This window comes from Anoplophora glabripennis, unplaced genomic scaffold (assembly GCF_000390285.2).
Source record: "Anoplophora glabripennis isolate ALB-LARVAE unplaced genomic scaffold, Agla_2.0 scaffold392, whole genome shotgun sequence".
NCBI classification, from domain to species: domain Eukaryota; kingdom Metazoa; phylum Arthropoda; class Insecta; order Coleoptera; family Cerambycidae; genus Anoplophora; species Anoplophora glabripennis.
In genome coordinates, this window is record NW_019416500.1 from 69,345 (window position 1) to 141,433 (window position 72,089).

General features: G+C 33.0%; 4 protein-coding genes across 5 annotated transcripts in view; 3 read left to right on the plus strand and 1 right to left on the minus strand.

Annotated features, from left to right (window-relative positions):
* LOC108909788 (cytochrome P450 6a2) overlaps nucleotides 1–12,087 on the plus strand; it is a 12,348-nt gene extending 261 nt beyond the window's left edge. The window contains exons 2-7 of the mRNA XM_018714215.2: nucleotides 3,100–3,420; nucleotides 6,410–6,646; nucleotides 9,642–9,822; nucleotides 10,382–10,551; nucleotides 11,421–11,622; nucleotides 11,807–12,087. Of these exons, the coding sequence (XP_018569731.1) occupies nucleotides 3,109–3,420; nucleotides 6,410–6,646; nucleotides 9,642–9,822; nucleotides 10,382–10,551; nucleotides 11,421–11,622; nucleotides 11,807–12,072 (1,368 nt within the window). The 5' untranslated portion in view covers nucleotides 3,100–3,108 and the 3' untranslated portion in view covers nucleotides 12,073–12,087. The remainder of the gene's footprint in view (nucleotides 1–3,099; nucleotides 3,421–6,409; nucleotides 6,647–9,641; nucleotides 9,823–10,381; nucleotides 10,552–11,420; nucleotides 11,623–11,806) is intronic.
* A 1,845-nt stretch (nucleotides 12,088–13,932) lies between these two features.
* On the plus strand, nucleotides 13,933–37,162 carry LOC108909776 (collagen alpha-1(III) chain-like). Its single transcript, XM_018714198.1, has 5 exons — nucleotides 13,933–13,959; nucleotides 18,224–18,304; nucleotides 18,358–18,516; nucleotides 23,971–24,244; nucleotides 33,204–37,162. The coding sequence occupies exons 1-5, from the start codon at nucleotides 13,933–13,935 to the stop codon at nucleotides 37,064–37,066; spliced, it is 4,404 nt and encodes a 1,467-aa protein (XP_018569714.1). The 3' UTR covers nucleotides 37,067–37,162.
* A 1,182-nt stretch (nucleotides 37,163–38,344) lies between these two features.
* On the minus strand, nucleotides 38,345–56,082 carry LOC108909780 (coiled-coil domain-containing protein 102A). 2 transcript variants are annotated; one of them, XM_018714203.1, is made up of 7 exons: nucleotides 55,861–56,082; nucleotides 53,044–53,699; nucleotides 51,302–51,527; nucleotides 48,950–49,156; nucleotides 48,606–48,880; nucleotides 42,087–42,141; nucleotides 38,413–38,505 (listed from the first exon to the last, which is right to left on the minus strand). In XM_018714203.1, exons 1-7 carry the CDS (start codon nucleotides 55,972–55,974, stop codon nucleotides 38,497–38,499), a joined length of 1,542 nt encoding a protein of 513 aa, XP_018569719.1. In that variant the 5' UTR covers nucleotides 55,975–56,082; the 3' UTR covers nucleotides 38,413–38,496. The 2 variants fall into 2 exon arrangements, with proteins under 2 accessions (XP_018569718.1, XP_018569719.1); XM_018714202.1 differs by lacking the exon at nucleotides 42,087–42,141 and having other exon boundaries at nucleotides 38,345–38,505.
* A 10,681-nt stretch (nucleotides 56,083–66,763) lies between these two features.
* Nucleotides 66,764–72,089, plus strand: part of LOC108909783 (dnaJ homolog subfamily C member 22) — a 25,829-nt gene continuing 20,503 nt past the window's right edge. The window contains exon 1 of the mRNA XM_018714206.2: nucleotides 66,764–67,280. Within this exon, the coding sequence (XP_018569722.1) occupies nucleotides 67,029–67,280 (252 nt within the window). The 5' untranslated portion in view covers nucleotides 66,764–67,028. The remainder of the gene's footprint in view (nucleotides 67,281–72,089) is intronic.

Below are 72,089 nucleotides of genomic sequence, written 5' to 3' on the forward strand. Positions count from 1 at the left end.
AGTGTATTTTTTATAAGCTAGTTTTATATCACACAAAAAGGTGCATTGTTTTAAGGGTTGTTTTTTTACTGTTATTGTTTACAAAAATTGTATTTATAGTCGCTATAGAATAATAGAAATATAGTTTATTTTGTATATACATACATACATTTCATATTTTGAAGAACACATATTTCTAGTTTTTTTAATACATAAAAGTAATTATACAAAAATTGACATTGTTGGACCTACTTATCCCGATAAAATTTTATCAAATATAAAGAGATCTGCGTTGCATATTTTTTGTGATAAAAGTTTATTTATAGTACCCGTAGTTAAGTAATAAAAGAAACACGAATTAGAAACAGTAGGTATTATGTAATATCGTCATGAGATATTTTTCATTCAAGGAAAAATGTGAATAATTCTTATTTGACGCAGATCCGTACTACTTAAAAAAATATATAGACAGTATCCATTTATGTAGGCAAAAAGTTTAGTTAAAGTTTGAACTTTATGTTAATAGTAGATCGTATTACTTTTGTGTAACATACGAGAATGGCGAGTGCTTTTTGTGTTATTAAAGGTGGAAAGATCATAAAAGTTGGTATTCAATTAAAACAAATAAACACATTTATGACATCCTGAATAGCCACCACTACATTCAATTCAAATCCAATTATAAACAAACCTCAGGGTCATTTCTAACAATCAGTTTATATATGGACAAGAAATTATCAGTTACGTTTTTAAAAGTATGGTTTTGCTGCTTCATCAGAAGATAAACAAGTGCTAATTATATAAATAATAACAACACTTAAAGTATAACTAAAATGCTTGACTAAAATTTGCCGTGTGGGGGGGAATCATTTACATACCCAGATGCCTGGGTCTTTTTTCAGTTTGTTTAAGTTAACTTAATAGTTTTGATATAAAGTATAAAAACGGGTGCTAATAATAAAATGTTTTTGCATGTTTGCAATCAAAAATATGTGGATTTGGATTGGCTAGGCTACTGATATTTTTTCTTCAAAATTAGTGCATTACTATTTTAGGGAAAGTAGAATGTCCTATGGTGTTCTTTTTTTATAACAATAAATCTCTAACATTTTTTGAAAAATTATACTCGTATCATCAATTGTAGCAGGCTAAACATTGGTGGCAATGGGAAACCAATATAATTTGCTGATTTATTATCTAAGAAATTGATTAAGATACAGGGTGTCCGGATATTCCGTATACAGGGAACTACCACAGTTTCCTGGGATCAAAGTAATATTAAATATACAGGCTGTTACAAATTCGCTTCTCACTGCAGGGATCTCGGAAAGGGAAAGAGATACGAAGTAGCTTAAATGGGGACAAAGTTGCGTAATCAGAAGACCAACATTATGCCTCTAAGAAATCAAGGCTAACATTATTAGTTTTCGAATTATGTATTTTTAAAAAACCGAAATTTTGGAAATCCGTTTTTGTTTCTTTTCAGCCTTGTTTGAGGTGATATTGATTTTCTTATGGAAACTTTTTGCCCTGTATCGAATGGCATAATCAAATTTTACATGTAACGTTTCGTCTTTCCGGAACCATCATCAACTTCATTTTTTTAAATACGACCTGTACATTTTATTACAATTTTTGCAAGCCTTCATGACCCCCAATACTGTACTGCCTCAGCCCGAACCAGATTCAGACGTTTAGTCTCGAAAAATTCATCTTCAATGTATTCGTTCTAAATTTATCTAAATTTTTCATTTAAATTTCTTTGTTTATTGAATTATCGTACACTGTAAGTATCGTTAAATCCTGTGAAATCCATCTAATTATTTAAACTATTACCTACTATCAAACATTTATTATTATTAGCTATTACCATCACTTGGTCATACATCCAGAGTCGTATTTAAAAAAATGAAGTTGATGATGGTTCTGGAGAAACGAAACGTTACATATAAAAATTGACTATGCCATTCGATAGAGGGCAAAAAGTTGCCATGAGAAAGAAAGTATTCTTCGTTTTGCAATATAACCTCAAACAAGGCTGAAATGAAACAAAAACGGATTTAAAAATTTTCGGTTTTTTTCAAATTTTTCGAAAACTAATCATGTTAGCCTTGATTTTTTAGAGGCATGATGTTGGTCCCCGCATTACGCAACTTTGCCCCCATTTAAGCTACTTCGTACTTCTTACCGTTTCCAAGATCCCTGTAGTGAGAAACGAATTTGTAACAGCCTGTATATAGAACGCATTAAAATTGACAAATAAATACAGGGTGATTGGTGCAACGTTTGCCAAATTGAATTGGCCGAAAGGAGGAGTGATTTGCAATCTCTTCAGCCCCGATAACTCACTCTTGGCTCCATGGGTTTTTTTTATTTCAACTTTTTTACTGTTGCTTTGAAAAATCCCAAAATTTAGTATTTAAACTTAAATTAAAAAAAAAAGTTATTGGCACAACCTCCAAATTTAATTATAATTTTTATGTTTACTGTTGTACGGTTCTATCAAATTGAAAATTACTACCAAATAACATCTAGTTGTCATTTTATTAACTTACAAAGTTTTTGGAAGAGGTAAGAACAAATTTCCCTAGTCTATCCCCTTTCCAACGAACGGTATGCAACATGCCATAAAAAACTTTTAAAAACTTCACTAATTCGCTTAATTTGTGTATCGGGACACATCAGGCTGATATTCGATATTCGGAATGAACACTTGTCTTTGCGTCAATAACACGAGCGAAACATGTGAATTTGTTATCTCACTCTTGCACAGTAGAATTCATCATCTGTATGTTACTTACAGTGCAGTGGGTTCTAACGTTTCTTGGACTTAAAATTGAATTCTACCGTAGTGATGCGTAGACGTATTTCGTCTTTAATAGCGACGAAAGCCGCTCCAATGCATTGGACTAAATCTTCCCTAATTTCAACTTTCGTGGCGTATACAAACTCTTTGGCCCGTCCCCAGACTCAAAAATCTAACGGAGTTAGGTCTGGAGAACGTGGAGGTCAGTTTTACAAAAGATCTACTTATTCTGATCACAAGAAATTGTGGGTGCTCTACTTACACAGATTTTGGGATTCCCTGTATATATTGACAACCTTAAAACTTCTTTGTAGGTCGTTGCTATGACTCTCCTTACGGACAACCCCATCTACGACCTGTTTCTGGTCGTAACCGCCCTCTTGGTCGTAATTTTCGCCTACTTCCACCGCTCGTACCAGTACTGGAAGAACAGGAACTTCCCCTACCTCGAGCCTACATTTCCTCTGGGCAACAGCCCGTATCTCTTCACCAGTACCCTGGGCTTCGGACTGGATACTGTTAAGTACTACGATGAGATGAAGAAAAAAGGATACAAGTTCGGGGGAATCTACACCATAACCACTCCAGCTCTGGTCCTCGTCGACCCAGATTACGTTAGGGACGTTTTAACAAAGGTATGCGGCGTTCCTAATATCACAGACAAAATAGCTATCGCCACAGACCGCTCCTGGAATAGGCCAGCAGTTTTAAATTTCCGAATTGCCGGTAGAGTACACCACCAGCAGAATTTTAGGAAGAATCAAATACAGCGACCCGCACACCTAAGCGTATCCTAGCGACATATAAACAAGACTTTGGTAATGTTGCCAGGTGTACTTACGGATTTCTTTTGTACACTTTTTTATCAATATCTGTTTTTTGCGTTACTGTATTTACTTCAATGTATGATGTAGGTATTGATAAAAATGTTTTAAAAAAATCAACGAATATCTATGTATGTATCATATGATATTCTGCAGTGGTGTTACAATTAAGTTATTTCATCACAATTTCGTTAATTAGCTACCTACTATTTTCATTTTTTGGTATTGAAATACTGCAGAAAATGTATTTCCAAATAAACAAAATTCGTAAGAATACTTTAAACAGCTTGTAATATAATTTTTTTAATATTTGATGATGACGATAAATTTATTTAATATACAAGGTGGGTTATTAGTACGTCGCGGAATGTAGGCACAGGTTTTTTTTTGTATCTTGACATCCACTTATATAATAATTAAAGATAGAAAGAAACTTTAAATACAAATGTACGACTTTTCCTTTATTTCATTCGACATCAAAATTTACTGGCATAAAATATGTATGTTTAAAATAAAAAAAATCATTAAAGAAAATTAAAATTCATCCTTATGAAAATAACAAACAACGCTTTTTATAACTAACTTTACAACAACATAAGGAGAATAACTAAAAACGAAATAACATTAATATACCTACAATTTTTACAAATCAACATGCAAGTGATTGTAATGATACAGTTGAAAATATTTCAATTTACTATTAATTGCTTCAAAAACAAATTCAAAATTATCAAGCATTTCGTCCTGTATTTTTTTTTCAATACTTGCAAATTTTCAGGTAAAAAAAAATATGTCTAAAGGACTGACAATGAGATCGGGGCTGTTTTCTGGCTACCTAAGGTTTCTAATAATACTTTTTAGTGTTCGTGGACGGGATTCTGCCTCCAAAATAAATTTGCCAATATTCCTGAAGAACTTTTGCACATTATTGTTATTTGAATAATACGGTTAATTATGTTTTATTTTTCTTCATCAGATTAACCCATTGTAATTTTTTAAATTTTTTAAAGTAAAATGGGTTATTCTAATATTGATAAATCCCATGTATTTTTAAAAGAAGGTTCGTTTCTGTCGTCTTTGTCTGATTCTGTGCGAGAAAGAGAGTTATAGTGTGCGATAGAGATAGAGTGACTCTGTCCTCATAGAGAGCTTATCTCTTTCTCTCTCTCTCTCTGCTGTCTTCAGGAGTCTCCCCAGCAATTTCAGGACACCTAGGGAGGGAACGTGGAGTAGAGCGCGTGGCCTTGTTAAACCTTCGTTATCGATCTATGATGTCACACAGTATAAGAAAAAAAAATGGTTTTTGCTCGTAACTCGGAAATGGCTGGAAATATAAACAAATTTCCCCTTGGTTCTGAGTAGAGCACTCGGTGGGTGACGCAGAGCGGGGTGTCACAATATATGAAAAAAAAAAAAAACAGTATTTGCTTAGACTCTTAAGTATCAAAAAATCTCCCATGGTGAACAAATAAATCTCCCATGGTGAACGAGTGAAAAACGTCAAAACCCGCATGTCAAAAAAAAATCGGGACCAACGGTGTGTGACGTCATAGGATAAAAAAGTGTTTATAACTCGGAAACGGTGCGTTGAATCGAAAAAATAATTGAAAAATGTCAACCCCTCCCTCCCGGGTTCTGTATGTTCCTTCTGCGTTGAATGCAAAAGGTCCGAAGTCCGTATGTCGAAAATAAATTCTGGAAACAAGAGGTATGTCGTGTTATAGTAAAAAGGCCGTATAACTCGGAAACGGTGCGTTAAATCGAAAAAATAATTGAAAAAATCTCCCCACACCCCTGGTTCTGTATGACAGTTCTGCGTTGAATGGAAAAGGTCCGAAGTCCGTATGTGGAAAATAAATTTCGGAAAGAAGAGGTGTGTGAGGTGATACAGTAAAAAAGGTCTTATAATTCGGAAACGGTGCGTTGAATTGAAAAAATAATTAAAAAAATCTCCCCACTACTCTGGTTCTGATTGTCCGTTCTGCGTTGAATGGAAACGGTCCGAAGTCAGTATGTCGAAAAACAAAAAAGTTAGTCAAAAATTGCAACAGCAGTAGCGAACGCATTATCTTATCTCTGTATTGATTGATGATTTGTTGGTTTTTTTTTAATAAATTTCGTATTCAACTACTCCTTGAGGTTCCAGCAATTTTACATTGTGTTAATTTTTTTGAACACCTTGTGTCACAAATATGGGCACTACCAATGACAACCATAATATGCAACACTTGTGTCAATAAATAATTATTTACCTATCTAAAGAAATCAATAATAAGAGGCAGTACCCATCTAAGGATACACAATCTGTATAATGCAATTTTTTTAAACATAGGATTTGATATCGTACCATATTGGAGGTCGACGTACAAATCTAAAAACATTACTTTCGAGTTTTTGAATTTTCCAATTTCAAGGTGATATAAAATAAATAATTAATTAGGTAAATTCATAGTTTTAATTCTAACTCGATTGATTTTATTTAACATTTAAGGCAAATGTGATTTCCAAACACAAGATAAGTTCCATATCTCTTTAATTACATAATTATTGAAAGCATTAAATTTATTTAGCAGTTATTATTTGGCAACAAAGCCACCGCTGGAACTGCCGCCTATTAGCAAGTAGAAGAGTTACCACGCTAAATTTTATAGCTGGAAGCCGGCTAAGGAGACCCTGCTTCCATTTCGGGTTGCCAATTTCCAGCATTTAAGTAGCAGTCTGTAGCGGATACGCTATACTGTCTGCGCTAATATGCACGGTGTTACAGTTGTGGTCAGTTTCGTCCGTCTTTTTCTTGTAGGACTTCCACCACTTCGTAGACCGCGGTCACTACCACAACGAAAGAGACGACCCCATATCGGCCCATTTGTTCTCCCTGAACGAGAAAAAATGGAGGAACATCAGGACCAAACTTACCCCAACGTTCACCTCGGGGAAAATGAAGATGATGTTCCGCACCGTCCTGGAGACCAGCAAGTATATGACGGACGCCATCGAAACGTGCGCCCTAGAACGGAAGGACATCGACATCAGAGAGGTAGGTGCAGATTTAAAGAGATGCAGCTTGTTTTAATGAAAGTTCCTGGTAGTTCAAATTTGCCGATTTATCCCAAAATTAATTTATGTATTATGTGACCAACAAATGCAACTGTGGACGAATTAGAGTGGGAATAGGTACGGCCTGGGATGGCTTCCAGGCGAAAATCAGAAGTTAGCCGCTCGTTAGGCGCACGAGATTTCTGTCAGTAATTTTTTTTTTTTTGGGGAATAGAAAAGAAAGAATGCTTCGTACTATAAAACCAAGAGAAATGTTGACGCTTTTAAAATGAGATTCTATCAAAAAATTATATTTAAAAAGTTATTCTTGGGGTGTATCCTATTTTGTTTCAGGGGTCGAAAAATTTATGCACACAGCAACGCCATCTGTCAGTAGAAGATAAATAACATATTTTTAAGTCAAATTAAACGTGTTTACTGTCCACTGCCTATGGTTAATAGTGATTTAAAATAACGAGCTTTCAAATAAAAACGTGGTCAAGTTGGTTCTGAAAATTTGGACGTAGGGCGTAGCGTATAGCAAATGAACTTAAAACGTCATCTGTCAAAGCGCTATATCGCCGCTCAGAGTAATAAGTAAAGGGGAGGCCGCATTCCCTATTTCAGTACACAATGTAAACATGTAACCTCAACCTATTGTATGTTGATAAACAAATTATACATAAGTAAACACAATGGTCCCTGGTACAGTGGCGTACCGAGTTTAGGTTTAAAATCTATCATAATATAAGGAAACCATAAAAATTACACTTTTTAATAGAATAAAATCAGAAGTGCTCGATTATTTAAGCTTTCATGTGTAATAAATAGACAATAAATAGGAAAAAGTTAATNAAAAGATTTGCGTTTGTTCTCCTATCGTTTAACTTGTCAGCAAGAACTTCATGAAGTTGATTTTCCGCGACGGACTGTATTTTGTGAATGGTTTTTAACCAACTACGGTGAACTTCATAATATCACCTTTTTTTCTGATGAAGCCTGATTTCATTTAAGTGGTTACGTAAACTCACAGAATATGAGAATGTGGTTTTCTGAAAAACCAGATAACTTTTTTGTCGAGGGCCCTCTACACGCTTAAAAAAATTGGAGTTTGGTGTGCTCCAATCGAAGGAGGATTTATGGACCTATTTTTTTTAATGGTACTCTTACTGCGCAAAGGTATAGAGAAGAAATTATCGCTCCTTTTGTTAACCAGCTGGAAGAAAACGAAATTACAAACTTTTACTTTCAACAAGATGGCGCAAGGGCACATACGGCAGGCGAGACGATGAATATGTTGAGGGAAGTTTTCCAAAATCGACTAATAAGTCTCAATGCTGAACATGAATTTCCACCGAGGTCATGTGATATTACGCCGTGTGATTTCTTTTTGTGGCCTTACCTTAAAAACACTATTTTTGAACTGCCTATTCCTGATTTAAACCATCTGCAGGCTCGACTTATAGACAAGATTCGTGAAATTAACAATACCCCGAGCATCTTAGAAAATGTCTTTAATTCTTTGAGGAACAGGTGTGAAAAGTGCTTGGAACAAGGAGGGGGACACTTTCAGCAGCTGCTTTAATTTATTGTTATAACAAGGAGGGGGACACTTTCCGCAGCTCCTTTAATTGTTTGTTATTGTTATCACGATTATTCTTTAAAATAAAGTTATATAGTCATTAACGTTATTGAAACTGACAGCTGCTATACAGCTCGTTGAGAAATGAGGTTAAGTTGGTCGCTATAAGCTACTCCCTACGTCCAATGTGTCAGAGCCAACTTCGACCACGTTTTTATTTGAACGCTCGTTACTTTTAATTTCTTGTTGTGGAGGTACCTAATAATAGTTATTTTTGTACCAAATCAGTAAAGTGATTCTTTATTAAAGGAGCTCATAATCTCAGGCTCGTCAATAAAGACACTTTACTGACGTGGCGTAACAAAATTTTATCGCCAATCGTAAAGACTTATAATTTAAAAAATGAGATATTATAACTTATCACATTTTATTGTGACAAAGTAAACAGAAAAATAAGAGCAAATACAAAACAAATCTACTTATTTTTTGTTAAACAGATATTATCTGTGTTAACAATTAGTAAATCTTTAGTAGAATTATCATTGGTAATAATTATGTTCTCAGTTTGACCTTCAACTAAAATTATCTCTGCGATTTTCGTTTTGTTGAGCACAGATTCCTCAACATAGGATTCTGCAATTGTGTCGTTTTCCACCCTCCGTGACGTTTTTTTTTCTTACTGCCGCCTGCGTTGGCAAAACGAAAGGCGGACGTGCCACGAAAACAATGTCCCGTATAAAGTGATGGTTCTGTCTATAATGCAGATAGTTGGCAAATTTGCTTGGTACACTTCCAGAAGTATGGATCCCAACTGGCTGGATTGTGCATTCACCATTTCTATAAGTTAGGAAAAATCGGTCGTGGGGCGTCTGTTTAGGACATAGAGCTAAATATTTCTACAGATTTTACTTTTTCTTCAGGCCTGTTGGTCTTTGTTTTAGTCACATGAACAACCATAATTGTTTCTTTGTGCTCTACGTCACTTTTAAATTCAAAAGTTCTTCATTATGTAAAGCCCCAGTAATGCCAAACACAACACAAATCTAAAATAGTTACATTTTTCATCAAATAGATTTTATCCAGTGCATTCAGTAAAAATTTAAGTATTTCTTCTTGTGAAAGAGTTCTGGACTTTTTTGGAATATGATTTGATCCTTTTTGTTAAAAAAAACTGTAAACTTTTTACATTTACTAATGTCAACGTCATTTTTTGCTGAAAGGGTTGCTTTCATCATGGAATACGACCACATTGAAGAAGGAGAATACTCTTTCGATAACTCGGAAAAAATATGACGGCAAAAATACGTAAAAATTAAGTGTTTGTTTACTTCCGGAAATCGTTATAGTAATGCAAGGCTCTATATTGACGGTTGACGATAAAATATAATAATATTCGCGTCTTTGGTTTTTGCAGTTTCTATCTTGTTTCACAACAGACGTGATCGGATCTTGCGCTTTCGGCATCGAGTGCAACAGCTTCAAAGGCACCGAAGCCGAATTCCGGCACATGGGCCGGGAGATTTTTGCAGTACGTGGTTTACGTATACTCAACCTCATCCTGATCAGCAAGATGCCTAGATTGGCCCTCAAACTAGGTGAGTTAATACACCTGTGTTCGAATAAATGATTTTAATAAAAAATAAACGGCTTATACAGGAAAATGTTTAACAGTTAAATTTTTTGTGGCTAAATGAAAATAGTGTATCTAACAAAACCAGAAGAAAACCGACACTTGGTCATTTGATAGTATGTATTTTTCATCCGAGAAGTGGAAGTTCCTGTGGCTGATGGCTTAAACAGACCGCCCAAAAGATGGTCTTGATTTATTTCGTGTAACAATACCAGTAAATATTTAAAATTTATGAGTTTTCACGTGTAATACGTAAGAAAAACAAATTTCTGTATATTTTTGCTGCTATTTTTCTAGAAAAAGGAACTGCATTCAAATTATTACATTAGAAACAGTAGATTTGTGACATTTCTTCGAAAATGGAATAAAAAAAAAACAGAAACTAGGTACGCAACTGCGTTCTAAGTAACATTTTATATCATTCAATGAGGGAATAGTTTTCTGCTTGTGCGTTCTTCTTTTAACTTTTCTGCCAAATATAAATTTCGAAGTATTTGTGTTCCATGTTTTACTCTCTTTTTCAGGTTTAAAAGCGAACAACGACCACGTATCAAAATTCTTCTACGAAGTTGTACAGAAATCTATCAAGTATCGCGAGGACAACAACTTCACCAGGCCCGATTTCCTTCAGTTGCTGATCGACATCAAAAACCAGACTAAAGACACAGAGAATCCGTTCACTATGGACCAATTGGTTAGTAAAAATTTTTATACAACTTATTTAACTTAAAATGAGGATTTTCTAACGATTTTATCATATGAAAGTAGCATCTTTTCACTTCGAACATGAAATTTTGTGTCTCTAGAGACGAAACTGAAAATGTATTTAATTAAAAACAATAAACTAATGTCCCTCTGTTGATTGGGAGACTCCAAGTAGGTACTTGTGAAGCGATTTGACATATATTTATACAGAAATTTTCCTCCACAATATTTAAAATTTGTTCCTTAGCTGCGACGATGAAGGTCCGCGATCTCCATCTTTTCTACGATTCAATCGCAAATTTCGTTCAACAGTCACAGCGAAAGTAGCAACATTCGTCATTGGCACATGTTGCATTTTATGTTGATTGGTCATTTATTAGATATTGCTATATAGACATTTGGAACACTTGTAAGGTAGATGTAAACAATGAACCACAGTAATAAGAGCACTATGAAATCTACAGTAATACTGAATAAATGTGCATTTATCAAAATGACTTGGTTGAAACTATTTAGAACACATTTTAATAAACACGCTGCAGTCTAACTATGAATATATAACAACTTCAAAACACGTTTTCTTTTTTTTTTAATTTAACGTTTTTGGTGACAGCGATTCTACTTTTAATGGATATATCGCCAAAGTTTTTTTTTAATAAATTCTAAATCAAACCTCTGTATAAATCACAATACATCAAAATAGTATTTCCTGTTCGATATGAAATACTTTTTCGTGCATTTTCTTCTAAGAAAACGGCAACTCTAAAGCGAAAAACACAAGACATTTAAATTTGGGAATTACTACTACTATACCTACGTCCCTTTGTCAAAAGTGTTATACTATGGTGTTTGTCTTAGGTATCTCAGGTATTCGTATTTTTCGTCGCCGGGTTCGACACCTCCTCGTCCACCATGAACTTCGCTCTGTACGAGCTGTGCAAGCACCAGGACGTGCAGGACAGGGTCAGGGAGGAAATCAACGAGGTGCTGGAGAGGCACGGCGGCCAGTTCACCTACGAGAGCATCGGGGAACTGAAGTACCTGCAGCAGGTCATCGACGGTAAGGATAACATTTCATACTTGAACTCTTCAGTCCAATTTTTTCAAGAATTTCTGCTCAAAAAATATGTATGTAAGAATATTCTCTTTCTAAAAACGAAATGTTTTAACCGTAGCAAAGATTATAGATTCTACATATTATACAGCGCTCGTACGATTATAGTGCAATTTTTTTTTCAATGCAGAGGCCCAAAGGCTGTTCCCGCCACTGGTGGTCCTGACGAGAGTCTGCGTGAAGGACTACAAACTCAGAGACACGGACTTGGTACTGGAAAAGGGCATTCGCGTGGTGATACCCCTCTACAGCATCCACAGGGACCCGGAATATTATCCGGAACCGGAAAAGTTCGATCCGGAGCGGTTCAGCAGCGAGAACAAGAAATCCAGACATCCGTTCGTCCACTTGCCCTTCGGCGAAGGTCCTAGGAATTGTATAGGTCAGTACAGATAGTTGCACAAAAAAAAATCATGTACAGGATGTCAGGTAAGTATCGGTCAAACTCTCGGAAGCTTACAGGGAAGGTCAGAATAGGACTGCTACGCTCATAAAAATATTATACAGGGTAGCCCATCGAAAACGTACCGCAAGGCATTACAGGGTAGTAATGAACTTTTNAAAATTGGTCAAAAATTTGCAAAATGAACCTCCATAAGAAAATACATGGGATTTTGGCTCCGTACGCCTATAGTATATCTACTACTAATGATGTAAGATTAAAGAATGTCTGTAACGAGAAGGTTCTCTCAGCAAATTGTGAAGGCCTATTAAAACTACACAAGCCCTCGTTGATTTGGGCCTGCTATTCTATGGTGCATCCGATTATATCAGGAAGATATATCACATACATTAGTTATGCATACAGGGTGTTTCTAACATAGGGTTCTAAACTTCTGCTGGGTTTATAACTCATTAAAATAAGCCAAAAAGTTCCTATTAACATGAGCCGTACATTATTTTAGAAAATATGCAGCTTTGAAAGTACGAACAATATTTTTGACGAGAAATGCGAAAATCGATTTAATTTTACTTCAAAACTTACGGTATTAGTCAAGTAAATGCTGAAAATGTTGTCCGCCAACTTGCATACAATGATACAGGTTGTCTTCAAACCGTTGTCGAACATTCTGGAGCACTTGCGGTGTTACTTCGCGACATACATTAATGATTTGTCCTCGCAGATCTTCCAAGGTATCAGGTGGAGTGCTGTAAACTTTGCTTTTAATGTGCCCCCAGAGAAAGATATCTAAAGGATTTAAGTCGGGTGACCGAGGGGGCCACTCAATTGCACCTCTTCGTCCTATCCAGCGTCCTGGAAACGTCTCATTTAGGTAATTGCGCACATTGAGCGAGTAATGTGGAGGAGCTCCGTCTTGCTGGAAAATCAGTTCGTGTTCATTGTAAGCAGGGTCGTCCTCTATGATATTTGTTAGAGCTGGGTCGATGACATTTTGTAGTAAATCCAAGTACATATCGCCTATCAAATTTCCAGGAAGGAAAAAAGGACCTACAATGGAATTTCCAAAAATACCTGCCCATACATTCAACTTCTGGGGGTGTTGGGAGTGTGTCTCATGGAAAATCCTTGGATTGGTATCAGCCCAGTAACGACAATTATGGCGATTCACTAAACCATTCAAGAAGAACGTACACTCGTCCGAAAAACACATATTAAAGAGGAAATTATCGTTTATCGCTTGTTCAGTCATTATTTCGCAAAATTGCAAACGACGATCGAAATCGTCTTCATTTAGCTCTTGCACTAGCCGAATCTTATAAGGATGGAATTTGTATTTTTGTAATATTCGTTGGACACTTGTACGACTCACTTCTGTCGCAGTAGCCAATTGCATTGTACTCAGCGTACTATCCATTGCCACTTGCCCCAATACCGCTATTTCCGTAGGTTCATTTAGTACCGGATTTTCAACCTGCCTCTTTTTGTTATGAACGGAGCCAGTTTCGCGAAATTTGGCCACCAATTCGCGAACAATTTTTCCAGACGCATGTTTCTCAGGATGCCGTTGGTTGAACAGTTCTACTCTTTCTGGAATTGAGTACACCATAATTAATCAATTTAAAAGACTCGGCAGTATTGGTACTCTTCAACTACAAGTTTGCTATGCTTTTTGCGCCAAAAGTTGTCCCCCTCAGAAGCAAACTTTACCTGTTTTTGGATTTTGCCGAAAAGTTCATTACTACCCTGTAATGCCTTGCGGTACGTTTTCGATGGACTACCCTGTATATACAAATACATACAAATGTTACAGAAGGCCTTTGTCAACAATACTATGTCACAACCACAGTTGATAAATGGTACAAAAAGACATCGAAGATGAGGTGAGATTTGGTCAAATGTTCAGGTCCATCTAACCATTTTCTTCGACTACAATGGAATAGTTCATCACGAATTTTTACTGCCCAGTCGTCAATCATGAGAAAGCGACAAGAATACGAAAGACAACTCCTGGATTTTGCACCAAAACAACGAACGCACCGGCGCATATACCGCTTTGCTTATCCAACAGTTTTTGGCGAGACACAACACCGTTGTGATCTCTCAACCACCCTATTCTCCGGATATGGCCAATGTAACTTTTTCCTACTTCCCAAACTCAAAAGGGTACTCGAACGACAACGTTTTTCAACGATAGATGAGATAAAAGCAAACTGGCAAACCATGCTCAAGACGATACCTAAAGAAGAGTTTCTCCAGTGTTTCTCAAACTCCAAACTCCATTGGCAAACGTGTATAATGTCACTGAGACATTACTTTGATGGAGATGGGATAAAAATTAAGGTTAAACAAATACTATCTGAGAAAATTAACAATTTCCGTAACTTTTTTTATCAAACGTCGTATTAATACTAAGAGATCTAGGAAAAGTAGACCTTAGCTACATATCATGTAGTCGAAAACTTAAACACCCTGTACGTTTTAATGAAGAAGACAGTAAGGGCACACTTTGTGTAACTAGTTAGACTATAATAACTGCTATTTATAAAATAATTCAAGTATGTTTGAAACTGATATCTTGTAGGGGACACCATGTCAGGGGTCAATCGTAAAGATGAACATATTCAACATTTACAGATCGACCGCTTCGCGGTTCTATACTCCATGGAGCTGCCGATATTTTTGAGTGCATTCGTGATTTTTATTAGTTTCCATAGTTCCTGTCAGCAGTACCTCGAGGTAAATATTTTAAATTATATTTTGGATAATATTTTCCTAACTTTATATTATTTTCTTATTTTGATATATACTTAGTTCATCCTTGATTTTGCTTATTCGATAAATTATTTCAGAAACAGTCAATTTATTTCCAGAAAGCGTTAATTAAATTTTATTTTAGTAACTTTAAATTAAGACAGTAGTATGTCAAGTTAGTCAACTCAATATCAGACATGTTAATTACATTTTAGATTTTGTTTGTATGTAACACTATTTGTATTTCAGAAAATATTAAAGTATTAAAGAAAATGTTTATTTATCGGTGACTCACGATTATCAAATTATTGTATGAAACCGTAATAATACCATAATAAAGCCATTAATATCGTTTTTGAATTGTAATTAACTTTAAGTAGGTATATGGTTGAAGCACGTCATATAAATTGCGTGTAAAAACTGTGGATTTATTATTTTCATAAAAAAAAGTTTTATTTCTTAAAAACTTTTGAAGATTTCTGAAATATATACTTGCCTACATTTAATACTTCTAAAATATGTAACATATTGCGAAAAACATATAAACTAGTTAAATGAAATATAATTTGAATTTTCTAAATTAAAACTGAATATCCTCGGTAAAAATCGAAATTTTCTGAAACGCAAGTAACTGGTCTCGTGAAGTAAATTACAATATTTGATATAAAATTAAATATACGAAAATATGAAAAACAACCATGTTACTAATAACGATGTAATTCATAAACAAAAAAACATCAAAATAAGAACAAATTCATTCATTTATTTTGCAAGTGCATATTTTATTAAACAATATTTTGATATTCTATAAAATTAGGTTTAATATTATCGCAATTGTCAACGGTTTTCTAAGGAAGTTCATCAATTCCGTTATTTTAAATTTAGAACAGATATAAATGCCAATTATAACAATCTTACTTCTGCACGAATTCTAATGCTTCATATGCATATGTAAACAAAATTGACTGATAACGGTTTGTTTTAATAATATTCTCCAAAATCCTCCAGACGATAACCTACTTTTTGTTATAAGTAACATTTTTCTACATGTATTCAGTCTCCTTCAAAATTATATAAACAAGGTGCAGGTATCCTAAGTAGACTGAAATAATTCGAAGGGTGATTCTTCGTGTTATTTTATGAAAAAAGTTAACATATACCCAAAAATAACCCCTTTCCAAAATACGGTTTAAGTTTTTTTTAATTATCTCTATAATGGGATGTTTGAAGGCATATTTTAGAGTAAACTAACGTTTTATAACCTGATCAGGGGCGTGCCTGTAGGCAGTAATAACCAATCATTAAAAAAAATAGTATATCAACACACTACTGACATTTTTAATTTTGTCAGTATTTTTTGTAATCCTCGTTGATTATCTGACAGAAGACGTCGTAAGTTTCTTTTTGATTTAAAATTTAGTTCTGGAGAAATTCTATTTTATTAAAAGTAATGCAATAATGTATTATCAAACAATTAATGAAAAAGCATTTTTCCCCAGAAAATGTGTTAAGAGATATCTTAAGTCAGGTAATGAACGAAGATTCTAAAAAACCTACGAAATATTCAGTGGCGTGTATATTATTTTTTATAATTGCCTATACGCATCCGATTTTTTTTTTGAATGTTATGTATATAAACTTTTTTCATAAACTGGTTTGAAGAAGCATGGTCTAAAATATTTTAAATTACTTAGAAAATACGTATATCTCTTATTTTCAGTACTTACCATATAAAATATTCCAAAAAAGGTTTATGTCATTTGTCTTAATGAAAAATAAAATATGAGAGAATTCAAGATTTATAAATACGTAGTTTTGAGTCACGGTACTGAAAAATTCTCTTCAAAAACGGTTTTTATTTAAATAAAAAATGTATCTATTTCATTATTTAACTTCTTATCAATGTACTTATAATTTTGATTGGTTTCATATATCACATCATACAGGGTGTCCGGAAAGGTCATCTCAAAAATGAAAGGGTATAAATGGGAGCTTAAAATAGTTGTAGTACTTATACTGTATATCATAATATCATATATCATATCAGTTAGCAAAATCAAAAGTAAATTTTAAAAAGAAAACTATTGAACAAACTATTCAATTTGTTTCCAAATTAATAACCACATTTCCAATTTGTTTAATAGTTTGTAAGTATATGTATTTTAAAACAAATACAAACTATTATTAGATTTATATATTTAATATCTCCATAAGATCCTATTACATTGTGAATCAATAGTACGTGTCGATGTTTTAATAATAAACACTAAAGATAAAACAAATAACGGATTCATAAAAGTGCTCTGGATATACGAATCCAAATAATATAACAATTTAATTATTGTAAATTGTAAGATTTGTGACCGTTTCTATTTAATTAAACAAAATAAAAAAACTGTCACAATTCACTTTGTCATTTCGAGTATGAGAACAGAATATTTCAAATAGTTAACTGTGGTCTAAATCTTCAATGTGTGATATTTCAAGTTAAGCAATACTAAATTTACTAAAAATCGACCCTTGGTTGATATTCTTGGAGCGATTTAAAAAAAAAATGTGGCAGAAATGTCCAATTAATTAAAAGCAGTGAAATGTAAAAATTTCATGGTTTTAAAATACGTATTGAAAGTATATTATACTTAATTCTTAAAAGAACATTAAGTCGGTCACAGAAAATCATTCTTATTTACTAGCGTTGTTTGTGGACAGCGATTTAAAAAAAAATTGTGGCAGAAATGTCCAATTAAATAAAAACAGTAAAATGTAAAAATTTTATGGTTTTAAAATACATATTGAAACTTATACTTAATTCTTAAAAGAACATTAAGTCGGTCACAGAAAATCATTCTTATTTACTAGCGTTGTTTGTGGACAGTTACATCTCTGACAATTAATAGAGATTAATAGGCTCCTCTATTTTAGATGTAAAAATATCTTATCAACCGCCACAATGTTTTTTGTTTGGACTAAACGGTTCACTGAAACAGTCATGTCCCATATTTCACCACTTCCATAATCTGTATTTACACATAACTTTGTAAGAATATTTATTTCCTTTGTTTTGTAGGAACTAGATTCTTAATTTGAAAAGGTCATGCAAGTAATTTTCATTTTTCCAAAGGATATTCTAGAACTGGCAAATGTTAGCTATCATAAATGCATTTTCTTTAGTGAAACAGACAATTTACAAGTCTTTCTTGTTCAGTATTGCCTCACTATTTTCAATATTCCATTAATGATATTTCAGGTCTCGAAAAAAATTAACTCCTAGACCACTTTGGACAAAAATCAACGTGATGACCATTGTCCAATGTGGTGAGGATAAAAATAGGAGTAAATTACATATAAGGTTTTAATGTAATACCTTCAAAGCAATTTATTTCTTGTATGTAGAATCACCTCATTAGAAACAATGAAGCTGAAGCTGAAGCGGTGGAACCAGACAAGTCACGAACACTGTACGATTATCAAACAGTAAGTTAAACGTTGACTGATTTGTATGTTATTGGAGTAAATATTTTTTTAAGCGAGTTGTAGCATACAAGGACCTTATCAATTCCAATTGTATTATGGAGGTCCTCAACGGAGGCACAAGCCATATCAGCAAATGGAGGTCTAACAGCTACTCCAAGGATAGTATTCCTAAGAGTTTGTCAGTGTCCAGTCAGTTGTTATCGAAACGTCAGGTAAGTTTTTCATCTTGTACCCAATGTACAATATTTACTAGGTGTAAAAAAATTGGCAGCCTGGGTTGAGTATCTAAAATCTGCATTTAATACTAGGTAACAAAAACTGAAAAATAATTTCGTTTCTGAGAAAACAGTATTTTATAATATTGTTGTTTAATATTGCTTTGACAGATGCTTATGTTAGGTACTTTAGTATTCCAGGCGGTAGAGCTGTAAAAGTAGGTTTTGGCGTTTGGGTTTGAAATCATCAATTTTGTTGTACAGAAAATTCCCAAATATTATGTAGAATAAGAATCCGAGTTTGTCTATTACAAAAAGCCATTGCTAAATTCAGGGGAACAAAAATAACGAAAAATGATCCGTTTTTCAACATATTTTTTCTTGTAACATGGAAAGTAAGCCCTAAATCAAAAAAAGTCATTCTTTATTTTTTGTTTATTTAACGATTTTCTATAAACTACAACTACGATTCAAAAAAATTGAATTTTGTATTAACAATGGGCGAAAAATAGTAGAAAATCATATGTATATTTGGAGCAATTTTTAAAATAAGTAAATATTTATAAATATTGATGAAATTTGTGACCAAATAATAAAACGTAATATGTCAATTCTACCCTAAAAATTTTGCAACGATCGATCGTGTGATTTTCGATTGACAGGATTGTTAACTAAGAAAATTTAAAAAAGTTTATCGCTTACCATGGGTTTAAATTAAGGTTTAGAAAGGGCACACAAATTTTTAGAGATATTTGTTGTCAAAATAAACAATGATCAATATTAAAAATACTTATTCTCATACTCATTTATTTTGGCTTTGACATCACCGCTCCCTCCTACATTCGTAGTTATCTGACCGGGAGATCACAAGTCCTCGTGAACTCAATTATGTCCAACACTTTGCCATGGAGTACCTCAGGGGTCCATATTGGGGCCTCTGTTGTTTTCCTTATACAGGGTGTTCCAGATAGACCTTCAATTAGACGTTTCTGGAAAACTACGCGTACTGGAATTCTGAAAATTTATATACGGTGGTTTCTCCTAATGTTCTATTGATTGAAAATATTGGCGTCGCCGTTGAACTTCCGGTTCTACCGGAAGTAGACATCAACTCGCTTATTTCAAATGGAATATACTATTTTTTATTTAATTTTTGGATTCTACATCGGATTTTAAGGTAAGTTTCATAACCTCACTTTATCCTTAAACTCAATAGTTTTTGAAATATTTTGACTTTTTCAAAATTTTTGAAAAAAACATACCTACACTTAATCGGTTCTATCGCCTCCAATTTTTAAGATAGGAAGCTGAAATTTTAGATGGTCAATACCAAAACGTGTCCAAATATCTGGAATATTCGAAAGTTGGTGCATGTTACACCTCAGGACGTCTAAAAAATACGGACCAATTGTGTCAAATTGAAAGTTTAATAACTCGCTTATTTTAAATGAACACCTTGTGTTTTATATTGCTAGTAGATGCACCTGTTAATTCTCTTTCCATTGGTATAAGCATTCCCTATACCTAAATCCCACCGATTTATTTTGAGATATTTGAACATAAGTACAGAGACGAATATAATCCGACAGTTAGCTGTAGGTTGGCTGTGGAAAAACATTTAAATGTCACCAAGTAAGGTTATGAAACTTACCTTAAAATTCGATGTAGAATCCAAAAATTAAATAAAAAATAGTACATTCCATTTGAAATAAGCGAGTTGACGTCTACTTCCGGTAGAACCGGAAGTTCCACGGCGACGCCAATATTTTCAATCGATAGAACATTAGGAGAAACCCCCGTACATAAATTTTCAAAATTCCAGTACGCGTAGTTTTCCAGAAACGTCTAATTGAAGGTCTATCTGGAACACCCTGTATATTGCCGACTTTTATAAATATTTAAACACGTACAAAGTGCATCATTACGCAGATGATTCACAAGTTTATTACAGTTTTCCTGTAGGGGATGCAAACTCTTCAAATAATGCCATCAATAATGATTTAACATTACTACTTAATATTTCAGCCGCTCACAGGTTGTAATTGAATCCAAATAAGTCCAAGGTCTTAGTATTTAGTCCCAAAAAGAAAAGATGCACCGTAAAATCCCAGATCAATGTTAAATTGGGAAATACTTACTAAATAATTAAATTGTGTTAGACGTTGCTGACAGGTGTAAAAATCTGGGGCTCTTGTTTGATGATGAGAGATGATGAGATTCACTAAACATGTAAATACTCTTTGTCGATCATCTTATAATACGTTAAAACAACTTTATCCTCATAGGAGTATAATGAGCTCAAAGTTAAAAATTAACATATGCGTTTCTCTAATTTGTTCAAGATGTATTGTGATTGTGTTTATGGGCCAGCCCTACTAAGTACTGATATAAAACGATTACAGAGAATTCAGAACAGTTGCTTTAGGATTGCGTACAGTGTCAGAAAATTCGAACGAGGTGTGAGCGACTTAATTCGAAATAACGGTTATCTTAACCTTGTAAACAGTCGGAGATTGCATCTATCTTACTCACAAGATATTGGTCAGTAGTACTCCTGAATATCTGCACAAGAAATTGCAAAGGCTCCACAAAGAATCTGCATCATTTAAATCTCGTTACTAGCGTCTCTTAGAAATTCCTCACCATGCCACTGCTTTATACACTAGAAGCTTTATCTATCAGGCTTGCAAGGATTATAATGCTTTACCTGTAGAATTTAAAAACTATTCAATTCTGAATTTCAAGAAAAAATTAAAGCATTATCTCTCGCATGGTACTCGTACCAATTATTGACCAGGTTTTCGTCGCTCTTTTTATTATTATATCGCAAAATTTAATTTTTTTCTTTTTTCTTTTTTAGCATTTTCTTTATTTTGTTTTCGCATTTAGCTATTATTTACAGGGTGTTAGTAAATAAGTGCGACAAATTTCAGGGGGTGATTCTACATGAGAAAATAATGGCAGTTTGCTTATAAACGTATGTCCGCAAATGATTCGTTTTCGGAGATACGGGGTGTCAAAGTTTTTCTTAAAAACTGACGATTTAATTTATTGCTCTGAAACCGGTCGAGATATGCAAATGAAATTTGGTGGGTTTTAAGAGGTAGTTATTGCGCATTTTTTGGCACGCAATTAAGAATTTTATGTTCATCATTGGCGCGCGTACGGGTAATAATCTCAATTTTTTTAAAGAAAAAAATGGTACGCCACAGAGATATTACAAATTAAAAATTTTACAGGGAAAATATGTCGAAAAACAGGTTATTCCCCTTAATTTAGCAATGGTTTTTTGGAATAGGCAAACTCGGATTCTTATTCTACATAATATTTGGGATTTTTCTGTACAACAAAATAGATGACTTCAAATACAAACGCCTCGAATCACCTGGACTATAGGCTGCTAAAGGCATTTCAAACAATATTTCTCTCTTCTCACTTCATTTTAACCTTTGTATTTACACGATACTTTTGATGTATAAGTTAAATAAAATTAGCTCTTAGGTTAAAAAATTATCTATTAACAAAATAGAATCTCAAAATTTGATGGAAATCTTTGAATAACCATTTCTATGTGGAATTTATTTAACATACATCTGCCACCAGAGGATTTGTAAAAAAAATTGATAAGAATTGTTGTCACGGCCGTTCTTGGGGGTGAAAATTCGAAATATTTAGAATTATTCAAATTTCGTGGCTGAAAACGTACATAGGTATTATATTTTTGAAACCGAGTGAGTTGTGCGAAACTAAATGAGTACAGGACATGGCTAGTACCATGCGAAACATCGCCATAATTTTAAAAATGTTGTCACCACCGTTCTTGGGGGTGAAAATTCGAAATATTTAGAATTATTCAAATTTCGTGGCTGAAAACGTACATATGTATTGTATTTTTGAAACCGAGTGAGTTGCGCGAAACTAAATCTGTACAGGACATAGCTAGTACCATGCGAAACATCGCCATAATTTTAAAAATGTTGTCACCGCCGTTCTTGGGGGTGAAAATTCGAAATATTTAGAATTATTCAAATTTCGTGGCTGAAAACGTACATAGGTATTGTATTTTTGAAACCGAGTGAGTTGCGCGAAACTAAATGTGTACAGGACATAGCTAGTACCATGCGAAACATCGCCATAATTTTAAAAATTTAGAATTAGGTATTCAAATTTCGTGGATGAAAACGTACATAGGTATTGTATTTTTGAATTAGCTTAACAGCTTTAAAATTGCGTAAAAATTGAAAAAAAAAAATTACATTTGACGAAAAGTAAAACAGATTTACTAGCATGTGTCTAAGATTTTTTAGATTTTTTTTTTTTTATTTGAATTAACTTAATACTTTTACAATATAGTAAAAGTGAGAGAGCTAATAATAGAATATATGTTTTTAAGAAAATAAAATACAGTATTTTGTGTATGTCCTAATTAAAAAAAAATGTTTTTCTTCAAGCGTATAATAATACTTATATTATATAGTGCAACACCTCCTTTAGAAGCAGGCTATTGTTTAACTAGTACAAATATTTTTCATTTTTTAACTAGTAAAAAAATGTAACAATGTGTAGGTAAGTATCCTAGCAACGAATTAAAGATTCAAGAAGCTTTGACGTTTCATTAAGTGTCAGTTGAAATTTGATGTCGCGTCGGGTCGTTTTTAAAATGTCTGAAGAAATGCAGTGCACACCACCAGAATTACTGGAAATTGCAAATACATCAGTGGCAACACTTATACCAACAAAGTCGAGAAAAATTTATGAAAATGCTTATGATAAATTCATAAATTGGGCAAAAGAAAATAATGCACATATTTATTCAGAAAATGTGATGATAGCATATTTTACAAGATTATCCAGAACACTGAAAAGTTCAACTTTATGGGCGCAATATTCAATGGTAAAATCTAAATTAAACATAATGTAAATATTGAGAAATATTCAAAATTAATTACATTTTTGAAACGACAAGGTGAAAATTATAAACCAAAAAAGTCGAAAGTTTTGTCTAAAAAAGAATTTGACGAATTCCTGAATAAAGCACCTGATGATAAATATTTAGCAACCAAGGTATGTACTTTTTAAATTATAGGTAGATATATATTTAACCTTTTTATATTTGTAATACAAAATTTTGTTATAATTTGTAAACTTCAAGTTANTGTTTAATTAATCAATAAAATGTATAAAATGTATAAAATAAATAGTATTACCTACCTACTGATTTTATTTTGTGCTGAGATTGAACATCGCGTTATCCGCTATAAATTTTCAAAATTAGTAATTTTTTATATTCACGCTTGAAGAAAAAATAGTATGTCACTCGGAGTGGAAGGCTCATTATGTGTTTTGCCCAATTTGCTCAGCCTCGGCTAACGCCTCGGCGAGCAAACTTTTGGGCTCAACACATAATGATCGCCTTCTAGTCCTAGTAACATAATATACTATATTTTTCAGATATGGCGTCTTGGAGGTCAAAGAATAACAGAATTTTGCAGAGGCTTCCCTACATATCTAATGAAAGATGATTCAAGCGAAGGTCAAAATGAAGACGACACTTACTGGAATGACTTGGCCATAGAGAGAATGCGTAAAAAACGGTCCACAAGATATTATCTTAAGGGACGAGTCAGAGGTCAAACTCAGTCCCAATATTTAAATTTTGGAAGATCGGATCAGCCCGGTGTGGCGGAAGCTGAATCTAATTTTGAAGGTTCTAAAGCAGCTGTTAGTAAGTAATTCTACCTTAAATATTTGATTACAGTTTAGTGTACGAAGTCTGTTCAGAAAATAACTGAACTTTTTAAATTATGGACTAATGGAGATATTTAGAGATATGCGGTTGGCAGCATTGCGTTGCGTATAATCTCCTCTGCAACCACATGTTCTTGGATTGTTGATATCTCATTTAGTTTTCGTGATATTGTTATGTGTGTGCAACGTACTTAACTGTTAGTGACGATTTTTGAAATGTACGATTTTCTTGAACAACGTACAATTTTGCTTGAAACTGGGGGAAACTTTCACGGAAACGTTTCAGCTTTTGGAACAAGCTTCCAGAGATAATGCTCTATGTCGTATTACGAATAGTTTTCAAAATTTAAAAGTGGTCGTCAATTAACTGAAGATGATTCTCGACGAGAAAGACCTTCGACTTCAGCTAATGACTCCCATGTTCAAAAGTCAAAGTTCTGGAGTGTGCAAATTGCCAATTGACTATAAGACAAATTGCAGAAAAGTAAAAGTAATAATACAGTTTAAAAAATAAAGTTTGGTTATCTTCTCAACAGACCTGATAATGCTTCCGTTTTATAGTCTGTTTGAAAATGAAAGAGAGTAATAAAACCCCGTGATAAGAACCGGCCATGGGCGTGGTAATATTTCGTTCCAGGTAATTATCGGGTAACACTAATGCTAACAGGTAATGGGTGTACATTAGTATATTTTACTGGATACATCATAGGGCAGGAGCCAGTGTATTGTGACAGATCAATCCAGTCTTAGAGCTGAATATACGAAGACGTGCTAGTGCAGTAGAGTAAAATTCGACTTGTGTTTAGTGACTATTGTGCCAGTGGATATAATATTGTTTGGGTAAAATGTCGAGCTTATCAGATTACGTACCTGCTAAACGCGTGAAAAGATGTGCGCTGTCTCAGAATGAGAAGATTATTATATTAAATGTATTTAATGCATTGAAACACCAAAATCCTACCAACAGTGTTGACGACATCGTGGAAAAGTGTTCCAAAATGACAGGGATTGGAAAATCGACTATCTACAGACTTTTAAAGGAAACAAAAAATGAACAAGATACTGTAAATCCCCCAAAATCATCTACAGGGAGGTCAAAAGTCGTTATAGATGATTTCTTCAAAAATGTCATTCGCAGAAAAGTACACTCATTTTATTTTAAAAAAGAAATACCAACGCTAAACAAAATTTTAAGTGAACTTTCAGAGGACAACGATTTGCCAAAAATCAGTAGAAGCAAATTATGGGCCGTCTTACGAGAGTTGAATTTTTGCTGGGAAAAGCAGAACAGGAAGTCAGTTCTTATCGATAAAGATGAAATTATTTGTTGGCGAAGATCCTACTTAAGATCAATTAGAAAATTCCGTGACGAAGGGAGGAATATTTATTATCTAGACGAAACTTGGGTCAACGAGGGATATACTGTAACAAAAGTATGGCAAGATAAAAATGTAAAAAGTTTTCGACAAGCATTTTTGGATGGACTTTCAACAGGGTTCAAGGCACCTTCAGGTAAAGGGCGAAGATTAATAGTGACACATATAGGTAGTGCCAGTGGTTTTGTAGATGGCGGTTTACTTTTATTTGAATCTAAAAATACAGGTGACTATCACGAAGACATGAACGCAGATGTTTTCGAAGAGTATTTTACACAGATGTTGGATCTTATTCCTCCGGGGTCTGTAATTGTCATGGATAATGCCAGTTACCATTCACGGCAGACCGAGCGGACGCCTACGACTGCTTGGAGGAAAGCCGATATAATTCAATGGTTATCCGGAAAAAACATTTCTTTTGAAACAAATATGGTGAAAAAGGAACTTTTGACACTTGTCAATCTTAATAAAGATCAGAAAAAATATGTTATCGATGAAATGGCAACAAATCGCCAAATAACGGTACTACGGTTACCACCTTATCACTGTGAACTTAACCCAATCGAATTAGTCTGGGCGCAGGTAAAAGGAGATGTAGCGCGAAATAATACGACGTTTAAATTAAGTGACGTGAAAATTTTGTTAAAAAATTCCTTGGAACGAGTAACTGCAGATAACTGGCAAAGATGTATACATCATGTACAAAAAGAAGAGGAGAAAATGTGGGAACTCGATAATTTAATTGACGTTACTGTGGAACCTATCGTTATCAATCTAGGAGACGAAGATAATTCATCAGAATATTCAGAGGATGAATTTTAATATACCTACTTTTTTATTTTCTTTATTGTACATTTATACAACACTACATTTACTCACCATAATTTGAATTTTCAAAATACATATATTTTTGTGTGGAATAAAAGTCTATTCATTAAATTTAAATAAATATTTTGATAATAATATTGAATAATTTTATTTGAATTACTAAAAACCCTCTTAACCCGGTTATGATGCTTAAAGTAGCCTCATGTTTTGAAATGCTGTTTTTATATTGTTTACTTATAAGAGAAATGGACCGAGAAATTGAAGCGGCATAGACAAAGACGGATTGTCGGGGATTAAATTTTAGCTACCTGCTACAATTTAGTACAGTCCGATCGCACAAAGTTTTTTTAAAAGTACACCTCATCTATACGGAAAATACATAATATAAAAATATTGAATATAAGCACCAGTACTACATTTATTTACGATTTGCATACATAATAAGCTTTTATTACTCTCTTTCATTTCTAAACAGACTATAATTCCATACACGGTAATAGGCCAGGAAAAAGAGATGGGAAATGACCATTTCGCGACTTTTCGTTTCGGCAAGCTGAATTTATCACTATAGATGCTAAATATTATGTACAATAACGTAATAGTTTCCACAGTCATGAAAAAGGGGGGAAGGATTGTTTACAGGGTGGTTAATTGTATAATTTTTACGTAAATTCACGTTTTTCGCTTATAACTTTTTTCCGTTCATTTCCACGAGAAAACAGTAAAGTACCTACTTTTTNAGTTTCCACAGTCATGAAAAAGGGGGGAAGGATTGTTTACAGGGTGGTTAATTGTATAATTTTTACGTAAATTCACGTTTTTCGCTTATAACTTTTTTCCGTTCATTTCCACGAGAAAACAGTAAAGTACCTACTTTTTTTTCCGTTTTCAAAAGACATACAAAACTAGCTCTTGAGCGTCAAAAAATATTGATTAGATCAAAAGTTATAAACAGAGGAAGTTAAACATTTATAAACTGCATTATTATTACCAGAAAGTTTTGGCATCGCATCCTCTCATTTTTCTTTTAGTAATAAGTCACACGAAATCTGGAATCGGTAAGTTGAGTAGTTTACAAGTAATGGCCTTATAAACAAATTAACTAATAGGCCTCATGCAGAAAAAAAATATTTTAATAGTTTTTGTATCTACACTGAATACTACAAACAATAATGTGTAAAGGTTTTATTATTTTAAAAAAGTTATTGGATTTAAAGATTTAATCGGTTCGCTTCGCGCGCAAACGTCATGGACTGGGATGTCGATACGTCGACGTCATCGGTAAGTAAATGACAAGCCCGACATATACAATAAACGCGTTTCGACAGTGCAGCTGACTGCTCTGGTTATTAAATGTATGATTAAATGTGTGGAGTAGTGTCAATAAGCATTACGATACCTTATCCTTATATATACTTTAAATTTTTGAAGTTAAACTTATAATAACTATGGCAAATCCCTCTAAACCATACTATTACTGGTGCATTGTGCCGATGTGTGAAAATACATAGGTAAAAATGCCAGAAAAAAATATATTTTAAAATTATGTACTTATTTAAGTAGGACAGTACTTACTTTGAAATAATGTCCTAATGTAATTTAAAACTTTTCTATGGTCATGCGAATGTACTTCTTTTTAAAAAAAGGAGAAAGCTTTTTATTTTTTTACTGTTTTTAAACAAATATCTTGATATATTGTTCTCAGTTAATTTCTTTTGGCACTTTTACTTGAATATTGACCCACTATGCGTTGAGATAATATGAAATAGTGCGTTCAGATAATATGATATAACATTCGACCGTACCCAATACTTTTATTTCTATCTAATTGCAAACGATTGACAAAGCTGCCGACTACTAATATCGATAGTCAGCATCTCTGTCTATTCATATAGGTGATGTTTACTGTTTAAGGTAGTTCCTTCGAATAAAATATATGCTTAAGACACGTACGCAAATTTTTAGTTAAATAGTTAAACCAGTTCTGAATAACATTTAAATTTTAAATCGATTGACCATTTCGCATTTTAGAAATTAATTTTCAATGTTGAAAGAATTAACACGTGGGAGACAGGGATTCGTTACATTTCTCATACAACACTTTTACCGTTTATGTACAAATTTTTGTATGCGTAGAATATTTGTTTTTTATCTTTTGGGTACAAAAAAATTATGATTTGTTAGCGTAGTATATATAAATTATGTTTAGTTTTTTAGATACATTTTTCGTTTATAACATATTTTTGTTATGCTAAATTTTGTACTTTTTTCCTGAAAAAAGATATGGTCACCGTACCTAGAAATCACATTTTCATACCAGTTTGCTTTTAATTCCCTTATTTCTGCCGAAGAAAATAAAATGCTTTTCCAAAAAAAAATTCCGCAATCATCGCCGCGCGCCATTATTCCATGGCTAGAAATTGGCCTCAATGATTTGGGATCGAGGGGGATTATCCCTCTTTATCCTGCCTCATCTCGTGTAGGCCTGGACAGCCTTCGTAGGTGGGCCCCATCCGTCGTCTACCCCGACCGCAAATGCGGCCGGTGTAGGCGCTTTGTGGGACCTCCTTTTGTCCTGGCTAGGCCCTGCCGACTAGGGCCCTTTCTTCTGGCGCTCTTCTTGCTTCGCCGGCTCGTCTGTGTAAACCCCGGGGGTGGTGTCATATTTATGTGTGGTATGATTGGGTAGGGTAGTGCGGCTATGCAGCCTGGGATGCGCTTTGCTAAGGTGGCCCTTAGCCCAGCGCGGGAGGGGAGGGGAAGGAGGGTATGGGGGTGTGTATGTGTGTGTGTCGTTGTCTTCGTTTCTTGATCCTGGCTGTCTCTGAAACAGAAAAGGTTAGCGGGCAGGGGGGGGTGTCGTTGGGGTGGTCACCAAGGGTCAAAAAATTGGTGTCTAGGTCTTTTGTGTTTGTCGGTCACGTCGGGTACGTAGTCAACGGCTTGCCTGAGGAGGGGATTGTCATGTATAGCGGCTACGTCAAACCGTTTCTCCGCGTTTTGTCTTATTGTCTGTGCAGCGTTTGTGTATTGAACGCTCGTAATATGTCAGTGTTTCTTACGTACCAGGGCGCGTCGGTGGCCGTGCGGAGGGCTATGTTCTCCACAGCCTGTAATGACTTTAAGTGGATTTTTGCCGCGTGACCCCACGCCGTGGAGCCGCAATCATCATGGAATCCACTCTCGGTAAATTGTCTGATTGGGCATTACCATAACCTTGTTCGGTCATGTTACAAATATTCTTAAGAATTTTAAAAAAACTAAAAACTAATAATTATGATTATTTAAAATAACAAATTTAGATTCAAAATATTATTTAGGTAGAAAATAATATTATGCTACGCGCGGAAAGCTCACTTGAACTAAACGTCGTAGTAAAAATAAATATTATATCTACAGACTTAATTATTTTGCTACATAGGTGCATATTTAGGTATACTTACATAGGTAATACAAGGGAAACCAGTTAGTAAATATAACCACACATCAGTATCGTTATCGTATCGTAAGCAAACTAAAAATAATAACTGTTTTTAAGAAGTAATAGGACCGACATCGTTTTCTAATGTGGAGCGGTTAGTTTACTTACCGATGACGTCGCACCAATAGCAACTCGTTCTACGACACGCCCCTACAGGATGCTCATCTCCAAATTTTAATGAACGATTTAGTCAATTTTCGAGTAGAATTTTTAACAAAAGATTTTATAATTAATAATATTAGGCCATATTTAAATATGTGAACTAATATAAAAAATCTGGCATATGCAAGAGGCCTCTGGACGATCCCGAGGATCTTCCACAATCGTACCGATTTTTTTCGTGGTAGATTTCATAATAATACATTGAAATCTATCATTTTTTTTTTAATTTCAAATTTGCAACCTGTTTTTTTTTTATTTTTTAGCCTTACGCAGGCCGACAAAAAAAATCGTGTTTTTTGAGACGTGGCCTATCTTTAGTAAAATTTTCCACTGAATCCGAAAATGATAAAAAAATTCTGACGTGTGGATTCCACCCCATACACCCGCAATTTCCCCCAAAAATTAAAAAATCCAAACTATCCATCCAACCCAGATATCTTTAGTAAAATTTTCCGTTGAATCCGAATATGATAAAAAGAAAAATCTCTGACTTATGGAATTTCCTCCACACACACTCAATTCCCCCAAAAATTAGAAAAATCCAAACTGGCCATCCAACCTACCTATTTTTAGGAAAAATCGCTAAATCTGAAAATGGCAAAAATATTTTTTGGACGTATTTAAAAATAAAAATAAATACAAATCGGACGTGGCAACCGCTATAACTTATAAAATCTGTCGGTAAAACCAAAACTAAAAAATATTGTAGAACTAAAAGTTCCCTTTGCTTGTACAGTTAATCTCGCCCCCAAATAGGATCCGAAAATTTAAAAAGAGATAAATATTTATAATTTTATTTATTTATTAATTTATTTATTTATTTATTTTTATTAATTTTTTATTTATAATTTATATTATTAGAGGTAAATATTTTATCATAATATTAAATACAAGATGATAAATATCCAGAGATAGTAAAGCATCAGTAGATCTCATATCAGTATAATATACCTTTATATTATTTATCTATTATTTCGTATAGAGCAATCCTTACAAATATTACTTAAATATACGAATATTAACAGGACTGTAATAATATTGTCAAATTAAAAAGGCACTCAAAATTTCCTATGATGCTATAAGTATTCAAATATCCCCATGATTTAAATAGAGAAATTAAATGAAACATTGGAATATCTAAATATAAATTTGAAAATAATTATAAAATAAATTTACACAATGGAAGGGTTTCCATTGTGTATTTTTAGTAACAATTTATATTGTTGGATAGGTAATAAGAAAAATAAAATAACTTCATAAAAATATAGCATTTCAATAAAAATAACAGTTTAGCATATCTCCTAAAATATGATAAGAAAATAAATAGGTAAAACGCTGTATTATACACTTAAACATTTTTTTATATCTCTTACAACTCAAATACATGTGTAGGTCAATCAGTGACTCTATACAAGACAGTGGCGACAATAGAGTGTATCATTTTTAATTGGTCCACGTGATTTTAGCTGCCATGTTGCATCCAGTGTCAAATTCATCTGCGAAATGTCATGGTGTCAGGAGCGTTATTATGGTGTTATTCAATATTTGTATTGTTTTATTTTAATTTTGGTGATTACTAGTGAAACTATTGGGTATTCTGTGATAAGGGATAGTTATAATGTCTGCAGAAGCTTCATGAGGACGATGACCGTGAATTTCTTTCAGGTTTTTTGGACACCATTACAAAAAATATAAGACCTACTTATAAGGAAGTTAAGTTTCCTGCTAACATAGAAGAACTAAAATTTAATCTTAGTTTTAGTGAATTAAATTATCTTTATATGTGCGGATATATGCCCAAAGTATCGTTAAAACGTCAAAAACTTGTACAAACTGTGTGCATGCTGTTGGTTCTAAAACGCCGATCTATAAAACATTTAACGTACTTAAGAGATTTAGAGAACATTCAGTCTTTTTTGCAAGCGGTATTTTGTCTCTTCTTGCAGATGGAAAGTACTTTTACAATATTTTTTGCGATTGAATCTTGACAAAACATAAATTTAAAAGAGTTTTTCTTAAAAGAAATGTCTGGTTTAAATTTAGATCTACCAAATTGTCATCAGATCAAAAATAAAATTGTTAAAAGATTTATTATGTTCCGATTAAAAATAGCTTCCAAAAAATGTCACAAAGTATGCAAAAAGCGTGCAAGTAAAAGTGTTGCTGGACGTTTATTGTAACAAATACTATCACTAGCATTAAGTATTCGTTTTTCCAATAAACCCAATAAATTTCATTGTATAATGTAGGTATGCTTAAATTTACTTGCCTAGAAATTATAAACCAATAGTTGTTATTATTATATATTTATCCTTGCCTATTGCGCAAGTAGATTTTATATTCATTCATTATTTAAAATCACTTTCCAAGGGAGTTATTTGCCTAAACCTGTGCGTAAAATTTAAAAGAAAAATACTTTTGTACTTAATTTATTTTTTATAAAAGTTACTTTCAATTTGACATTGGATGCAACATGGCGGATGGGCGGGGTTTAGTCGATATTGTCGCCACTGTCTTGCATATAGCCACTGTAGGTCAATCTACCAAATTCGAGAAATTCTTTGTAGAGGGTGTCCCAGAATATAGAGTACAACGGATGACCACAGATTCGTGGACTCAAAATAGGCAGATTTAGGCTAATTCACCTATATCCAAAATCGCTTCGTTTGGCCCCTAGATGGCCTCACTGTTCGTGAAAATTTTTTGAATTTTGTATATAACTCGAATACGTATTATTCGATTTTGATTATTTTTGGGGTGTGGACTTTTGCTTTCAATCTACAAATTTTGGTGTTATACAGAGCGGTTTTTAAAACTTACAACTCCTACAAAGTTGATGTATGGTGATAATATCCGTTCATAACTTTTTCCTCGTTCGGGCAATAATGACAACTATTTTTTATTTGATAGGTGATAACATTTGGAAGTTTTTGGGCCTCTTACAAGAATATTGATTAAATGGGCGGTTTGGGTACAAAAAATATTTTTCTCTAAATACTGCGATTTTAGTGAAGTTTTCTAACACATAATATTAAATAATTACTCTCTAAGTCTGTAAGTAAATATATTAAGTTTTATTAAATTTTTAGGTGGAAATAATGGAATGGGGCAAGCTCAGAGTCAAAGTATTCCGGTTGGTTGTGATGGTTGTTTCGACCAAGGATTAGGTCAATCTGGCTTGCCTGACCAAGAACAAGTTATAGAATTTGGTTTTGTACCAGGAGGCCCTGGAAGACTTCAACAAACAGGTCCGGGAGGACGTGGACAAGGAACATTTGGAGGTAACGGACAAATAGGTCCTGGAGGCCCTGATCAAGTAGGCCCTGGAGGTCCTGGGCAAGTAGGCCCTGGAGGTCCGGGACAAGTAGCCCCTGGAGGCCCTGGTCAAGTAGGACCTGGAGGTTCAGGACAAGTAGGCCTTGGTGGCCCTGGACAAGTAGCCCCTGGAGGCCCTGGTCAAGTAGTCTCTGGAGGTCCAGGACAAGTAGGCCCTGGTGGCCCTGGACAATTAGGCCCTGGTGGCCCTGGACAATTAGGCCCTGGTGGCCCTGGACAATTAGGCCCTGGTGGCCCTGGACAAGTAGGCCCTGGAGGGCCTGGACAAGTAGGCCCTGGAGGTCCTGGATACGTAAGTACTGGACAAGTAGGCCCTGGAGGACCTGGACAAGTAGGACCTGGAGGTCCCGGACAAGTAGGCCCTGGAAGTCCTGGTCAAATAGGCCCTGGAGGATCTGGACAAATAAGACCTGGAGGGCCTGGACAGATAGGTCCTGGAGGTCCTGGACAAATTGGCCCTGGAGGTACCGGACAAGTAGGACTTGGAGGACCTGGACAAATCGGTCCTGGACAAGTTGGTCCTGGACAAGTAAGTCCTGGAGGACCTGGACAGGTAGGCCCTGGAGGTCCTGGATACGTAGGCCCTGTGCAAGTAGGCCCTGGAGGCCCTGTGCAAGTAGGCCCTGGAGGACCTGGACAAATAGGCCCTGGAGGTCCCGGACAAGTAGGCCCTGGAGGTCCCGGCCAAGTAAGCCCTGGAGGTCCTGGACAAATAGGCCCTGGAGGTTACGGACAAGTAGGCCCTGGAGGCCCTGGACAAATAGGCCCCGGGCAAATAGGGCCTGGACAAGTGGGCCGTGGACAAGTGGGTCCTGGACAAGTAGGCCCTGGGGGTCCAGGACAAACAGGACCCGGACAAGTAGGCCCTGGAAGACCTGGACAAGTAGACTCTGGTGGCGTATTTAATGGTGGACTAGCTGGTAGTTATCAAAGTAACCTTGGTCAAGCTGGACGTTTTTCGGGACAATTTTCTGGTCAGTATCAAACTGACAATTATTCTAATGGTTACACTGGACAAGTACTCCCTACAACTTCATATCAAGGCGAAACAGGTCAATATGGAACAGGAAGCGGGAGAGGGCGTTTTTCTGGTCAATTCTCGGGTCAGTATGGCCCAGATGGAACCCTTCAGTATGGACAAGACGGGACAGGTCAGTACGGAGCAGGTGGCACCAGCCAATACAGACCAGGAGGAACAAGTCAGTACGGACCAGGAGGAGGCACTCACTATGGACCAGGTGGAACAAGTCAATACGGACCGGGCACTACTGGGCAGTACGGAGCAGGAGGGACCACTCAACACAGGCCTGGTGAAACGGGTCAAACTGATCAGTATGGGCCAAGACAAAATGGTCAACATGGATCAGGAGGAACAGTTCAATATGGACCGAGTGGCTCTAGTGGAACTGGGCAATATGGACCTGGTGGAACTAGTCAGACCGGACCTGGTAGGACTAGTCAAACCGGACCTGGTGGAACTAGCCAAACTGGACCTGGTGGAACTAGTCAAACTGGACCTAGTGGAGCCGGTCAATATGGACTAGGTGGAAACGGCCAATATGGATCCGGAGGAACCGGTCAATACGGACCAGGGGGAACTGGTCCATACGGGTCAGGGGGAACCGGTCAATATGGACCAGGGGGAACCGGTCAATATGGACCAGGAGGAACGGGTGAAAATGGACCAAGCAGAACCGATCAATATGGACCAGGTCAATACGGGTCAGGGGGAACCAGTCAATACGGGCCAGGGGGAACCAGTCAATACGGGCCAGGGGGAACCAGTCAATACGGGCCAGGGGGAACCAGTCAGTTAGGGCCAGGGGGAACCAGTCAATACGAACCAGGAAGAACGGGTCAATATGGACCAAACGGAAATGGTCAGTATGGATCCGGAGGTACCGATCAATATGGGCCCGCAGGGACAGGACAATATGGATCCGGAGGAACGGGCCAACAGGGGCCCGAGGCAACCGGTCAGTATGGGCCCGGAGGAGGTCAATACGGACCAGGAGGAACAAGCCAATACGGAACTGGTCAATATGGACCTAATGGAACCGGTCAGTACGGACTCGGCGGAACTGATCAAAACGTACCAAGTCAGTACAGTAGATATCCTAGTACTGCAGGTCAGCAAGAGGCCGACGATTCAGACTCTCAAGTGCAGACATCCGTTCAACAGATAGAAAATGGCACACATGCCCAAGCCGAGGCACAGGGTACACATGGTGGAGGTACAGCCCAGTCTCAGGTGTCAGGAACGTATTCGGGATCGGGTTCATTCAGTGCTTCCGCGGGTTCTGACGACGGTAAGAGAGGGGCTCAAACCCAAGTTGCAGGTGGAAAGGATGGAGCTCAAAGTTCTGCGCAAGGACGGGGAGGTTTGGGACAGTCACAAGCACAAGTTGTATTATCTTCAGAGACAGGAAACACATTATCAAGTGCGCAAAGTAGTGGTTTTAGCCACGGTACTCAGTCTCACGTTCAAGCTTCTGAAAAGGGGGGTATGGCGGATGCACAAGCAAACGCTCCAGGTAGTACTTCGTCACAGGCACAGATTGGCTTTTCTCCTTACGATGAAAATGAAGAAGATAATCAAACTACTGCATTCAGAGGAGGTGGAACTGCAGGTGCACAAAGTGGATCATCCTCTGGAATGACTCAGACTCAAATTCAAGGTAAATTTCGATATGGAATAAAATATAGTGGTGCTGCTCAGGCCGGATCCGGTGCAGCAGGTGTAGGAGGAAATCAAACTTTTAGGCCTGGACCTTTTAAACCAGTTCAATTACCATCATTTTCAACAATAAATGAACAATCACAAACTATTTCTCAGAAAAAAAACAATCCTCAACCTCAAACACAAAATAAAGATATAAGCGACACTACTATAAATCCTATAGAAAATAGTGAAAACAATTCTGAAGAATACAGTCAAGAAAACTATATGGACAATAAGGACTACAATGAGGATGAATATCCTGAAAACACAGAAAGACCCTTAACAAAAAGCATTATAACCCAATCAACCGAAAATCAAAGACAGCATATCGTACTGGACCCATTAGAAAATATAGATATAAGTGTCTACCAAAGCAAAGGAAATTATCCATCAGAAGGCCAAACATTGCAGCCAGGAGACACTATTCCTGGGTCTCCCGGTTATAAAATACCCCTTGGATTTAGAGGAACTGTTAAATCTATATCAAATGGGCGTAACACTTACGCAATTGGAAAACATTCACAGGCACAGAGTGTTACAATATCTCCTGGAACCGGAAGAATTATATATAAAAAACCAGTTTATGCGGTTGCATCAAAAACACATTTTCGGAATGGTAAATACGGATACGGTTCCGGATATACATATCAACCAGCCTACCAACCAGTCCAATATCTTCTGAAAAACGGCAAGACGCTTCCGAACTTTATGTCCGTGACAAAATCCGAAACAGGTTCAAGAAATATTTATACCGGTAGAAAAACTCCAAACATTTACTACTCGCAATCGTCGACCTGTGGTGTGTTCACAAATCATTGTATATTTAACGGTAGCAAAAAAGTATGTACCCCGAAACTTAAAACTAATCCAGATGGTACGCTGATGACGTGCTAGAACTGTATTATATGTGTAAATTTAAGTTAGTTATATTTTTTTTATAAAACAAATGCATTTTATAAAGACTAGATACAATAAATTATTAAATATATTCTGTCAATAAAAACAATATTGAAAATAAATTGTTAATAAAATAAAATGTATGAATGCTTAGGATAAATTGAAAGTATACTTTTTATAGTTGTCACGGAAATTATTATTTGACAACCTTTGTGTTAGTACTTTTGGAGTTTTTTTAAACACAATTTTAAATATCTTGATATTTCTGAAAAAAAAAACATTAAGGCTGTTTTAAATTACATATTATATCAAATAGAATCAATGGCCATATTTATGCAGTCTGTACTGCATATACAGGGCAGTTCAAGTCAATATCATAAAAAAAATTTTTTAAACTCGGTTCCAAAAAAAAATTATTGAAGTTGTAATATTTTCAACCCTTACATTGCTGGACTACTGTAGTCTCTAGCGTCATTCACGTTGTGCGCTGTGCGCTCTCTCTCCACTTGGCCCCAGACGATTCCGAAGACTGGAATCCGATTGTAGTATTCATGTTTTCGCGATAGTGTTTACATTAGTTTTTCAAATGTCCAAAAGATTCAATTTTTGGTGAAGCAAAACATTTGTGTTATGGTGAAGCATTTGTATTCTGGTCAAGCATGACAACATTTGTGTTGGTTTGTAGAAACTGAGAAAGACGGGCCCAAATGTGCTTACACGTCGGTGGACAAAATTTCAAACAGTTGTAACATCAGGTAAGTACCTATGTCAAATTATTTTATTAATTGGAACCACAAATTAATTTTATTAATATAATAATAACAATAACGGCAAAAGCAGTTAAATTTGCTGATATAAAATAGGTGTTATAAAATTTTATTTATTTCTTTCCTTGGGAAAAAATTTCTTTCAATTTTTTGTCGTTAATTTTTTATTACACTTTGCCGCCGTGCCGGTCGCCGGCTGCGTGCTTTGGCTTGCGCAAGATCAGTTTCCAGTGCCGTGCAGAACTGTGTTTTTAAATCATTTTCGAACTGCTGTTCATACAAAAAAAAATTTTTTTGGAAATGTTCTGAATCAGCCTATATAAAGTTTTCTTTTACTTTTGCACTTTTAAAGGTTAAAAATTAAATGAGTCATTGTAAATATTTCCATATCGATGTTGGATCATTAATTTCATAAATCATTTTAAAATAGATTTTACGTATAATGGGAAATGAATAACAATATTAAAAAATAAATTATATTATATTTATAACTATAAATATTTTGTACAAATAGAAAAATAGAATAAATAAAATGAACACAGTTAGAAGGTTAAACGTTTAGTACTTATATATACTAATTACAGAACTTCATTTACATCATCATCACTACCATCTTGTAACAATGTTCCACGGTGAGAAAGCAAACTTGAAGAGCTACAGTTACGTAATCTGAAAACAAAATATTTATCGTGAAAATTACAATGTAAAATCCAGCAAAATTTGATCGCATTCTAATTGCAACAATTTACAATTATAACAAAACACTTTTTTTCAACTTGTATTCCACACAATTTTTTTGCATATTCAACAAAAAAAAAACAAGCAAAATTTAAGAAAAGAAGATTAAAAGTCGAAAGATCACAGACACAACATTTAGACACAATATGACCTTATAATGCTGGATACTCCTCTAAGATTTCTAATACAGTATACAGATTTTTCTGGGGGGCGGGGGAGGGGGATGGGATTTTTGGAAAAATACTTTAAGACCTTTTTTATCAAATATAATCTGACTATGTATCCAAATCATTTGAAATCCATGTGCCTGTCACAAAGTTCATTAATTTATAACAAAAAATGGTTTTTTTATAAAATTCTATTTAACTTTAAATTTTGTCATTGGTACACACTAATGGATATCAACAAAAGAAAAAGAAGAGTACTGTTATATAATATGTAAAAATGTTTAAACTAAACGCTCTCGGCTAACCAAGCCATCATCAGTGATAATTGTCAATCTAATAACCTCTCTACAAGAGAAACCATGCAGTAATTTGGCGCGCACACGACTCATTTAAATTTTGTAAAAAGATTTAATTGTAAGGTTAAAATTGAAAATACCCTAACATAAAAACGATAAGAAAAAAAAGGTAAGATAAGAAAGAAAGATAAGAAAAAAATTACTAACATTGCTGACTTTAATTCAAATGTTTGTTTTACTATAAAAATCTAAAAAGCATTAAAAATTAACCAAAATTGTGAAAATAACTTATAGGCTGACTCTATTATTTACCAGTAATTGACTCACTTTTCATCTTCTGCCATTTCCAATGCTTACTAGATGCATTGAAGTGGAAACTGAATCAATTTAAAGTTTTGAATCTGAATAAAAACATACTGTGTACTGATTTATACACAGTCAGATTTTAAATAAAAAATCAATAGTGATTTTCTAAAAAATTACTTCTAAAAACACAGAAGGTGATGGATTATGAGCAAGATCATTGTAATTGGTTCAGCAACAACATTTAGGACGATATACAAAAAAAATGCTTTTAATCCTGGGTCTCACAAAAAAATAGAGGAATATCCTGGTACATAATACCGGGTGTTTTTTTAATACTGTGAAAAACTTTAAAGAGATATTCCTTGACAAAGAATCACAGATTCTTCAATATGAACGTTTTTCTAAAAAACGTTTGCTGTCGGGATACACCATATAAATGAATCACTTAAAATTCAGTTTTTATTTCTCACAGTTGAAGAAATACAGAAAAATGCACTTTGAGATGTTACTTAAATAGAATAAAATAAATATTGAATATTGATATAAGCCTTTTAAAGGGATGTAACATTGACAGCTGACATTTTTGAAATGGAGTTTATACCGGGTGTTTCAGAATTGAAGTGACAAAAGCCTAAGGGAGATTCCGCTCAGCAAAACGTGTAAAGAAGTTCATATAAACATGGATCAGCAAGTGCTTTGTTTCCGAGATATATAGTGATTCACTTTTTATGATTAGGACTTTAACCATCGATAGATCATCTCACCAAAATAAAGTCATTTTGAAGTATACACTTTTTCTTCCAAAGGCTTCCTTTTAGAGATATAAGCTTTTGAAAAATATATTTTTTTTTGGTTTTTATTTAATTTTTCTTAAACTATTTGTTTTATATTTAGTATGAAGTGTACAAATGAAAAGCTCTATGGATTTTATAAATTATTGTGAAAACAGATCAATCATAGGCGTCGGTAAGGGGCTCTGATCACCCTTATTTTTGATATAACTTCTACACCACTGGAAAATTTTCAAAATTAATGAATTTTTTTACATTGCGGTTTATTCTACGACAAAAAGGTCTCTTACTATTTTTAATTTAAATGCTTGGTTTTTGAGAAAAATGACTTTTTATGGATTCATTACAATTAGGTAAACAGGGTAATGATTGAAGTATGTACAACACTATTTAAGTTTATGATTAAGTAGGGGTCCTGAATATAACAGTTATGTGTTAATAACATTTTAAAGTGGCATCTAAAGCAATCTTCTTTATTTTATTACTTAAAGAAACTGTTGCAGGTGGCACAGATTTTTTGAAAAAAAAATCATGCTCCTTGAAAGTGATTCTTAGAATAACAATTGTTTATACGTATTTTGACATATTTCTTCAGTCACTGGTTTTACGCTGCATTATTAAACCGGAATGTAAAAAAAATATATTTATTTTGAAAAATTTCCAGTGGCGTAGAAATTATATTAAAAATAGGAGTTATCAGAGCCCCTTTGGAAAAAAAATTTTTTTTCAAGATCTTATATCTTTAAAAGGAAGCCTTTGGAACAAAATAACATTATTTTACGATATCTATCGATAGTTAAAGTCCTAATCATAAAAAATGAATCACCCTGTAGTATTTTAATTTTTTTTAAATTGAATGATTTAAAAAAATGCTTTAGCCGGTTTAACTGAATTTTTTACGGTTTATTAAAACACTTGACATACACCAATTGGACCAATTAGATTTGATCCAGAATTTTTAGGAGCTTCCTAGTGAGCAAGTCGTTTTTTTTTGTAGGTTCTGGAAAACAAAGCGAGACACTAAAAAGAGTCGAGAGACACAAATGTTTTACATTTAGTAGGTTTATCTGAATATTACATAAAAACTGCAAAAAAGCTACAGGGTGATATTCTTTTCGACAAAAAAAAAAAAACGACTTTCTCGCTGGGTATGCCCTGAAAATTCTGGACCAGTTTTTTAGTTGGTTCAGTTGATGTATGATAATTGTTTTAATAAACCGTAAAAATTTCATTCAAATAGGTCAGAGCTTTTTAAAAAATTTAATTAAAAAAAAATTAACACCCCATATCTCGGAAACAAAGCACTTGCGGGCCCATGTTCATATAAACTTTTTTACACATTTTGCTCCGCTAGGCTTTTGCCACTTCAACTCTGAAACACCCTGTATAGAACACCCTTTCTTTTTCACAAGAAGTCACTACACAAACTTTTTTGCAATATTAAAGAAACACCCTACATATCTATTAAATTAATATCTCAATCATTCATATTTATTTTTTTTTACGTTTACTGTATTTCTTTTTTACTTTTTTCTTATTAATAGGAATTTAATTTTTTTTTTGTTACAATTTTTTTATTACCTGAAAAAATATATAAGTATAACTAATAACAACAATAACAACAATAGCAACAGTCTCACAACTATTTTTTTTTACTGAAGTGCATGCCAGTCAAATAGAAGACACTATCAATAACACTATTACCAAACCTTATAACACACACTTAAACTAAAATATTGCTAAGTAAACAAACAACTAACATAAATAATTATAACATAACTTACCTTAACAACTATAAAAGCTGGTAGTTACGTTCAAGAGCACAACAAGCATGTTATTAGAAAGCAGCAAAACAAAGCAACAGCTCGATATCGTGGAATTAGTGCAAACAGGAAGCAACGGATTACAATCACTATTTACAGTCAATGATTTAAACATTACAAATTACTTACACAATCGTTTTCATCGTAATGTGCCATTTCCTCGCCGCCATCCTCCTTCTCCATACTATGGAGGAGAAAATAGCCAAGAAGATAGAAAGTTATTAGATAATATATAAAATACATTGAAGATGATCAATATTTATTTTAGAAAGATCCGGGGAATGTATTTCAATAAATACGGCTCCATACTGAGGTTATGCGCATATTTTATATAATCTTAGGGAATTACGGTTATATTTATATTAGCTTTGAAAATATTTTGCAATAACTTTCCTCCATAGTTTGTTATCTATATAAAGTGTTGCATTCACAAAATTGTGCAAGTGGTTCTCTAACTAAAGATTATAAGAAAAGTTCATATGAAACATAAGCAAGGTCTTCTTTTAAGCTATTGACTATATAAAAAAAAAGAGGGTATAAAGGAACTACAACGTAACAGAAATTTTATTATTTGATTTGTTCAATTGACTCTAAAAAAATGATAAAACCGCGGAGTGATACCTTTTAAAGGGGTGCGTTTTTGAGAACGAAGTAAAAGGTGGTATTTTAAGTTTTTTGAGTTTTACTCGAAAACTATGAATTTTTTCTAAATAGTTGTCAACAGAAAAGTTGTATCAAATTGAATTTCCAATCGAAATGAGACCTTTTAAAGTCAAAAAAATTTATTTTTAACAAAAATATGCCCAAAAAACGAGTAAAAAAAACGAAAAAATGCGTTTTTTTTCTTTTTGGTTTTTGGCTCACAACTTTTTTCTGAGAGGAGTTAGGTATAGACATTGCTTCACAGAAAAAAAGTTAATGTTTTTTCCTTTAAAATAAGCCTTTATGCTTAGTCATAGCCTTTTAAGCTATGACTAACAGAAACCGAGATACAATGGATCAAAGTTGGCTACTTTTTGGATTTTTGGCCAATTTTTGCGCTCTTTTGACGATTTTCGTCTTATAACTTTTTTCTGAGTTAATTTAGGTATAGGTAATGCCATATTCAAATGAAAGCTGGTTTCATAACCTTTAAAATGGTGCCTGGTAGAAGTTTGTACAATTAAAATCAACCGAGATATGTCAATTGAGTCCTCTAGTATCAAAACCCCTTAAATCCGTTTTTGATGAAAAATGAGATATATGCATCAAAATATTCCTACTAAAATTCCCTATTGATGTGTTCATTCCAATGATTGCAAAAGTCACCTAATATGTATAAAAATGTACTCTAAAAAGTGCGTTTAGATTCAAACGCCACGAAATCCATTTGAACTAACGTTCACATCCCACTAAATCCACAATAGCCAATCATAGAAGGCTAACGTGACAACAAGTGGTCGGCGGCGCTGTACAAATTTAATTTATACAGTATTAGACCAGTCATTGTTGTACTAGTATTATTGTTTTTAGTTTAGTCTTGTATTCGTTAACAGTGCCAATAAAATAATGTCCGATATTACAACACAAATTGAAATTGTAACACCAGGTAAAGGTAGAAAGCGAAGTAGAAGATGTTCCAGACCTGACTGTTTAATTTTATTTTTTATTACTATTTTAGTTTTTCATTAGTTTATTATTAATTTTTACTCGTTTTACTAATTACACAGCCACACAGAAAAAAAAAAGTTGGGTATACTTTTTATGCGACATATATTTTTCGTAGTAATTTGGCCTCCTGAACACGAATCTGGGGTCAGAATTGGCCCATCACGTCACAATTTTTTCCTAACCTCAAAAAACTTGTGAAAAATAGTGAAAATTGATGAAAATTTACTGGGAAAATTTGGAAAAAAATTTATTTCCACATCAAATAGTACATTTTTATGTAAAAGACTCTGCTGAATTCAAATCCACTGTCAGAATTGAGCTAGAACGTGTGGTTTTTTTTCTAACCTCAAAAAACCGAGCAGGAATCGCTATTTTCAAATTCTGAGCGGATTTTGACCAGATTTTGTATAAAGGGGTTTTTTGGGTCGCTGATTACGAATATGAATTCACATTGTAAAAATTCAAGATGGCTGATCCAATATGGCGGGTGTACTTTTTTGAAATCCACCGATTTCAGTAAAATTTGGCATCATAAGGATTGCTGGTTGATCTCACCTTCATTAATCACACATCTGGAGCCAGATTTTCATAAATCAAGGTAAAATTTGTAGGCAGAGTCATAATTTTAGGCCGAGTAGGCGGCATTTTTTCGGCAAAGTCACATTTTTAGATTGAAGGCATAAGCAGATGCAGTGATGTGCTGTGTGGCAGTAATGTGTCCTTTTCCTTGAACTTTAAAATTATTAAGAAATAAAAGCATCTAAATGCCATAGGAAAACTGCATAGTAGTTAAAAAAATCTGATTGGAAAACCATAAGCCCATGCACGACTAAATAAATGAAAGAATAAAGTAGAAACTTTTTTGTCTTGTCCCATGGAAACAAGCACATCACACTACACATCATTACATGTGTAGAGTCCTTAAGTCATTTTTTTAAGCGAAGTCACATTTTTAGACGGAGTGGAATCTTTTACCTTGATTTATGAAAATCTGGCTCCAGATGTGTGATTAATGAAGGTGAGATCAACCAGCAATCCTTATGATGCCAAATTTTACTGAAATCGGTGGATTTCAAAAAAGTACACCCGCCATATTGGATCAGCCATCTTGAATTTTTACAATGTGAATTCATATTCGTAATCAGCGACCCAAAAAACCCCTTTATACAAAATCTGGTCAAAATCCGCTCAGAATTTGAAAATAGCGATTCCTGCTCGGTTTTTTGAGGTTAGAAAAAAAACCACACGTTCTAGCTCAATTCTGACAGTGGATTTGAATTCAGCAGAGTCTTTTACATAAAAATGTACTATTTGATGTGGAAATAAATTTTTTTCCAAATTTTCCCAGTAAATTTTCATCAATTTTCACTATTTTTCACAAGTTTTTTGAGGTTAGGAAAAAATTGTGACGTGATGGGCCAATTCTGACCCCAGATTCGTGTTCAGGAGGCCAAATTACTACGAAAAATATATGTCGCATAAAAAGTATACCCAAGTTTTTTTTTTCTGTGTGGCTGTGTTATTAATAGTAATTCATAATTACTTTATTAGTTTGTCTTTAATAAAAATGTTGTGCCACCTACATTTTTTTTGTCATTTTCATTTGTTCTTTGTCAAAACCCATTAAATCCACTTTATTTATATTCAAAATTCATTAAATCCTATAGTTGGTTTCAAATGCCACTAACTCCATTTTTGTTTTCAAATTAGTGGGTTTATTATTAACAATTTTGTTGTGTTTGTTGCAATTTATTGCCGTTAGTGTAAAAATTTCACAAAACAAACATTCATTACGGAGTCGTCGACAGAAGTTGGTTAAACAGTTTTTCTTCATTTATGCAAATTTCACTAAAGTGGATTTAAGGGGTTTTGATACTAGAGGATTCAATTTAACCAATGATACTTTTTTCTTTTTATAAATTTTTTATTACTTTCGGTATTATTTTGTCTAATAAATTTATTTTTATGAATGTGAAAGTTAAAATAAGTTTCTAGGTGATTGAATATTATTATTTATTTATTTAAACAACAATTACGATCATATTTATCTTGTAAAATTTCGAATTCTTTTAATTATTTTTGTACTTTTAATTAAAAAATTAAAATTACAAAAAAATTTTCAATTTTGTAAATAAGAATTTTTCAAAATTAAAAAATTACCTCGATGTATTTTTACTTGAAAATGCTAGTGTTGAGGATATCACTGCTGCATCTGAATGCATTGTAACTATAATGTATAGTTAAAAAATTGACAGCCTAAAAACTTGTTGATATAAATTATTTCAAAAGTATTCATCAAGTGCAAAATTTTCCTTATCTCGATTGCCTTCGACAACTGATGCTCTAAAAACATCATGGGTTCAGAGTATATTTTCAGATGCAACAGTGGAATGGTTGTACTTTAAATCCCCTTGATTGGGGTTGGAAAAATTCCATTAATGGGCTAGTTACCATTTTTTAATAATAAATCTCCTGCACCTGAATATTTACTTGAAAAAATAGCCTGTAAATGTATTAATAAATTGTGAGAATGCTTATAAGCCTGATTTTTCTGAAGAGGACATTGATGAAAATGATGACTACGAAATTGATATTAATATTGAAAATATACTATAAATCAAACTGAAAATTTATAAGATATATATGATTAACTGTTGTTTAAATAAATATATAATAATATCCAATCACCTAGAAACTTATTTTAACTTTCACATTCACAAAAATAAATTTATTAGACAAAATAATACCAAAAGTAATAAAAATTTTATAAAAAGAAAAAAGTATCGTTGGTTAAATTAACATATCTCGGTAGATTTTAATTGTACAAACTTCTACCAGGCACCATTTTAAAGGTCTTGAAACCAGTTTTCATTTGAATACGGCATTACATATACCTAAATTAACTCAGAAAAAAGTTATAAGACGAAAATCGTCAAAAAAGGGCAAAAATTGGCCAAAAATCCAAAAAGTAGCCAACTTTGATCCAATGTATCTCGGTTTCTATTAGTCGTAGGTACTTCTATAAAGGCTTATTTTAAAGGAAAACACTAACTTTTTTTCTGTGAAGCAATGCCTATACCTAATTACTCTCAGAAAAAATTTGTGGGTCAAAAACCAAAAAGAAAAAAAAACGCTTTTTTTCGGGTTTCTTTTTACTCGTTTTTTTGGGCATGTTTTTGTTAAAAATAATATTTTTTGACTTCAAAAGGTCTCATTTCGATTGAAAATTCAATTTGCTACAACTTTTCTGTTGACAATTATTTAGAAAAAATTCATAGTTTTTGAGTAAAACTTAAAAAACTGAAAATACCACCTTTTTACTTCATTCTCAAAAACGCACCCCTTTAAAAGGTAGCACTCCTCGGTTTTGTCATTTTTTAGGGTCAATTGAACATATCAAACAATAAAATTTCTGTTACGTTGTAGTTCCTATCTAAAGTACATAGACAATAGCCTATTTCTTGTCAGAACCTCATTGTAAATGCCTTTGATAATCTCTATCACAATTTATTGATAAGCAAACTTATTTCAACAAGGGGTAAGTAGTAGTGTCTCAGATAGATTGGACTTATAGTTTTATGTCACACAAAGTACAATAAGCTAAAATTAATAACTTTGTGTTCGATGCAGTGAATGTTCCCTCTGGGGTTCCACAGGGTCCTCATTGTAGACCAGTTTTGTTTAAACATTTCATTAATGATATCAGTCATGTTTTAAATCATTCTAAATATCTTGCTTGCTGACATATTTAAGCCAGTACTTTGTAGTGACTGATTTGTTACAGATTGACATTGACAGTTTTTTAATGGGTCTCCGCTTAATTCCCTTGACTTGAACATTTCAAAATGTTCAAAATTCATCCTTCACATGAATATCAAAAACATATTGATGAACTATCGATCTTGATAATGGATTAACACTTAAATAAATTAACACTTAAAATTCATCTACAAAAGTAATGTCCTCAAATTTTGGAAACCTGGGTTTTATGCTTAAAAAAAAAGTAAAAATCTGCCAAATCATCGATTAGGTGAAATCTTGAACATTCGCCGATTGTATGCTGTCCTTTTTATTGTAACAAAAAGGGCAACTTGTAAATTTTTTTATATGTTTGTGTTTCATCTATTTTGTTTCATTTTGCCTTAAATTTTATAAATAATAATTTTTTTTGGGACTAATCCTGGGGTTCTGGGATTAGTTAACCTTCATCCCAAAAATTTCACAATTAAACTAATTGTCCGCGATTAGCACCTCTAGTAAGAAGTAATGCATAGGACAGATTTTGCAAAAAGAATGGTGAAAACCGCATCGTGTTTAATTTTGAAGATATTTGATATTTTCGAGGATGATGCTTACATTTCTTTAAAAAAAAACATCAGATAACATCAAAATGGTATGACTTAAGGGATTTATGGTATCACTGAAAAGTTAATGTCTTTGCATTTTTCTACTTTTCCGCTGACCTACCACATACAACTGATCACTCAGTTTTGGTAAATCATTTGGGTGGGTTAAGAAGTTCTAGTGTTCTCTTGTTCTCTTTAAATTAAGTAATTCATTGAGCGAGTGTCTCGATGACTGTATAACACACTGTATGACCGACCCATGGATTAAACACTACGTGAGCAAAAAAACGGTAAGTGCCTGAAACTCATTCTCTTACCATACAACATTTCTAAGTTCCCACGTATCATAATTAAAGTGTAAATGATAATCGATGAGCTCCCTTTCAAGAATTGATGTTCGTAACGGTGGATAAAGAAAGAAGTAACCCCTCAGGTTCCAGGAGCATTACGGTACCCGACTCAATCTAATTTACGAGTTACTGATGCACTACATATAAAAACCGTGAACTATTTTAATTGTGGCAGTTTTATAATTCTAATGTACCAATGCCCTGCGAAAATACCCCGACACCTGTATTAATGGAAGAGTTGAAGCTGCGCCTAAACTGATTTAGCAGTGAAATTACAGAATTACGAATTCGGCGGCACTAACCTTGTGTGCAGGTGTTGCAGCTGCACCTGAAAATTGTCCACCTGCTCCTGTAGCTCGTCGTTGGACCTCTGTAGTCTCCTGATGTTGTTAGTAGCCGTATCAAGTTCGTCCTCAGCCACAGCCAAATCCCTCTTCAATTCCTCCACCCTGCTCCTGAGTTTCTTCACCTCGGCTTCATACTGCTCGGCTCTGCGAACGGCATGAGCCAGTTCGGTTACTTTGTCCTGTACCATCTTCTTCAGTTTGTTGTGAGAATGCTTTAGGTCCGAGATTTCCTAGAGATATATATAAAAAAATGTATTTTTAGCTAAATATTTCTGTGTTCGTAATTATTTATTATTTACCTTGTTTTTATCGCTCAGTTCCTGCTGCAAATGTCTGATTTCGGCATCGGAATTCGTTAAAGGTCGACCTTTACGTTCCAGCCTCTCCTGCATGTCTCTCAGCTCGCTCCTGAGTTTCTTGTTGTCCCTTTCCAAAGCCAACTTCTCCGTTTCTAAACGTTCCCGTTTTCCCCATTCCGCGGCATTCTCGGCTTGCAATCTTTCCAACTAAAAGTGTCATTGAACGATATTTTTATTACATTGTTCAAATCAGCAGTATACGAATCAGTTAATTGTAAATATTGTGTATGTTTTCAATTAAATATACAAGGTGCTTTTTCAAAATAAACGGGACTTTTTAAAGATAAGAACAAAAGTTTTTTTGGCAAATGGAGCATTTTATCAAAAATAAAGAGAACCTTTTTTGTGGAGGAAATGAAGGTCTATCATATGATGGCATCTGAATTTGAAAATTTCGACAAGAAAAAAAAATATAGGGGCGAATTTTAGCCGACGACTCCCCCAATTGAGACACCACAAAACTAAAAATGTTTAAAAAATTTCATGATGATTTGACGTGAATCATTGGGTACTTTAATTACATATTTTTCAAATTGATAATTAGATTAAAAGTGTTTTAAGAGATTCGCAATTACTAAAATTCGAGCTAAAATTTAAGCACAACACTATCTTCGTAATACAAAATCAATACATTTTATTTTATTTATTTAAAAACTGGAAAACAATTGTCTTGAAATTTACTAAATGTTTCACAATAATAGTTATTTACATTTTTGTTATTCCGTAGGACAAGTCTCTGTAACATTAAGTTGTGTGTTTTCAAGTTGTGATGAAACTCCCTAATATTAACACTCGATATATTTTAAAAACTGTTAATCTTACGTCTCTGTAATATACAACTTTTTTGTTTATTTATGATTACTCTATCTCATGATGAAATAATGGCAATCAAACTTCTTACACCCTGTATACTATAACTGAGTTTTATTTTGAGGGATTTACAATAGATGGCGAAACTTATGCTATATCGCAACGGACAAATCTATTTATAATCATGTCAAAGTTCTGCCATTAAACTTTACGATGCAGCTTCGATGATGTCGAATTGAGAGCCAACACAACACCATTTGCGTAAAGTTCTACTTTTCCTATTTAATTCAAACAGAACTGCTACATAAAGTCATCGAGTGCTGTTGGAAACCTATGGTGAACATACTCCTTCAATAAAAACATGTGAATACTGGTTTCGAAGTTTTAGAAGTGGTGATTTCAATTGAATTGACAAAGAATGCCCTGGTCAACCAAAAAAGTTCAAAGATGAGGAATTGGAAGCGTTACTCAACCAAGATCCATATTAAACACAAGATAAACTTGCTGAATTGTGGAACGATGATCGCACAATAGTTTACAAACGTTTAAATGCACTCGGTACAATTCAAAAGCAACCAATTTGAGATGAAGATTTTTCACGTGTGAATAATTAATTGCTTCAACAGCAATGAGGAAAGGGTTTTTTTGCATCATATCACCACTAGCGATGAAAAATGGATACACTATGATAATCCTAAGTATAGAAAATTGTGGGGTTTGCTTGGTCATGCATCAATATCGATGGCAATGCCCAATATTCATGGGTCGAAACTCATGCTCTGTATTTGGTGGCACGAGCTTGGTGTTGTGTATTATCAGATGCTTCAACCAAGTAAAATCATCACGGGTAAACGTTACCGAACACAATTGATGTATTTGAACCATACATTGAAGGAAAAACGGCCGCAATCCGAGCAAAAGCATGATAAAGTATCTTGTCTACATGACAATGCTCAACCACATGTTACTCATGAAGTCAAAGAATACTTTGAAACGCTGAAATGGGATGTTTTACTCCACCCGCCATATTCACCAGATTTTGCTCCATCGGATTACTGCTTGTTCGGATCTATGGAACACCGCCCGACTAAGCAGCGCTTCTGGTCTTACGAAGACACGAAAAATTGGATCAATTGGTGCATAGCCTCAAAAGATGAATTATTTTTTCAACTCAGAATCCGTATGCTGCCAGAAAGATGGGAATAGTAGTGGCTAGCAATGGACAATACTTCGAAATTTAATAATGTACACAGTTTTTCACAATGAAGACTTGAATTTATAAAATAATTCCTCAAAATTAATTCACAGTCCCAGTAATTAAGCAATACACTGAAATTTCGTTATTCTACGAAAAATATTATGAGATATATTTAAAAAATGTCGTACATATTTTATATTTCTTGGTCTAAAATGGCCCAAACAACACACCACTGAAGTTATGGCACAAACTTAAAAAACACGCTATATTAAAACTCGACTTACTTCTGTCCTCAGGTCATTAAGTCTCTTGTCCATTCCTTCCCTAGAATTCGCCTCCTCTTGTAAATCGGCTTTTATCAATTCCAATTCCTTCTGATGCTCATCCTGGAGCAACAGTAACTCCCTCATTGCATCTTGCCGCGTTTCACGTAATTCATCACACTTGTCTTTCGCTTCCTGCAGTTCGCTGGTCAATCTCTCAATGTTACGATGTAAAAGAGACTTCTCCCTAAATATTACATTACAAATTTACTAACTAAATAATAAATATAATCGAAATGTATTTAAAAAGTTAAATATATTTGTCGTAATATACAAAAATAGGCCAAGCTAATTACAAATAATTATAAAATGATGCCCAATTATCTGTTTTATTCATAAGACCCAATATTCAAAGTTGTAATGCTTAAAGTTAAACGACTTTCCATTCCTGCTTCAAGTTTTTTAACAAAATTGCACAAAAAATATGCCCGCATAGAATCTCTATACAAGTATCAACAGAAACAGAAAAACAGCGGAGTAATTAAAAAAAAAATAATGATGTCTTGAATGTTGCATTTTGAATAAATGTTGCCTGAATTAAAAATGGCATAACAAAAGATACATTGTTTCATCCTGAGACTCTAGTTTACACCTTGACCTACATTTTATAACACTCCACATTAGGCTCATTACAAAAAATTGAGTATTTTTTTTTCAAAATCCCCTCTGAAATAGATTCAGGGAGGTGAGAAGAGGTGCCTGTAAAAATCGGAACTCTTAATATTAACATTTAGAGGTCGTGCATCGCAATTCTCTATTTTCCATATAAATAATATGGGAAAAATTATTTTTTAATTTCAGAATTTTATATCTCAAAAACCAATAAACGGATTTAAATGACCGAAACGTATTCTTGTAGGGAATTGAACGTTCTACAAAAAATGTCCCTTATCATTTTTTGATAAACCTATTCGCACAAAAGTTAATCAAATTCAAAATTGTATTTATGTAATAATTACACTTTTATCTCCAGTTTCAGGTAAAATGATTAAAGTTATCATAAAATATTATAAAAAAGACATTTAAAAGTCAAAATTGGGAAGAATCAATTAAAATCCTTTGTATTAAATAGTATTTGAAATTTGTTTAAATTATTTCTTTACTAATGATAAATGACTTCGGTTGTGATAGTTTAAAATTTTCCACTATCACAACCGAAAAGTCACTTATTATTATTTACTATTTAATACAATAAAAAGGATTTTAATTGATTCTTCCCAGAAATGGTGGGTTTTTCAGTCATATTAATTTGAAAGACTTGATTTTGACTTTTAAATGCCTTTTTTACAAGATTTCATGATAACTTTAATCATTTTACCTGAAACTGGAGAAAAAAGTGTAATTATAACATAAAAACTTTGAATTTGAATAACTTTTGTACGAGTAGGTTTATCAAAAAATGATAAGGGGCATTTTTTGTAGAACGTTCAATTCCCTACAAGAATACGTTTCGGTCATTTAAATCCGTCTACAGGTTTTTAAAATATAAAATTCTGAAGTTAAAAAACAATTTCTCACATGTTATTTGAATGGAAAATAGAAAATAGCGATGCACGACCTCTAAATATTAATATTAAGCGTTCCGATTTTTACAAGCGTCTCTACTCATCCCCCCGAATCTATTTCAGAGGGATTTAGAAAAATAATAGTCGATTTTTTCAGCCTCCTCCACATGTATTTACTTGACCAAGATTACAACTTACTCTCTTTCAATCTGCAGTGTTTTGGTCGCCTCCTCCAGCCTCAACTGTAGCATTGATAATTTCTGGATAACATATTCCTCATCGTACTCCCCCCTGTCACTGGTAGATTTTTCAATACCATTAATTTGTTCAAAGGTACTACCAACTTTTTTATCAGGCTCCTTAACCTGTCTAGGAACGGCTCCCTGTAAGACGTACTCCTCTATAGCACAACTTTCTAGATCGTGTATCGCTGTACTATCACATTCGGGATTGGACTGAGAAGAGGACACTCCGTTTTCCCTTTCCTTAATGGGAGACCCATTGCTAAAAACGAATTCCTTCAACGGATCCTCACTCAACGCCTCCAGTATCTGACTATCAAATTGACCGGCATGTTTCAACAGCAGGATATGGATTCGTTCTATCTCCCTTTTCAGTTGGTCGTTTTGTATTTCAAGTTCCTCTTTCTCGCGTTTATTTGTACTTGTCTCTTTAAGAGCTGTTTCTAGTTTTGTGCGCAGCTGTTTACACTCGTCTCTAGCTTTGTTTCTCTCGTTACGAACCTTGCTCCACTTTTCTCTCCAATTTGCCGTGCAGTCGGACCACCACCTCATGGTTTTTTCCATTTGGGCAGCCCTCCCTTTGGCCTCTTCCAGTTCTCTTTGCCGTAAAGCCTAACGATTAAAGTAAAGGTACACGAGATGTCCTGAACTACATAGACAAAATTTCACTGGTGATAAAACTTCTTACAGCAAGAAAAAACATGGATGGGTAAATGTTTAGTTTATGAGATACACTTGTGTTTAAAACAATTTTTTTTTTATTTTTTGAAAATATTAATTACAACTAAAAACAGAAAAAAAAATTGGAAATTACATAGTATTCTAAACTGGGTAAAACTGAATAACTTAGTCAAAATTTTATCTCATCTTTCTTGGAATAATCTCAGACCAAAGTTTCATAATTAGAACTTTTGAGGGAGTTTTAATGTTTATTGTGTAAAAAAAGTTCCAATTTTAATATTCTGGTTAAAATTTAAAAAAAAAACATCCCAAGAAAGACCTACCCCTGAATAATTCTGGATTATAATTTTTTTTATATATAAAATATAAAAAGTTAAAGTCCTCGTGTAAATTTTCGTGTTTATTTTTTTGTCAAAAAAAAGTAAACGTTTCCAGGCAGGTACACTTCTTTATTTGGGGAAGTTCTATCACTAAGCAGAGTTTGTCTATGCAATTCAGGACACCTCGTATAAATAATACAAAAACATGAGACTAATCTTAATGACATTTATCTATTTTAATCATTTTATAATCCAACTAATCCAAACTGCGACAACAAAATTATATATTTACTTACATATTTCCTTTTAAAACATACGAATTATGAAAATGATTAAATTATGACAAATATTTTTAAATTTTTATCATTGCTGCTAATAGAAAAATCTTCAAACATTTATTTACACCTTTCAAAATGTGTGATTTACCTTAAAAAAAAACTAATCATTCATTAAAAAAACACAATTAAAAATGTCTATCTACATTTTTAATTGTTTTTTTTTTTATTTTGTAACGGAATATAAATAAATAATTACTTAATCCAATTCGATTTCGATATTACGCAAGACGTATATTAGAATTCTTTGTTGTAATTGCGATTAATTTTCAATTTCAAGGTCAATTATGTAAATAATTCGTTGTTGTTCTTTAAAAGTTGATCACTACCCATACCTAACTATGCAAATAATATAGAAAACAATCTTACGCCAACACAAATATAGTTAATACAAGACAAAAATTAATCATTTAATATATCTTGTTAAGTTTATAAATAATTTCTTGAAAAAGTATTTCTGTACATATGTACTTATATTTTTCTTATGCTCACTTTTTAGGTATAAGCTTGTTTAACTTCGAATCAAAAAAGTATTACTTAAAAACAGAACTATGAAAAAATAAATAAATAAATAAATTATGGAAATAGTAACCTTGGTTGCAGATACAACTGAGATTTTATAGTTTTATTTAATATATTGTTTTCAGATATGACTAGAATTCAAATCCAAATATCTCAGGGTTGGTTTATCCTATCTTAATTTTTTATTTCTCAAATTTCGTTTCCAATATTCTTATTTTCGTTTCTATATAGTCCTAAAAATTATCCCCTTTGCGATCAAAATATGGCCACTTTAAATCTCATTAACTGTCACTGATACGTTCTAATACAAAAATGATGGTTTCTGCTAATTTGTAGTATCCTCGATCCTATTCCTATCCATATGAATTCAAACTAGAGTTATCCACAACAAATTATAAACAAATTCAAATCGTGGATATACAAAATTAAAATAAGGAATTTTGACTCAATAGTTTACGTTTACAGTTTACCCAAAAATCTAAAATTACTGAGTTGTGAAAAAATCACAGAATTAGAGAAGTGGCCTGATTTATCAAACAAATAACCTCTTGATGTTTTGCCGATAATTTCTAAAATACATTTAAAATAAGTACTTCATGCAAAAAGGAGTTTTTAATGGCAAAGTAAGTCTTTCAGTATATAGGTACAAACATATTGCTCGACAATTTCTATTTCACTTATATAAGTATAAGCTGGTGAAAGTTTGTATTTTATCTAGGTACTTACTATTGCTTCTTCACAAGCAAAATCTTATTTAAACTGTACCTTCTCTGATGGGTATCCAATTGGAAACTTTATTGAGAAACCTTTAAGAATTTTGTCCATATTTTACATATCTACTTTATTTTAGCAATATAATAGTGACCTACATAAAACAAATGATAAATTAATAATTGAAATCAGACTTTTATTTACCTCATTTGCCTCCCACTCAGCAATATCTGCGATTCTTGAAGAAGTAATCGAAGCGGTATCATGATCCCTAGCATGTCGTCGAGATGAAGTTCCACTGGTAGTACTTTGTGCCATTTTAAATCAAATTAATTCATACCCACCTTTTATTTAGTATGTTTCACTAACACAACTTTTCTTTTCATAAGCTCTCGCAGCATCTGTCACTGGGAGAAAACATTGAACATTCACTTCTCTGTACAGAGAAATTTTGTTTTGATTTAGTATTGCCAACCAAACAAAAACACTGTTACGTGTAATACTGGTTGCATATTTAGAAGACAAAATTATTGGGATCGAAATAAATAAAATGTTAAACTGAATCCTACCAAGAAATGAATTGATTCGTACCTACTAGGGAACGGCGGAACTGATAATTTTTTCTCCAAATAATTAATAAACATTTGTAATTAAATTTTAAATTACAAAAAAAAGTTACATCACAACTAGTATCGATAAATAATAATTTTTTTAAAAATTTTATAAATAAATAGATGGCAGAAACAGACATCAACAATAATCTCTGTAGCAAATAGAAACTAGACAATTTTATTTGCAACAAATGGAGTAGCAGTTTGCTCTTTCTGACATGTCAAATTCTATTTTGACTCGACCACAACGCACAAAGCCTTTGTTTCCACTATAAGTCAACATGGAGTAAGGACATGAAGTACCTACCTACACACTTTGTAGCCTTGGGTTTGGACTTGAATTTTTTTTGTAGGTATTTTTAGAGGTACCTATCTCTATAGAGTAGGTATAACAAAAATGAACCAACAAATTGTGCCAATACTATGTAAAACGACTTTTGTAATGTAATGCGGTAAGCTTCTAGGAGCTTGTGTAGGTCTCCTGTGAGTATGTATCTATAAATTGGGAAGCTTCTGGGAGCTTATTGTATACCGTGGGATCTTCACTGCGTGATTGAACAATGCCTGACTGACTGGCGTGCTTGAATTAAGGGCTAGGATAGGAGTAATGTTTAACTATGTTCTAAATGATTAAAAATTTAAATTTATTGAAAAGCACTGATTTACAATAATTTACAATAAATAATGTTGGATTTATAAAAAGCTTTGCATAAAGCAACTTTAAAATTTGTGTCCTACTACACGATTGGCCAGGTTTCGAACCTGATCAAGAAACGACAAGGCAGGGTCGACGTTCAATCACAGGTTTTGATGGGACCGTAGAGGTCCTGCAATGAAGTCTGCTAAGTTTGGACTGGAGCTGATGATCTACCGACAGCATAGGCCTCCGGTATTGTCTGCTGCGGCTTCGGTGTTTGAGGCCTCTTAGGAACTTCGTCGAAATTTTAGGAAACTTAGTTGAAAACATTTCTTGTACTTCTCATAAAGGGTAATTTAGGTCCTCTCGTACACATGCCTTTACTTTGGCCAAGATTGGACATAGAATGGTTCGTGATTCCGATTGGAAATTTGAGCGATTTGGAATACGGACTACAACAGTACAATTTCAACGTTTTTCAACTACAGCCAAACCAGAAAGAAAATAATTTATGCTAAAAGAAAAAAAGGTTTGCTTGGAGATAATGCTTACTCTAAAATAATAAGAAGAAACCAATCCATAATCGTAGTAGCCGTTATAGCTGTGACATAACTGTACACTAAAAACAATGATATTGGACCCAAACTGTTAATTTGTATTAATATTAATAATTAGTTTCAATTAGCAAAATTCATCATTTAGAAAGGTCAATTAAATTATACATTAAAATAGAAATATTAAAAATTGAAAATCAGTGTAATCAGTTGTAAAAGTAAACGGATATATAATTACCTGTGGAGCCTACTTGACGTAAAAGTATATGGGATCAGAGGCGTCACATAATATTTTGAGAAAAAGTTTTATATTTCATAGTAATATATTTTTTAAATATATGCTTTATTAGCTGTTGTGTTTCTGCTTTATTTTAATTGAATAAAGCTACTTCAAATAAAGTCTAAATTTTTTCAAAAAGGGTACTATTTGATTTCATTTAATAAGATTTTTAGGAACAATTCTGAATTTATAATGACGATATTATTTTTCATTCGTTCATTTTTAGTTATTTGGTATAACAACGTATGCTGGTGTATATTTGGTTACAACATGTGTAAAATATGAATATTTTCAGATGTTGAGGAATACTCATTTTAATTAAACAAACACTTAAATTCTGAAAACGGTCAAAAAGATTAAGATCGTAGTGAAATTAAAAGTTAGCATAATTAATTTTTAAATAAAAATAAGTAATTGCTCTTTGTATTATAATAATGTAATATTTAATTTAAATGAAAAATGTAATAATGAACGCATTGTAAAATGTTTTATTTGTGAATAAAATTTGTATTTCAAATATTAATAAAAATGGTATAAATATTTCATTGTTATTGTTTATTACTTACTTTTTTTAGCAAGAGTTAATCTTCAAGAAAATTGTGCAATACTGTGATAGCTCATGTTTAAATCAGCAAACAACTTAAACATTCTTACAACTGGTGCAATTTAATCATATAATCATCTTAATTAATAATTCAGGTGTCTACTCTTAATAAATCTTTTAAAAAAGTAAAAGCTTTTTCATGTGATATACCACGGAATAATTTGAAAAACTTCATAATCTGCTGTAATTTTTAATTGCAAATGGTAAGTTTAATTATACAAATTTGAATAATAACATTCTCGTTACTAAGCAGGTATATGTAGTAAAAGATCGTCTGGGGAAAATAAAAAGTTTTTGTTGTATGTCAGTGTTGTAATTATTGACTAATAAATATTCAAAGGACTGAGACTAGCTGAGATCTCAGACAAATAAAATACAGCTGCTGCTATTGTTTTCTTCACAGTGCAGTCAGTGTGTTTATCTATATAGAAAATTTCATTTATGCAATAAACCTGCAATATTTTTTGCGAAACCATCTGACAACAATGATTATATGAGAAACAAATATCTTGGGTCGGTTTACTATAGAGAAATAAGTATTAAAAGATATAAGAGAGGTAATAATACTGATTTTCTTGCATAATATGTGACTTGTAAAGTGAAATTTAAAATATTTTATCTGAAATTCGAAAATTCCTGAACTACTTTTAAAAAAAATATCTGATCTTAAAATGTCCCGCTACTTTTTGGTTGTAAAGAAAAAATGGTTTAAAAAAGGTTACTAGACAATGAAAAATATTTTTTAAAAAACCCCAAATCATTTCTATTTCTATTTCCGTTTTCTATTATTATTAATTTATTAATGTCATCTTTATTACTATAAATGTGTAGTCGGAATACAGCAAATAAATAACATTAATTTACAACATGTACTGGTCAAAAAATCAAATCCTTATTTCCTTGCTCTCTTCCGATTATATGTTCTTATTACACTATTTCGAAGGACACGAAAATTATTTGATATCTTTGTTATTGCTTGGTCTGGAGCTTACATCTATCGCCTTATTTGTCAATAGGTATCGCAATGAAATCGGTAGTAATCAGCATATTAGTAACCAGACTTTATCTTATCTACCTTTGGTGTCTGCTCGACTTTAGCAGTTTGTTTAGCGTGCACATTTCAACAAAGATATTCATCTTAATGATCACATAAAACGTTGCACATAAAGGCTTTTGTAATGTCTCACCCGCATGCCTTGTGGGAAGATCTTATTTTAAACCTTCATACAATGTATAGAACGCTAATATTGCTTTGTTCGAATTAAATTGTAATAATGATTTTCGAATAATAAATTGTAATAAGGTTTTTGGAATAACATCTGCTAATAGATATGTAGTCTGAAAGGTTTAGACCGGGTGGTGTTTTAGACCGGAAGTTGTTTTTTTAAATGGAAACACCCAATTTTTTCAATTGAAAAACAAAAAAAATACTTTTTGTTCCTATTAATATTTCGATTTAACCCAAATTTTGGCCATAAAATGTCCATTAAAAAAAAACAAAAAAAAAGAATCTTGAGACAACGGAGTACCTTGTTTGGATCACTTTTTTTTTAATTGTTTCAGGGTGACAAGGAGACTATCTTCACATGACCTTGATGTTGACTTCAAGGTCGTTTGAAGAACAAATACACACTTCAGTCTTCAGCAAATCATAAAAAATCTTCAGAAATCTGAAAAAATTCTTCCTTTCACCAAAAACAAGCACCTTAAAAAGAATAAAAAACTACTACGTCCACATCATTATTCCTGGGTAGTGCTAAAAGTAGTTAATAATTATACATTTTTTCGACCTTAAAATAACCTTGACATCTGATATTGTTCTTGAGGTTAAGTTCATATCTTATTGTAAAACTTCCCGCTCTTATAATATCCGAGGTCAAAAAAGAGGTTCCCATGTAAAATTTTGAATTTGATTTTCAAACGACCTTGAAGTCAAAGTCATGGTCATTTTCAAGGTCATGTCAAGACCGAAATATTATTTTATCTCAAGATAAATGCCCCACTCGGTATATTCTGAATTTAATGGTATCAAACACGTAGTTAATTGAATTCGTTGTCTTAAAATAATCGTAGTTGGTTTTAACTAACCAATTGATTTAGACCTTCAGTAGGTAATTGTCACAATTTAAACAATATAGATTTCCTTAGATGAAGAAAATTTTGATTATTTCTTTCATTTTCCTTTAGAGAAGATAATCCAGTTGCATCTTCCTTGCTCATTAGCTGTAAAAGTAATTAAATAACAGGAATATTTTAATTTGCAACATTTAAAAAAAATTTGTTAGTAAACCATCCTAAAGAGGTATACGTGAAACTTTGAAATTACGTAGAAACAGTCAGTGCATAAAAAAACTTTTTCACTTTTCAAAAAATAAACTGATGACAATTTGTATTAAAAAAATAAATAATGTATTAACATTTTCATGTACTTTTCTGGGTATGCTGAGTCTCGAAGCAAAGTGGATTGTTTGTCTCTAAACGCTATTTTCCTTCATTCTTAATTTTTTTGCTTTAGTTTTTGACACGCATTATAATATTGTTGTAACGGTGCTTGAGATACTGTGTTTTCTTGACTCATTTGGTGTACAATTCAACATGTGGATACACTTGCAAAAAGCCAAATGCTGCCAAATTTGCACTGCTCCAATTACTTAATTATCGTCTTTAACTTTTGACTTTGCAAAAAACAGATGAGAGTCAGTATGTCGGATATTACTGTTATTACCTATTATTAGATAATTATACAGGGTGTCCCGGAAATGGTGGGCAATCTCTCGGATATGGATAGATAATGAGAAAATAATCTCACAAGTTCATATAAAATTTTTTCCTCCGGGCCCACCCTGTAGAGTTATTAGCTCTTGAAGTTGAGAATTAAACATGTTTTTTTTTTGCTATAACTTTTGTATTTTTCAATAAATTTTGAAAATTTTTTGGCTGGACCTTTAATTTTTGAAGCTGCTTTGGATGAAATTATGAAATCCTCGATAATAACTATGGGGGCCCGGGGACAAAGCACCCCCCACCAAAATTTCTAGAAAAAAATTTTTGTTCCACTATACCCCAAATTTTCCATCATTTTATAAAAATGTATGGTATTTTACGTATAAAAGGTATACTTGTTGAATAACCATAAAATAGATATGTTTGAGATAAACTTGTTTAAAGAGGAAGGTACCATTTAATTTGAGACATTTTATTTAACATAATCACAGGTTTAATCGTAGTTGGCTTTTACATATCAGAATAAAGGATAAATAATTTGCAAATTATGAGAATTTGGACTTAACTAAACTAACTAAACAATCAAAATTTTGTAACTAATATAATTCATAATAAATTCTCAATATTAGTTCCACCTTCTCTTATACAAATACGATCTCGTTTAACAGAAGACTGTTGCACTCTCCATAACATTTCAGGATTTTGTCGTATTTCATTTGCACAATAAAAAATCCTTTCTTCCAATTCTTCTCTAGTGGTTACAGGTGTGGAATGAACAAGATTTTTCAAGTGATCCAAAAGAAAAAGTCAAGTGGGTTCATATCTGGAGTTCGGGCAGGCCAATGAATAGGTCCACCGCGACCTATCCAGCGATTAGGATATACCTCGTTTAAATGGTCCCCTACTGCAGCACTAAAGTGAGGCGGCGCCCCATCGTGCATGAATATCAGTGCATTTCTGGTTTCAAGATCAACGTCTTCTAACAGTTGTGGTAATTGATGCACATCTAGGTAACGTTGACCATTCAGTCTAGGGGGTGACACAAATGGACCCAATAAGTAAGGACCAATAATTCCACTCCAAACATTAACATAAAATTGTCTTTGGTGCCTAGTTTCAATAATAGGGTGTGGGTTCTCATCAGACCAATAATGTAAATTATGGGAGTTAATAACTCAATTCCTCCCAAAACTTGCTTCGTCAGTATACAGATTTAATCTCGTAAACATAGGATTTTGCTCATGTCGCAGAAGAAACCATTGAGTAAACTGTACTCTTGCACGAAAATCATCAGGATTAAGAGCATGCACTTTTTGGATATGGTAAGGGTGAAGAAGCTGTTCTCTAAGGAAGATAATGAACTAATGCTAACTGTTGGATGAGCAGCAACTTCATCCAGTATATTTTCCTCTACTTCAACCGTACGTGCTGTTCGCGGGGCACCCCTGTTTGCAATAACAGAAGCAAACTGACCTAAAGGCATTAAAATTTATTTAATATCCATATTGTTTAATAATAGTAATCGTATTTTACCAGTTTCTCTTAATCTTTGATCAATACTTTCGAAAGTTTTGCGATCCGGAATCCTTCTATTAGGATAAGAATGCTGATAAAATCTTCTTGCTGCCGAAGCATTACAAAGAGCCCGCCCGTACATTAAACGCATATCAGCATATTCTTCATTGGAATACTCCATATTTTATAACAAATTATGAGTTATGAGATGAGTCTTAGATTTAAAACTACGTATTTGACAAGTTTGACAACTGAATTGCCTTTGGCATACTCTGACATGTCAAAGCCAACTACGATTAAACCTGTATTTCTGTTAAATAAAATGTCTCAAATTAAATGGTACCTTCCTTTTTAAACGGGTTTATCTCAAAAAATATCTATTTTATGGATATTCAACAAGTATACCTTTTTTACGTAAGATACCATAAATATTTATAAAATGATGGGAAATTTGGGATATTGTGGAACAAACATTTTTTTTCTAGAAATTTTGGTGGGGGGTGCTTTTCCCCCGACCCCCAATAATTATTATCCATATTATCATCCAAGGCAGCTTAAAAAATTATAGATCCAGCCAAAAAAATTTTCAAAATTTATTGAAAAATACAAAAGTTACAGCAAAAAAACATTTTTAATTCTCAACTTCAAAAGCTAATAACTCTACAGGGTGAGTCCGGAGGAAAAATTTTTATATAAACTTGTGACATTATTTTCTCATTATCTATCGATATCCGAGAGATTGCCCACCATTTCCGGGACACCCTGTATGTCTAATATTTATATGAGCACCAATGTACTTTTTAGATAAACTTTTCTATGAAATCGCAAGCTTTTACTTGATGGCTAATACATCGAATACTAGTCATAATTTCATTTTTCTGTTCCATAATGTTCCATTATGTAACGAATTTATGAATTTATTGGGTACACCTGGAAATAAATAGTACAATACAAAAATATCAGAATACCTAACATCCAATAAGCCTAAAAACCTATATCTAGCCATATATATCATATATCAAGCCAAAATAATGAATGAATCCCACTTAAGTAAAACTTGTGTTGTGAGATAATATCACTTGTGTTGTGAGATAACATCATCAGATAACTTGTGTTGTGATATAACATTTTTTCTAATCGTGTTATNTATATATATCATATATAAAACTAACATCCCAAAATATTATAAGCGGGACTCTCAATGGAGATGCAAATCTTGATTTTCTTTTTCTTAGTCAAGACAAAATGTTGAAAAATAAGGAATTACCTACTTTGACCTTAATAATTGTTTTTGACTTTCTGGCTACGAAGGACGTACTCAGAACACTCTCCATTTTTGGAAGTTTAGTTATCAACATAGTCGCAATGGCTGTATCGGCGACACTGCAAAGTTGGTTAAAACCCATATGAAGAATTTTTTTTAAAATAGCACACAAAAAAAATTTATAAATGTTTTCGTAGCAGCATACTTAAGCAAATCGTGATCATTTTCCCCTTTTCTTCCACGATCAATCATCTTCAAATCAGATGTTTCGTATTTATAATCTAGGAAAGTTAGACATAAAAAGACGGAATAAATGAACTTTTTTACTCTGAGATTTTTTTATAGAAAAGTAGTACCTAGTAGGTTTTGAAGGTCAGAAAACATGTCTCACACTCAACCACCACCAACACAGCGTTTTGAAAAGATATAATAAACATGAACGGTGTTCCGTTCATGTTTCAAAAAAACTTGTGTGCAAGTTCCTAATGGTAAAATAATGGGGGTAGCTGATGTAACGTTTTTTTCTTAGACGCCCTGTTTTCGAGATACAGTGTGTTGAAGTTGTTACTTTCCAAATAGTTTTCCTAAATAATCTTCATTTAAATCGGCTAAAGATAAAAATGTCAAAATGTGTTCACGAGTAAACATCAACTGTGCGTTAAGAATAATGTGCAAACGGCTTCTTTCTGAAAAGCTGTGTCACCGATACAGATAATTGGAGGGGTACAATCGAAAAAAATATGTTAAAAGTAAAAATTTATCGCATTTCTAAACAGTTCTGTAAACTTTAAAGCATACTACAAAAAAGGTATACTTGTGGAAATTCGGTAGCATGTACCATTTTCGAGAAAAATAAAGTTACATTTTTTTTGCTCACATAAAACGACACAACAAACTGTCAAATTGAAAGAGGATTTTACAATTGAATGAGCTGAAGACATTTAGCTACCAACAGTATTTGCATTTAAGACTATAATTTTAATTTCTTACGTATCACATGATCAGATTGTTGTGAACTAACATTTAAAAAAGTAAATCAAAATAAACAGGTTATGGTAAATAATTATCTATTAAAAACTAATTTTAGATTTTACTACACTACCATTACTAAAATAGTTGAATGGACTGAATTGTTGAATGGACAGAATTGTTGATGGACATGAATGCTTAAAAAAACTTATAAGAACAGAAAAATATTAGGAAACAGACTCGGAGACATACAGAACGAAACAGCTGCACAATTAAATACATGAGCAAAACTCGAAATACTACAGTAGATGCTGAAATTGTCCCCCATTTGCTTCTATGCAACTTCATTTTTCTCGAAAATGGTACATGCTACCGCATTTCGACAAGTATACCTTTTTTTGTAGTATGCTTTAGAATTTACAGAACTGTTTAGAGATGTAATAAATTATGACTTCTAACATATTTTTTTCGATTGTACCCCTTCAATAACCTGTATCGGCGACACTGCTTTTCAGAAAGAACCCGTTTGCATATTTACATTTAACGCACAGTTGATGTTTATTCGTGTACAAATTTTGACATTTTTATCTTTAACCGATTTAAAGATAATTAAGGAAAACCATTTGGAAAGTAACAACTTCAACACACTGTATCTCGAAAACACGGCGTCTAAGAAAAAAACTTTATATGAATTACCTCTATTATTTTTCCATGAGGAACTTGCACACAAGTTTTTTGGAAACATGAACGGGACACCCTGTATATGATTTTTCGCGGTTTTTGGCCAAAAACTGCCAATATCTCAATGAAGATGCACTTTTTCTAAAAAAGCTTCAAATAAAAGTTGTTAAAAATTAAATTTTCTACAAAATTGCCCCTATAAAAAAGTCGATTTTCCCAATAGTTTTCCCGTATATTTTTTAAATTAAGTACAGATTTTATGAAAATGAATGTTTGGAGCCAAAATACTGGTCTATTCATTTTTAAATAACAAAAGTGAACTAAACTAAAGAAAATTCTTGGAAAATTTTTGGAAAATCTTATATAGTTGAGCATCAAACGTATAATTTTATAGGTTTTCGAGGGTGTGCCTACATTACGAATTAATTATGTGCTTTTTAATATTTTCCAGTAAAATCGGTTTCTTTGAAATTTGTTTGCGACAATGATGAAGCAGTTTTACATAAGAAACCTAGATACGGAAGTCCATACAAAATTGTTAAATATATATAATAAATATTGATATAAACTTTTTTTATTATAACTTTTCAGCTCCAGAAAATTATTCTCCTAATGTCATCAAATTTTTATTTTTTAATAGTCAAAGAATTCAGAGAAAACAGATTTTTCTGGAAAATATTAAAAAGCGCATAATTAATTCATAATGTACACGAGATATTAGCCTGAGAATTCAAATGGAACAGTAAAAGTATCACACTGTGGCGAGAGGACGAAGCATTTTCAAAAAAATGTTTCATACAAAAGTTACGTATTTTTTTCCTCAGAATACGAATCTGCAATAAAAATATGGGTTTGCATTTTAAAAAACAACCTTGAAATGACCTTGACAATTGACTTGAAGGTCAATTACAAGTTCAACATAATTTGACCATCTCGAACTTAATACCTTTTGTTCGAAATATTTTTTATAAAAGTAGAATTAAAAAAAATTATGCGGCCTGGTACATTAAAATGTACACCTTGTATATATAATCTCAAAACGCTGTATACTGTAACGCTGTGGTTATGTGACACATGTTTCTGTAGTATTATTTTCAATTGTAACATTCACTATTTACTTACCATTGCAAAAAAGAACTTCTTACTATTAATACAATTAAATTTGAAACCTGCTGCTGGTGTGATGTTGCTGTTGAGCCGGTGGCACGCCGCTGGAGCAGGTAATTTCTTATGGTTTAACAGTATACCTAATGGCAACGTAACGTGTAGGTAGGTACGTGGACATCCCAACCTACTTACCTGTCTTAAGTCTCGACTCAGTCAGTCAGTCATCGCGTGCGTTCAATGAACTTAAAAAAAATATTATTTTACAAAGTTACCCAATACTGCACAGTGTGTACCGGTAAACAATGTGAAAAATAATATCACCTTCATTTAAAACTGATAGTGACTTCAATTAAAAATATCGTGCAGTTTGAGCGACGTGTTGTGTTTGGCAAATATTGCGTATATTCCTAGAGAATTAGTGCGAATATGAGTGTGAATGATAGAAAACCCAAAAGTGTCATTTTGGCGTATGTGTACTGGTTGTTCGGGGGGATTTTGGGCCTTCATTTGTTTTATCTCGAAAGGGACGCTCACGCTTTTCTTACTTGGAGTACTGTTGGAGGTTATGGACTTGGATGGTTAGCCGATATTACCAAAATACCCAGATATGTCAGGGACTGTAACAACGATCCAAAATTTTTGGCGGAATTAGCAGAGAGGATGAGGCGGAACGCAAAGGTAATTTTTTATAATCTTTCTTGGGGAGTTACATTATGTGTGTCCCAATAAAATAGGCAAACAATACAAAGAAATACAAAGCAGTTTTACTACAACAAATATAGACAATTTTTTAAGAAATACACCTAGGCATTATTAACTTAAGTTCCTAGTTATTTTCTGAAAATCAGTATTTAATGGTGATCAAATATCATATGAATTATGTTGTTTGCCATATAATTTCTAAATTTTGAAGAAAATCGGTTTTAAAAATCGAGCGATAATAAGTTTAACAGCAAAGGAATCAAGTCATGATATTTACTTTCCCTGTTCTTCATTCAATTATTAACTTAGCTTGCCGATACAAGATATGTTGGAAAGAACAACAAGACATAGTATTTGTTTATGTATTTTATTATGTAGTATATTATATAATATATATGATATTATATAAAAACAATATTATATAACAGATGCAACTGTAAAATTTAAAATATACCTATTTGGTTTATGTAATTTCTTTATATAAACACATTTAGGGATGTCATAATAAATTAGTTATGTCTCTTTCAACGGTTGCACACTCAAGTATGCAATTATTAACGAAATGGGTAATTTAAAAAAATATGAATTTATGGATTTCAAGTCCTAATATAGACCGTAGGTATATTGAGAAAGAAAGCAGCATTACTGTAAACTCGAATTTCTGAAACAAACTTCAATATTTTTAAAAGTATTTTATTTTTTTAGCGATAATATTTATATTTCATATTCAAAATATTGTACTAAATATTATAATATTAATACTGGGATAGAATTACCTAAAAGTGTTCTAATTAAATATAGGTATTGACAAAAATTATTTATATTATCATTTTCTTTCTTAGTTGGGCATTTTGCCACATGCAAACAAAAATTAAAAAATTTATGAAATATAGCCTTGCCATTAAAGAATATATCGAGGGTTATTTTTATGAAAAAGACAGACAAACACTAAATACAAAAAAAAAAGATATCTCGGAAAGGGTAAGAGATACGAAGTAACTTAAATGGGGGTAAAATTGCGTAATGAGGGGACCAACATTATGCCTCTAAAAAATCAAAGTAACATGACTAGTTTTCGAAATATTTGTAAAAAACCGAAATTTTGAAAATCCATTTTTGTTTCATTTCAGCTTTATTTGAGGTGATATTGAAAAAAAGAAGAAAATGGCACGATCGATTTTTATATGTAACGTTTCGTCTTTCCAGGACCATCATCAACTTCATTTCTTTAAATACATCATAACCCCCAGTACTGTAGAGCCTCAGCACGAACCAGATTCAGACGTTTTGTCTCGAAAAATTCATCTTCAATGTATTCATTCCAAATTTATCTAAATTTTTTATTTAGATTTCTATATTTATTGAATTATCGTACTCTAAATGTCGTTAGACCCTGCGAAATCCACCTGGTTATGTAAATTATTACCATCACATGTTTCAATAAAACATTATTAGAGTCCCATGAATCCCATCTCATATTCATAGTTATTTCTAGGTTTATCGTGTGCTCAAAATTCAAACAAATTTCGATCTAATTTTTTTTAGAATATTCATATAAATACATCAGACATACTCTTTCACAGTAGCGGTTACAGGTATAATAAATTCCGATGATATTATGCTTATCTTCATTTTCAAAGTTTACCAAAACGGAAACGTTTCTGAACATTTATTGTAATTTTTTAAAGTATAACATTCATTTGCAGTTTTGGTTGTTCATATGCAATTTTATGAATTAATTTGTCATAATGAAATTAAAATTGTAATAATGTTTTAGTTTTGACGCAACAGCTTTTCGAATTATGTATGACCAGGTGATGGAGATTAAAATTCTAATAATGTTTTATTGTAACGTGTGATGGTAATAGTTTAAATAACTAGATGAATTTCACAGGGTCTAACGACACTTAGAGTATACGATAATTCAATAAACATAGAAATCTAAATAAAAATAGATAAATTTGGTAGGAATACAATACATTGAAGATGAATTTTTCGAGACAAAACGTCTGAATGTGGCTTGGGCTGAGATAGTGCAGTATTGGGGGTCATGAAAGTTTGCAGAACATGTAAGAAAATTTCCACCGTCATATTTAAAAAAATGAATTTGATGATGCTGCTGTCGAGACGGAACGTTACATATAAAAATTGATTATGCCATTCGATAGAGGGCAAACAGTCGCCATGAGAAAGTGTTCTTCTTTTTTCAATATCACCTCAAACAAGGCTGAAATGAAACAAAAACGGATTTCCAAAATTTCGTTTTTTTTAAATATTTCGAAAACTAATCATGTTAGACATGTTTTTTAGAGGCATAATGTTGGTCCCCTTATTATGCAACTTTGCCCACATTTAAGCTAGTTGGTATCTCTTACCGTTTCCGAGATCCTTGTAGTGCGAAGCGAATTTGTAACAGCCTGTATATGGCTCATATAAAACTATAAATAATATCTAATATTCTTGTTTTTTTTATTATTTCGTGAAATAATATGACCTAAATTTTGCTGTTCGATCGACATTTGCAAAAAAATAATTAAAATTTGCTAAATTGCTATACAGAACATATATTCTTTTTTAATAATAAAAAAATAATTGTTATGACAATGCACCACGATTAAATTGAAAGTGTAGTACTCTTTGAGCATTGGGATATGCCAAAAATTTTTAAAAAATCGTTGAAAACAGACAACGAGCTTCTAGTGGCTGACCTATGACGTAAAAATTACTCTTTTTGAGACAATTGGTTCTTTCAATAACAATTACTTTTGGTCAACATGTAAAGAAGAAGAAAGTTATATCACGGCTATAAGATACTTAAAGAAATATATATTTTGTACTTTTCACACTAATAGGTGCAATAGTGCTCCAGACACTGTCACAATTAATTATATGAAGAAGACAATACTGCATCTACTAAAATTGGCATGTTTTAATAAATAAACCTACTTGGCCCACTTTTTGCTGTTTTGTACATTAGCCTCATTTTTTTGCTAATATTTAGCACCTTAAAAGACAAATGTTTTAGAAATCATTAAAATATAATAAATATATAAATGGATATACTGTTTTCTGTGCCTATTATTTTTTCCATTGTGCATTATTTTGTCATCTGATAAAGCCAAGTCACTAAAGATTCTTAATTTTCAGTTCACGATTATTTGGAATAAAAATATCTATAAAAAAAACTTGAACCTGTCGAGTAACCGCTTTTTAAAAATAATCACCAAAATTATGAGTCACTGTTTGAACCTTGAACATACATCTAGCTAATCTATAAAAATTTGTCGATATTTATTTTGCAGTATTATTAAAGAGGCAACATTTCAACTTAAAACCATGATCTGAACTTTCTGTAGCAATTCTATAGTTATATTTGAATTCAGAATACAAATAGAACTTGATAGAGTCAGAAATTTTAGTAATATACATAAAAACACTTGAATACCTTTAGTACTTTTGACTTAGGGTAGTGCTATACTTAAGTAAAAAATACAATAATATTTTTGATGATTGAAAATTGTTATTAAAAATGTATCAGAAATGAACTAGATACACATATAAAACTTAAAAGATATAAAAATAGTGCTATCCCTTTTCTAATTACAATGATATACGTGTGTTCATAATGAAAGGAAATACGCTCGGATACGTCGATTAGTATTTTTAGGTGACTTTTTGATATAAGAAAATTGTATACAAGGACATAAGCAGTCATCAATGATTTTTTTTAATGGAACACCCTGTATATTATGCCATATTTGAATTGTATGGTAAATACTGGACACTTTTTTACAACATACCATATCTCTAAAATCAGCGATTTTCGTAATAATGACTGAAATTTGATAAATGGAAAAAAAATTAATGTTTAATCATAAAACATTATTTAAATAACAATCGTTTTATAATAAATATCCAATGTTTTGTCTGTTTACTTCAATACATTTTTATAGTCGAAGGATTGTTTCCCGTTGAACGTTTTCAATTACCTCTGCTGGAATAAGCCTTATTTCCTGGCGTTTCTTTTTTCTGTTTCAGGTCATCAAGATTATTTGGTCTATTCACATAAACTTTAGATTTCAAATAACCCCGTAAGAAGAAATCTAAAGGGGTTAAATCCGGTGACCTTGGTGGCCACTCCATAGGACCTTTGCGTCCAATCAATTTATTAGGGAAAGTTCAGTAAAAAAATTGTCGAACTGCAATTGCAAAATGAAGAGGTGCCCCATCGTGTTGGAACCATGTCATTATGAGGAATATCTGAATCTTGTGGATTAGGACATAAAAGCTAAAGCGGGGATGAGTTCAAACTGAAGAAAGTCTATGTAGTATTCTCCATTTAAATTTTCTTCAAATAAATAAGGTCCAAGAATTCGGTTTTCGACAGTACCTGCCCAAATATTTATTTCTTGACGATGCTGTGTGTGACAGACTTGTGTCCAACGAGGATTTTCAGTTGACCAGTACCTGCAGTTTTGTCTGTTTACGTGTTCATTTAAAACAAAAGTAGCCTTATTAGAAAAAATAATCTCGGGTAAAATCTAAGTTTTGATTATTCATGTCAATTATCTGCTCACAAAACTGCGTTCTTATGTCAAAATCGTCTTCTAGTAGTTCATGTATCAATTGAATCTTATATGGATGATATTTATTTTTTCGGAGTATATTTGTGACACAAATCTCGATGACAAATTACAATTCCTGGAGATTGTCTTAACGGCTACATGGGGATTATTTAGTAAAACATATATTTTAAAATCTTCTGATATTTCTGCTGGTCTTCCT

What these genes read in the sequence shown, in the direction of transcription:
- LOC108909780 (XM_018714202.1), bottom strand. Translation starts at nt 55,974, where the DNA reads ATGGCACAAAGTACTACCAGTGGAACTTCATCTCGACGACATGCTAGG. An exon ending in TTAATGACCTGAGGACAGAA is followed by an intron (nt 49,157 to 51,301) that starts GTAAGTCGAGTT and finishes TGACACTTTTAG; the next exon opens with TTGGAAAGATTGCAAGCCGA. An exon ending in CTGCAACACCTGCACACAAG is followed by an intron (nt 38,506 to 48,605) that starts GTTAGTGCCGCC and finishes TTTTGTTTTCAG; the next exon opens with ATTACGTAACTGTAGCTCTT.
- LOC108909776 (XM_018714198.1), top strand. Translation starts at nt 13,933, where the DNA reads ATGGTACAAAAAGACATCGAAGATGAG. An exon ending in AAAAAGACATCGAAGATGAG is followed by an intron (nt 13,960 to 18,223) that starts GTGAGATTTGGT and finishes TCTTGTATGTAG; the next exon opens with AATCACCTCATTAGAAACAA. An exon ending in AGTTGTTATCGAAACGTCAG is followed by an intron (nt 18,517 to 23,970) that starts GTAAGTTTTTCA and finishes TATATTTTTCAG; the next exon opens with ATATGGCGTCTTGGAGGTCA.